At 52.0% G+C, this 60,508-nt stretch overlaps 2 protein-coding genes across 2 annotated transcripts; both read left to right on the forward strand.

Moving 5' to 3' along the window:
* The first annotated feature begins 8,831 nt into the window (after positions 1-8,831).
* LOC125366833 (protein tyrosine phosphatase type IVA 1-like) lies at positions 8,832-9,353 on the forward strand. The gene has a single exon (XM_048367556.1). It carries the CDS (start codon positions 8,832-8,834, stop codon positions 9,351-9,353), a length of 522 nt encoding a protein of 173 aa, XP_048223513.1.
* Positions 9,354-12,893: 3,540 nt separating this feature from the next.
* Positions 12,894-59,569, forward strand: LOC125366770 (phosphofructokinase, platelet). Its single transcript, XM_048367464.1, is given in 23 exon segments — positions 12,894-13,064; positions 26,904-26,977; positions 34,796-34,873; positions 36,053-36,242; positions 37,773-37,938; positions 39,308-39,352; positions 39,538-39,646; positions 40,612-40,707; positions 41,997-42,089; positions 42,487-42,543; positions 42,545-42,613; positions 43,420-43,484; positions 43,743-43,812; positions 43,952-44,098; positions 45,140-45,210; positions 45,422-45,509; positions 46,233-46,385; positions 53,850-54,014; positions 55,083-55,144; positions 55,907-56,018; positions 56,514-56,613; positions 58,167-58,269; positions 59,088-59,569. Coding segments are annotated over 23 exon segments (2,376 nt in total). The 5' UTR covers positions 12,894-12,952; the 3' UTR covers positions 59,239-59,569.
* Positions 59,570-60,508: the final 939 nt, after the last annotated feature.

A 60,508-nucleotide genomic window follows, 5' to 3' on the forward strand; every position in this document is an offset into this window, starting at 1 on the left:
GTCTCACATTTTTGCCCTCGATCACAGTCTGTCTCCTTCTCCTTCCCAGTATCTGAGATTGCAGGCGGAATCCACCATGCCCAGGTGCTTTGTGTGAGGGAGGCTCACCAACGTTCACCGAGCTGATCAGAATTCACCGAGCTGATCAGAATTCACCGAGCTGATCAGAATTCCAGCTCCCCTCACCGGTACCGCATGAGCGGCTCATCGCCGACCCAAATAGCACTACCGTAGGAGTTCTTAAGCGAGGACCAGCCATTTCCTCACAAAGAAAATACCGTGGCGCAGAAGACCTAGTTACGTCGCTTTTAACCTTCCTCGTTTCCGTTGGAATAGAAAGCTCTACATGCTTTCACATCACAGAGCATGCTATATAGTAAATATAACATGGGACACACGTGATGTGTACATACAATGCATATATAATTACTGTAGTATATACACTTATTATAGGATATATATTTACTATAGTATATATAATATAAATACTTACAATAAAACAGATATAAATTTATATATACTTACTATAGTCATGTATACATAATAATATATACATAATACTTTATGTGTTTATATATAACATAAATTTGCTACATCTATACATACTATATATATGCATATATAGTAATTTTAGTTTGTACAATTATCCCTTCAAAAGAAAGGAATCTCTGTCGGAGAAGCATCTGACAAAGCATGTTTTCTTACCACTGAGGTAAGAGGAGGCCACTAGATCAGGAGGTGCCTGCCATTGCAGAGGGCCACATGTGGAAGTCCCAGGATCCATGGGGGGGGAGGACAAACCGGGCCCCTTCCCCCCGGAAGTCGCTGGCTGCCTGGTACCTGGCTGGGAAGCGCCAGGCTGGTGGCCGGCGGTGGCAGAGGCCCGGGAGCCCGGCAGCCAGGGCCGGGGCCGAGAGCGCTTCCCCTTGCAGTCGGGTGGGGTGACCGGTGGTGTCTTGCTTCGGGGCTGAGTTGCATTCCCTCACCCATCCCTAAGGGGGGGAGGGCTCTCCTCCGAGGACAGTGCTGCGGTGCCTCTTCATCAGCAACCTGACTGCATGGAGAACCACCAAAGAGACAACTCTAGCTTTCCCAGAAACGCCTACAAAACGCACCCAGCCTGTAGGTAAGCAGGGGCCAATCTCTCGTGTCCGCTGGGGGGTTCCCCTTCCCAGGTTTTCTCCTACGTGAATTCACACTGGTGTCAAGCCCACTCTGTGTCTATTCTCCATGCCTTTGGAGCCTAACAGTTACTCGTGCACCTTAATAACCACCGTGCCTTTACTTGCAACCACCAGCAGCGGCAAACACCCAACTGTCCTTCCACAAATGGGTGAACAAACCAGGATGTAGCCACACGGTGCCAGAAGGCCCGGCCTCAGGCACCCAAAGGAGTGGACGGGTGACACCCGGGATTTCATTCCCTAAGTCCAGAAAAGGGCAAGCAAATCGACAGTGACGGACGCAGAACCCCTTGGTGAGAAGGGAAAGGAGAACGGGCCCAGGGAATCTTTTAGAGGTGATGGACTGATGTGGTTTAAGTTTCACTGGTGTTTATATGTCTCAGAGCTTATCGATTTGCAAGCGTTGAATATGCACAGTTTATTATCATCAGATAGGTCGAGATCAAGCGGTGAGGTCAGAGGGGAAAGCGTACCAATTAGAGTAAATATTACTTTTTGCCTCGTTCATGCCTCAGGGATATGCAATAATCTGGAAGTTTTCACTCTTAAAAAAAAAACTGACCTCTAATACAGTTCCATTATGAAACTGTACCTTGGTATTCTAATGAAAAGAAGAGCTCCTCCTCCTCCTCCTCCTCCTCCTCCTCCTCCTCCTCCTCCTCCTCCTCCTCCTCCTCCTCCTCCTCCATCTCCCTTTCTTCCTTGGTTTCAGTGCTGGGGACTGAGTCCAGGCATCCATGCTGGGCAAACTACTGCGCTACATCCCCAGCTCAGAGAAGGAACTATTCACTGTATTCTTTACTGATAAGTTCGCGTTTACTAGTAAGTTTAAATCTACACAACATCTGAGAAGGCACATTATTTTGATACATAAAAGGCCACATTACCTAGTGGCCCATAAACTCCAACAAAGGCAGACAATTTCTGGGGGAACATCCCCATTCCATTCCTTTTTTGTCATTCGATCTTTATTTCAGAGAATCAGCCTCTCACTGAAAGAGCTACTCAAACCGCTGGGCTTGTTACACATGCAAAGGGCTCTGGTGCCATCGTGCGGTCGGGAGGAGAAACACGGTGTCGGATGCTCAGCTGCAGGTGCCCGAGAATGAACAACACAGTGGACCTTGTAACAATAGGGTGGTCACTGGTTACTGCGGGCTGAGGACTGGATCTTCTTGAGGAAGATTTGTGCAGGTCGCCATCAAGCGTACAGAGGTGGCTCAAATACTTCTCAAATCTCACCACGCATAAAAGCCACTCAGCGAACTGGGAATCAGCCAGGAGAAGCCGGATGCAGGCCACGTAACTGCAGCAGTTGCTTCGAAGACAGGAAGGGGAGAAAGACAAAGTAAACCCCGCTGGGTGGATCTTTCATAGCTAAAGCAAAATCTGAGGGATGATTTCAGTGTGTTATACACGCCCACTGGCGTGGAGGAAAGCCTCCCTCCTTGCCAGGCGTGAGGAGACATGACGTAAGGACAGAAGCAGAGACACTGAGGCAGCCCAGCTGATTGCAGCCAGATCACTTGACAGAGAGCGGCCCAGGGGATTCTCCAGTCAGCCTGGGTGGGACTTTGTGTGGTGGACTTTGTGTGGCGACACTCCTGCAACATGTAGTTATTAACAATTGGCTGGTTACTATGTGCATATTTTCTAAATGCCACGTTTAACCAGCTCACTATGGACTCTAGCAAAGGCGAGACGAATAGAGTCCAAATTCGTTCCCAGGCGATGAAAAGGGACCTATCAAGTTGACAGATGTAATAGGTTACCATGTTTAAGTAAGACACGAGGTTTGGGGTACTTCTGGAATAGCTAATATCCTAAAAAAAGAAAAAAGGAAAAGAAAGTCTGCCATGGTCGCAGAGTCCATTTCAAACCTCCACTTTATAGATAAAACTGGTGCTTTCTCTTAGAAACACCGTACATTGTCCCCCCTGCTATTTCTTATTACTCTCAGGAAACTGTCTTTGCTGGAAAAGAATGGAGGGAAAGCCAGGAAGAGGGCAGATGGCACACGCAGCAAGGTCAAAAGAGGCAGGCGACAGACAGACAGGCAGACAGACAGACAGAAAACAGATATGCTAGGCCAGGTGGGGTACGGATTACATGTCTATAATCCTTAGTAGGATGGGACTCTGAGTTGGGGCGGAGCACAGTTTGAGACCAAGCGCAGGCAAAAATAGATTCCCGGAGACCTTGTGTCAACCCCAAAAGCTAGGTGGGGTGTGTGTGTGTGTGTGTGTGTGTGTGTGTGTGTGTGTGTGTGTGTGTGTGTGTGTGTGATCTCTGCTACAGTGGGAAGCATAAACAGAAGAAGCATGGTCCAGGCAGATCTAAGAAAAGAGTGAGAACTGAGCACAAAAAGAGTGGCTCAAGGGGTAGAGCACCTGTCTACAAGTATAAGTTCCCTGACAGAAGGAAGGAAGGGAGGAAGGGAAGGGAAAAGAAGAAAAGAAAAGGGAAGGAAGGAAGGAAAAGAGATGTGCCTTTCCTAAATAAGTCAGGAAGTTTTTATATATATTTTACATTTTTCAAATAATTGCCCAAACTCTTTGTATTTCAAGTGGGAAGAGAAAAACAACGTCACAGAGCAATGGCTTTGGCTCACACGCAGCTAGAGTAAGTGCCACTGAGCAAACGGCTCTTAGGAAAGCTGTTTGATTCCATCCACCACTCACAGGGGTGCAGGGGTGGTGGAGCACCGGGAACTCCCTCCAGCCCGGCCCAGCCCCGAGCAGGGAAGCCAGCCGGGCGAGGCTATTTTCAGCGCTCTCCTAGCTTCCTCCCCAGCCCGCTGCCCTTTGGAATCCACCCAGAGCAGCCCAGACAGCTGGGCAGGGTCAGTAGTGGAGCACCACCCCCTGGATCCACTTCTCTGGCCATACATGGAAGTGCGGGGGCCCCACCGGCGTGAGCCGGCCTCTTTCTGCCGGCCATCCTATCGAGATTGCTCTGATAGAGTCCTCCTGTTCGAAGTCACCCCTTTCCACTGAACACCCTTGGGTGGAGGATCCCGAGTGCAGGTGTAATGATAGCACTATCTAATCTCTTGGTCCTGCGGGAGGGGGACATAGGTCTCCCACCCCCCCCCCACCCCTCCAACCCAGGGGGCCTGCTAGCCAGAGACCACAATGCGACCTGCACACAACATGGGGACACCCTCTCCATCTCCCCCTCTCCGTGGCCCCCATGGGTCCCAAAAGGACATTCGCAGATCCGTTTACAAGGCAGCACCTACCCACGGACTGACCCAGGCTTCTCTTCCTCCATTTCCCTCCTCCCTCCCCTCCCAACCCCTTGAACGCACAGGCCTGTCCACGTGTCCGTCTCTGTCTTGCTTCTGTCCCTCTAGGCCTGTCCTTGTCTGTCTGTCTGTCTCTGTACCTCTGTCCCTGAACAGCCTCCAGCCCTTCCTAGCACCCATGCATGATAACTTTTGCCCTCTCTCCACACAGATCTTGCTTTCTGAAGTCTCGAAAGTCCCCTCACCTTTCCATTTCCAGGAAGCTAGTGTTAACCCCTGAAGGCTCAGCAGGGCTACTGCAAAGAGGCTTTCCTACCAGCTAGTCCCAGCTGCCGGAGAGTAGTTCCCACCCATCTGCCATTGCTTCCTCAGCCCAGACATGTTTAGACTGCTGCCACCCTAGACAGTTCCTTGAGGGGAATGGTGCTGGGTGGAGATGATTGAGCACAGAGGAAAGAGTCCTGGTATGGAAGTTCATGCCTGTAATCCCAGCACTGAGAAGGCAGAGGCGGGAAGATCACCAGCCCAAGGCAAAGCTAGGCTCTCTGGGAAGACCCTCTCTTCAGAAATGGGGAGGGGAGGCCCTGGTGGCTCCCGCCAATATTCCTAACTGTTCAGGAGATCTGCGGGTCCTGGTTCAAAACCAGTCCAGGCAAGGAAAGTCCATGAGACTCTTATCTCCAAGTGCAGCTGTGGCTCAAGTAGTAGAGTGATAGCCTTGACCAAAAATAGCCCAGAGACAGTGCCCCAGGTCCTGCGTTCATGCCTCAGAATTTAAAAAAAAAAGAGTCCAGGAAAGGACAAATAATTAATATACTGATTTTGGATGCAAATCCCAGGAATCAAGAACACAATCTAGAATGAGCCATCTCCGGGGAAGAGTTGGGAAGGAAGCAATTTGAAGGCCTTTTGCTAAGAAAATTCAAGGCACTCCTGGAACAACAGCAGGATGCTCAAGTAAACAGCTCTGTTCTCAAGACCAGAACAACCAGGAGACAGCCATCCTCTCGAACACAGAACTTCCGGGGCCGCATCCACAAAGGCCGCCTGAAACTCTGGGGAGCAGGCCCTGGTGCTTTGGGCCAGAAGGATGAATTCATTTCCCCTCCCCCCAGCCCTTCCCTCAACTTCCCCTTGAAGCCCCAATCCCTGAGGTACCTCCCCAGTTCACAGCTGGAAAAGTGAAAAGGTAATTAAGGTTAATTGAGGTCATCAGAGGGGATCTAACCTAACAGCATTGGTGTCTTTATAAGGAGATCGCTCTCTCGTGTGTGTGTGTGTGTGTGTGTGTGTGTGTGTGTGTGCCTGCCACACACACACACAGTGAGAAGCCACCTGCCAGCCAGAAAAAGAGCCTTCCCCAGCCCTCAAATCCATCTCAGCTCTTGGACTTCAGCCTCCAGCACTGTGAGAAATGCATGTCTGTGGTTCCTTTCTCTCAGCCTGTGGTATTTTGTTATGGCAACCTAAGCTGATTAGTATAATGCTCTCGGGAGTGTGTATTAATCTCTTTTCCATATAAACGAGGAAAGGAATGGCTCTATCTCTAGTCAGGGGGCCCACATACAGTAGGACTGATTTTACACTCAGGCCTTAATACCAAAATTCTAGGCCTTTTCACCTTACCCGTAATTCATAAGGGGTGTGTGTGTGTGTGTGTGTGTGTGTGTGTGTGTGTGTGTGTGTGTGTTTGATTTGTGCCACTAAAAAAGAAGTCTTTAAGTTGGGCATGGCTGTGCATGCCTGTATTTCCTTCTAGGGAGGCTAAGGCAGGAAGATTGTGAGTTCAAAGCCAGCCTACGCTAGACAGTGAGACCTTGTCTACAAGTGGAAACAAGAGCAGCCGTGTGTGGAGAAAGACAATCAGGAGGGGCTTCGGGGAGCCAGGTCAGCAGGCACCTGGCAGGCTCTCCGTTCTCTGCCAAACTGGCCTCCGCTTAGCAAATGCATGTGCCAAGAAGAGGCTGGGATTCTGGGTCATCGCGGTGCATCTGGGAGCTGCCGGCCCAGATGTATGGAACTGAGACACAGCACGGGGGGCGGGGGGGAGGGGGCGGGGGAGAGGAGGGCCGGCTGGCATTGCCTGGGGAGGCACCCACAAATCTCCTTGACATTCTGGTAGAGAGCTCCAATAAAGAGGCCAAACATGATGGTGGTGGAACAGGGTTTGTCTAGGTCGCTGGACTTCCTGGTGTGGTCTGATCTGAGAAGAGAGCCAGCTGTGGTTTCCAACCACAGGGCCATGCCCACATCAGTTTCTGAAACCTCACTCACTCTGCGGGACAAATATATAATGAACATCAGTAGTAGTATTCATAAGAGCCTGGCTCCAAAGACTCAGGCCAAAGACTAGGGAGGTAGAGATCTGAGAATCACAGTTTGAAGCTACCATATGAGAAAATCCAACAGGGCTCCATCTCAAATTAGCTCTGGCCATGAGCAAGAAGGCTGAGAGTTGGATGGCCTGAGTTCAAGCCCTAGTACCGGCACAAATAATAGTAGTAGTAGTAATAATCAGAGTACTAGTAATGAATTTAATTAACAAAGGATAAAACAAAAAAAATTAAAGTTTGTAAAAGCAAAGGTTCTGAAAGGTTACGCGCATGAAAGTAATTGAGCCCAATTTGATGGCGAAAGTCAAGGCAAGAATGAAAGCATTTCTACCTAATAACCCATCTAGTAAGGTTCTCCTTCCTAGGGGATTGTATAAATTCTTCCAGGCTTCTGGGATCTTCCCAAGCTGTGTCTATGAAGCGAGCCTCTCCCTTCTCCGAGAACTCCTTGGTGTCACACTGTTTATATTCGTACCACCACCTCACAGCAACTACTGATTTATTCCCCTGGAAGTTGCCTGGTGAGAGCCAGTATGTTTCTGGGCACTGAACTGCTTGAGTCCAAGGACAATGAAAGATGTAACTGAAGAAGGCCCTTTAGCAAGTGAACAGCAGAGCATGAAGATTAACTTTCTTGCTGATATCTCCTGGGCCCTGATAATTGAGGCCACCGTGTAATTAACCCTACCAAGTTTCCTGAATGAATTTTCTTCCAGAAATCTCCGGGTTGTAGGCAGCAACTCAGCATCCCAGGGTAGAAAAAATATATATATATATATATTTAGAAGGAAAGAGAAACCTTAGAATTCATACCTATTACTTAGCATGCTTCCATAAAGTCAAGCTAAGAGTAAAGCAGGAAGGGAATCCCAAAATGTGTTTAATGGGTAATCAATGGTCAGGAGAGAAAGCCCCACAATGCTTATAACTAGTAGTAGAGCACACACAAATCACTTTGGTATTGTACTGTATTTATAGGGAAAATTAAATTTTATACCTAAACTCATGTAAATTTTTGGGAAAAAAACAACGCACCAAGACAAAATACAGCTGAGGGAAGGGTTTTAGAGAGTGGTATTAGGAAACAGGGCCATGTATTTCAGAGAAACTGAGAAACAAGTACAAATGAAGGAATTATTTTTAAAACTTCTGTGTGCCAATCATGTGGCTCGAACTTGGGGCCTGAGTGCTGTCCCTGAGCGTCTTTGCTTAAAGCTAGCAACACCTCCGTTTCTGACTTTTTGGTGATTATTTGGAGATCAGAGTCTCACAGACTTTGCTTCGTGGGCTGGCATTGATCCTCAGATCTCAGCCTCCTCTCGAGTAGCTAGGATTATAGGCACGAACCACTCTCAATCAGCCTTTTGAAACCTGCTTTTTTTTTTTTTTAAAGAAAAACACCCATATTTTGGAAAGCTTGTTCTAAAAAAATTAGTTGCTTCAAGAGTTATCTGGCGTTCTCCGTGGAGCGGCTCACTGCATGGTAGTCTTGTGCCTCCCCCCCCCCCCCCCCCCCCCCCCCCCCGGCCTTATCGCCAACGCCCATCGCCGCCCCCTGCCCGGCAGTCGCCGCCTCGGGACCGGCTGTATGACTAGGCCACAATCTTCAATGAGTAGACCTATTCCTCAGTTCTGTGGTGTTCTTGGCCACACATTTATGGAGTTTCTGAAGGGCAGTGGAGATTACTGCCAGGCACAGCACGCCCTCTGTGCAGACAAGTGAACTGTAGAAATCCATTACTACTCCACCAAGAAGCCCCTGCAGGAGTGGTTAACCCGGACACAGACGTGTTGAATTGCAGTCTGCAGAGCATTTTCCAAGAGTTCTGACCTGGATGGGGTAAACCTCAGTGCACTTGCTTTCTATTGCCTCGGTATTACTGGATTGAAGAGTTGCTACTTCCCAATAGGAGGTTCATTTTCATTTATCATTACTCCCAGTTTCATAAAAAGCACTGAGAATTTTAAGTGGAGTATATTGAAGTAGACTTCAGTTTCTTTGCATCACTCCTGTATTCGATTTTTTAAGTTCTTTCATAACCCCATTGAGTGTTTAAGTCAGTTAACATGGCTCGAATGAACCGCCCTGCTCCTGTGGAAGTCACGTACAAGAACATGAGATTCTTTATTACACACAATCCAACCAATGCCACCTTAAACAAGTTTATTGAGGAACTTAAGAAGTATGGAGTTACCACAATTGTAAGAGTATGTGAAGCAACTTATGACACTACTCTGGTGGAGAAAGAAGGCATCCATGTTCTCGATTGGCCTTTTGATGATGGCGCACCACCTTCTAACCAGATTGCTGATGATTGGTTAAGTCTTGTAAAAATAAAATTTCGTGAAGAACCTGGTTGCTGTATTGCAGTGCATTGTGTTGCAGGCCTTGGGAGAGCTCCAGTGCTTGTTGCTCTGGCACTAATTGAAGGTGGAATGAAATATGAAGATGCAGTACAGTTCATAAGACAAAAGCGGCGTGGAGCATTTAAGAGCAAGCAGCTTCTGTATTTGGAAAAGTACCGACCTAAAATGCGGCTACCCTTTAAAGACGCCAACGGTCACAGAAACAACTGCTGCATTCAATAAAACTGGGTGCCTGGTGCCATTGTCTCAGAAATGGAACTTGAGATGGAACCTAATTTGTCATACATATTAGCCAACAGTATTGGTTTGGTGAATAAGTTTAGTGAATAGGAATATTGCAAAGCAGTTTATCAGGCTAGAAGCTTGACACAATTGCTGTTTGGGTTTTGATCGACCTATTTGGACACTTAGAAAAAAAATTCTTGCTGTTCAGCATCGTATCAATTGACCTTTCCTAAAAATCATTGAGTTACATTTTTAAACTTATTCCCATGCCAGAAAATTTATCAGTATATAAGAAATTTAGAAGGATTAGGTGCCAAAATATCCAGCACAATACTTGTATATTTTTAATACCATTCAGAACCAAAATTTCAGACTCTAGACCTGTATGGTTTATTCATTGCTTCAGTCATTTCAAACATTGTAGGGCCTCTGTGGCTTTTTGCCTACTCATTTTGTGTTTACATCTCCCACATTCATACATCAGGTTTGTGTAGCCATTGATACTTTTTTTTTTTAACCAAGTCTTAAGGTGATTATTTAATGTCTTTCTATATGTCTTTATGCTGTTATGGGAAACATCCATTTTGAAAGTCTTCATTGTTACAGAAGCACATGTCTTTAATAATGTCTCCAGACAAAAAAGCCTTACAGTTAATTTAATGTTTGCACTCTGAGGTGCAGTTTAATAGGGAGGGCCTGAAAAAAAGATGAGAGGGAGCTATGGAATACTTTTAGTAAAATGTTGCCTTTGTCTTGTGCAGAACATGTAGAATATGCTCTTTAATTTAGTAAATATTTTTTAAAGTATAATGCTTTGTTTTTAGCTAAGATTCTTAATCGTAAGATTTCTGATACTGTATTATTTTCCATACTTAGAAGTTGTTTACCAGCTTATTTTTGGTTTGAATTGTGATTTTTTTCCCCCTTTCACTTCCAAGCCTCTCTTGCAAAAAAAAGAAAAGTGGATTTCTGCTAATGAAATTGAGCAGATATCTAATATTTTATAAGCCTTTTGAGCTGTGTAACTTAATATTTGGATACTTGATAACTTGTCTTATATAATTGATAAAATGGTGCTGTGTATTTTTAGTTCAACTATATTTTACTGTCTGGGAATGTGTGGTTATAGTTCTGTGGGAGAAACAATTTGTCAGTGTTCACCAGCTTGTAAAAATTTAGTGCAAGACCTTAAACACCTAAATAAATAATTAAATTTATCAAAAAAAAGAGTTACTTGGTAGGAATCAGAGAAGTTACACCAGAGGAGGTAGATTTGAGGGGAAGATTAACTATAACTCCATGAGGAAGACAACGTGGAAGAAAGAAGAGCTGACCACCTCAGTATGTTTCCAGTGTTGGAGACACAGAAATAGTATGGGAACTTGAGTGAAGAGCCAGCTTAGGAATGTGGTGTGTTTCTTTGTTCTGGCTCCCACTATCTTCCTTCCCTTCCTCTTTAATCTCCTCTTCCTGTCCCTTCCCCTCCCCCATCTCCAGTTCTCTGGCTTCACGCTGGGCTCCCTCCTCTGAACCAGTAAGTGGCTGATGCGGCAGGCTCTTCCCTTGTACTGCCACTGAGGCAAACCTCAGGAAATACCCCATCCTTCATCCAGTGCCCGGATGGGGAAGCCACTTCCTCAATAAGTCAGGAAGCCCTGAGCAGAAAGGAGATGGCCCCCTTAGAAATGCACCTGTCAAGGGGATAAAAGTGATCGGCACTTCTGCACTGTAGCCGAAGCTCAGAGAGGAAGATGGACAAGCCCTCAAGGAATAGCCTGATGGGGTAGAAAGCCGTCTCTAAGCTATGAGTCTGGAGACCTAGGAGCTGGTGCGTGTTTGTTATCCCCAACACCAAGGGGAGGGTATGGGTGGGTACCCAGCCAGAAGACAAAAAGCATTTGGCTAATATAAACTTCAGGGTGCACCCCCTTTTCGTTGGGGGTGGGGGGGGAAGTATTATCTGCTTTAGGGAAAGCATGAACGCCCAGCACTCCTGTTCTAGAGCAGAAATCCTCCCTCTCCATCCACTTGGAGCCTCTGGGGGCTGAGCGCTCAGAGCCTCAAAGTCAATGGCACCCTTCACATCTTCAGGGCGTCCAGGCTTTGAGCATTTTTTTTTGTTTTTAAATTTAAGGTATCATTCCGATGAGAGAAGCTTCTCTCAAACTTTGCACCTCAACAGGAAAGCCTAGACATCTTGTCCGAGACGCATTCCCTGGCTGCATTCCCAGAAAATTCAACTGGAAAGGGGTCAGGAGTCTCTGGGGCCTAAGGTCAGGCGCTTCTGACGTCCACCCGGGGTTTAGCAATGGCTCCATCAATTCTGGCCCAAGGCAGAGATGGGCCCTCCTCCAGCCCCTTCCACCCTAGTCTTGTATTCCCCAGCCACCCCCCGCCCCCCCCCCCGTTCTGTCATAATAAATTGTTGATGCTTAGATAAGCCGGAGGGTGAGGCCCACATCCCAACCTAAATCTGCCGTGCGTTTTTGTTTTAAAGGCTTGCCCCATTGTTTTTAAGCACATGTTGATTTTATTATAGCCTTTGCCTGCTACTTCTCGTCTCAATCCTCAATCCGCTATTTGAGGCTCTCTGTCTGCGAGAGGACCACCGAAGGGCCCCCCCCCGCCCCCCTCCACCGGCACCAGGAGGGCTGCTCTTGGGCGGGGAGGCCACTCCCTAACAGCAGAGTACCTGGGACCAGGTGAAGCTTCCTAACCTCAGGGGACATTCGAGGATGGTATTTCAGCACTGATATTCGTGGGTTTCCTCAGGTGGGGAACCCCCTGGGTCCCTACTGGGATTCTCCAGCATCCAGTCTGGACACTTGGGTGTCTCTGATTGCGCCCCTACATCCTCCTTTGCTCCTGGGGACCACAGCTTTGGAGCTGGGGAGGCCCGCGTTTCCCCCCCCACCCTCCAAATCGCATCTCTCTGCTCCCCAGTTTGAAGGCTGGAGATGAAATTCGGGGGCGGGGGGGGGGAGGAGGAGGGGAGGACCCTCCCCCCCCCCCATGAGAAACGTTGGGTCACGCCTCCGCCCCCAGGGAGAATCCTGCGGAGATCCGGGCGCGCTGGCTGGGACCCTTTGGAAACCGCCACCCCAACAGCCGGAGCAGCCCGGGCCCCCCCCCCCGCACCCCCGCGAGCTCGCCCTCCGCAGGCCTAACGTGGGGGCGACGGGGGAGGGGGGAGGGCTGCACCGGCGGCGCGACCCCCCCGCCCCCTCCCGCCGCCCACGGGCTCCGCATCGGGGCTGCCCCGTGGAAAGGCCGCCCCGCACCCCGCCGCGCGTCCCCGCGCCACCCGCCACCTGCGGCTCCACCTGCGCGCCGCGCCCCTCCCCGGCCCCGCGCGCCCGCCGTGCGCGCCCGCCCGCCTCGCCACGCCCCGCCCCGCGCTTCCTCCCCCCCCCCGCCCCGCCCGCCCGCCAGGCCCCGCCCCGCCCGCCCGCCCATTGGCCCTGGGGCCGGGGCGAGGGCGGTCCCAGCCCGGGGCGGGCGGGGCGGCGGTTCCGAGGCGGGCGCGCGTGGGCCCGGTCCTCACTGCCTGCTGCGCGCCGGAGCCATCCGGCGTCCACCGCGATCTCCTCCTCGCCATGGGCGACGTGACCTCCGAGGCCTCCAACACCTCCCTCGGGAAGTACCTGGAGCACCTCTCCGGGGCTGGCCGGGCCATCGGCGTGCTGACCAGCGGCGGGGATGCCCAAGGTGCGCGCTCGCCCGCCGCCGCCCGGGGCTGGGGCCGGAGGGGGGGGAGGCCGGCCGGGGCGCGGGGTGGGGACCCGAGCGAAGCGGCCGGGGAGCGGGGGGGACCCGGGGAGGAGCGGTGGGATCGGCCGGGGGCGGGGAGAGGACCGGGCACCTGGGCGCGTCGGCGGTGACGCGAGCCTGGGGGAGCGCCGGGCTGCGGGGCCGGGCGCGGAGGATGCGGGCGTGAAGCTGGGGGATCCTCCCTCTGACAGTTTCCGCCTCCTGCCTTATGTCCTCCATGGAGATGGGCACCGGGGGTGGGGGGTGGCGGGGGGGATCCCGGAATCACCCTGTTTCAGTTTTGGCTGCCGCTGAGTGCGTGGGGGTGGCCCGAAGGGGGGACGGGGACGGGGTCCCTTCCCAAACCCGACCCCCTGCCAAGCTCCATCTGTCCTGCTCCGCTCCGAACCCCGAAGTGTAGCGGGTGGGGAGTCCCCCGCGGGGTCCCCACCGCGCCTCCCCGCCCCGCGCGCCTCCCCGCGCGCCGCAGGCGGAGCCTCGGCTGCTGCAATGCGGGGGTCGCGCCCGGGGTGGGGTGGGGGGTCCCCGCTCGGCCTCCCGTTTCCGCTAGGAGTCTATTTATTTAAAATAAGTCAAAAATGGTTTCCCTCCGCTCTGATCGTCCGTGGTCTTCCGCCATGCGTCCCCATGAAAACCCACACGGGCCCCGGCGCCCTTCCCCGCCAGCCTCGCCCGGACGGGGGAGACCAGGAAGCGGGGACTCCCGGACGCCACCCTCCTTGGGGCGCCGACTTCCCGGGCTGCCTTCACCCCCCCCCCGCCCCCCCCAACCCTGGAGGCTGATTCCGGGGCCCTGGGATGGGACGCGGTCGCCGTGCACACCGGGGCCCGGGCGGGGACCCGGCTCAGCCCCGGCGGCGGCGCGCGTTGCGTTGCGTTCCGGCCGCACGTGGGGACTGCGCGGCGGCTTCCGGCTCCAGGTGAAACCCGGGGCCCCGAGCCGAGCCCGGCCGCCCCACCCGAGCGTGGATCCGCGCCCGGGACGCGCGGAGACCGCTGGCACTGGACACGCGGTCCCCACGGCCGGGCGTGGGTTTTCCTTTCTCCTCCCTCTGACGCCCCCACGGGGTGGATGCCTGGTTCCCGCTCCTGTCGGGGCCGCACACACGGTGCAGGGATGCTCGGGGGTTGGAGCCGGGCTGTCCCCACGCCCCCGGCTCACCCTTAGGGGGGTGACCTTCAGCTTGTCCTTGAGCGGGGGCCCGGGCCCGGCACCGGTGCTTCAGGTGGAGCCGCTGTGGGCACCGCCCCTCCCACCGCGGGCGCCTACGTGATGCCCGGCCCGTCGCCGCCCGTGCGCCCTGGGTCCCCGGCACCCACGCACGCACGGGGCTGGGCGGGCAGCAAGGGAACCGAGCCGACGGCGCACGGAGCGGGGCGCCGGCCCGCCCTCCTCGGTGCGGGGGGGGGGGGGAGGGAACCCCACAGTGAGACGCTTTCTATGAAAGCCGGCCGTGGGGGCACCACGCGCGCTCCCTCCCGCATTGCTCACCTGCACGCCGGGCTCGGGTAACGAAAGGAAATGTGACCGGACGAAGGCTGGGGTTGGAGAAACAGAAAGACACAGGGGATAACATCGCCGGGGGCTTCCCCAACTCCGCGCCCTGGGGTGTGCTTGGGGCGGCGGGATGGGGGCTTCTGCAGTCGGAGGGGGTTCCTGAAGGAATTCCAAATCACTTGCCTGGGTCCAGAGAGAGACCTCGCACTGGGGCAAATCAGGAAGCACCTACCCTGCCCCCAAAGGAACAGGAACTGGGTGCTTCAAGCCACTCATAGATGCAAGGTCACAATTTCAAGGTTATTTGACCTTTAAGATTCCATCTCTGTGGAGGGGAAAAAAAACCCTTATTGGTCATCTTTTTTGAAACCCCTGTCCAGATGTTTGTTAAAATACCTGGTAGGTCTGTCCAAGTATGTGAGGTGCTGGTGTAGCTGGTAGAAACACTATTTTTCTCTGTTTTATACCCAGGATCTACCACCCCTTAGGAGTTATAAGCATTACCTGCCTCTTCTCTTCATTGGGTAAAAGATACCTGCGAAAGCCAAAAGTACATTTTATTCCTGGAGAACGTAGTGTTGGGTTATTGGGACAAGGCCATGTCCAGCCTTGCAGATGCAATCCAAGATGGTCTCCTGTTCTTACCTGCCACTCTGCCCATCACTGGGACAGCCAACCATAGCCAGTTGTTTGGACATTGTCCCCTGTCAGGGTTGTAGACTCTGTGTTAACACTCACAGCCTTTTCTTGGAATTGTTTGGGAGTTGGTATGCATTTCCTTCTGAGATACACACACACACATGCACACACACACACGCCATGACTTAGCAGTAGGGGATGCTCAGATACTCATCTGCTTGGAAGCAGTTTTTCTTTCAGCATTTAATCTTGACTCAGTACTTCAGTTGTTTCCCTCCTCCCCCCCTCCCCCCCAGCAAAGTTTGTTTATAGGTAGAGATTTAAGACACATATGTTCAAATCTTATTTTTAGGGCAATGTTCTAATCAGATATGAAAATTATATTATAATTCTATACGGTGGCCACTATGGCTACCATTTGTTCTGTACATTTTGTGTACTAATAAGTTCATTAGTTTATTCATTGGTGCTACTGGGGTTTGAACTCAGGACTGTCTGTTTGCTAGGCTGCCAAGATACTGGTGAGCCACAGTTCCAGCCTAATTCCATCCTAGAGTTTCGTTTCCTGTCCCAGCACAGTACTTTGATGTTTCTTTTCTTAGACTTATTATTATGAAGCTGATGTATGGAGGGTTAACAGTTACCTAAGTCAGGTAGAGGCTACATTTCTTTTGGGACAGTGTCACCCCTTCCCTTGCTCTCTCTCTCACATTTCCCCCCCCAACCACAAGTTGTATAGTTCATTTCGAACACAGTGGTATTGTGTACTACTGCTGCATTTGTTCACCCTTTGTCCTGTCCTTTGATCTGCCGATTTTAAGCTTCTCCTAGTGGTGGGGATCGCGGGCCTGTGTCCCAGTGTTCAGCTTCCCTCTGTGGAGAGGGGACTTTGCCTGGAGCCCCGATCCTACAACCTCAGCCTTCCAAGGAGCTAGGGTCAATTCGCTTGAGCCACTGACACACGTGAGGAAGAGTGTCTGTACTCTCCCCATTTGTTCTGTGGTTACAAGGAACGTCTTAAGAATCAAATTGAACCTTGAGTCAAAAGTAAGGTACCTGTGGCTGCTCATGACTAAGTCCCCATCCTCGACATTTGTGTCATACACGAAAATGATTCATGGCTTTAAACACAGGTTGCAGCTTCTGCAGCTTGCTGCGTGGCGAAAGCTCACGTGCACCCTTGGGATTGCCACGTGCATTCTTCGGATGGCGCCTAGGGCTCTATCAGTGTGGATGCAATATTTAGTGCAAGTCTACACAGACAGAGGGGCCCCAGTCCTTCCACTTGCAGTGAGAATAACTGCCGGGTGTGTGGCAGGCTTGAAGTGTCTCCTGGTACTCATATCCTCCTTAGCAAATGCAGCTTCCCTGAGTTCCCAGAGCTGGGGCCAGGCCCTGTGGCTGCCGAGAGGTGGAAGGCTGGAGACAGGTACAGAATACCACCCCCAGGAGAGTTCCCCAGGGGGACTGAAGTCCCATCGTCCAGCGCAGTGTGGGGCAGGGGCCAACCACGCAATTGCTCACTGCCTGTCCCCTCATAGATCACGCACTTTGAGATAGGAAAGTGCAGGAGACTTATCTCCACTAAGAGCTACTACTACTAAGCTAGCCAGAAGTAGAACTGTGGGCTCCAGTTGTAGAGTGTTCCTTTTCAGCACAAAAGCCCCCGGGGGCAGCACCTGGGTCCCGAGTTCAAGCCCCAAGACTGGCATTAAAAAATTAAAATGGCATCGGCTCTAAATAAGGACTCCCCCTCCCCCCATCACCATTTCCTAGTTAATACAACGTATCAACGTGATCTCCTTTTCTAGGGAGCGTGGGGTTTTGTGTGTGATGAGCTCCTCTAGCCAGTTCCTCTCGGATGCAAGCGGTCACTATGTCAGCGCAGCCGGGTTTCGTCGGGGCTGTGCTTGCCTGAGCCGGGAAGGTGGAAGGGGACATGAGCAGTGAGCCTGGCCCTGCGCCAGGCCCGGCCGCTGTTCTGGACGTCCGTTGCGCCTGTGCTCCAGCGGGGGCTCTTTCTTCCCCGTAAAATCATTCAGCAGAGATGTATGGAGTCGGGGAGGTGGCAGCAGGGGAGAATTGCAGACTCGCCGCTCTGCCTACCGAGGGCCTGTGTGTCACCTGCACTCCTTGCCGTGAGCGCAACTCTTTTTACCTAGCATGCAGAAGATCCTCACCTGTAAGAACACATTCTGTCACCTTAAAAGGAGAACACGTTTTTCTCTTTGGTGACAGAAGAGTCAAGGCTTTTGAGGGGTTGTCCTCCCGGTGTGTTTACACGCAGGGCCTGGCCGACCACTGGTCGCGCTGTAATCCCCCCATTCTGCCCTGCGGAGTAGCTGGGATTACAGGCGTGAGCCACCGCGAGCAGCCCTAAAAGCTTTGGATAGAGAAATCAAACCGTGGGAGGTGTTACAGAAGCGGGCTGCGCTGTATTCATTTCCGGGGCTGTCAGGTGCCGTTCGAGTGAGAACTCTTGAAGGGAAGGAAGCAAGGAAGGACAGGCAGGTAGAAAAGTGTGGAGCCCCTGCCAATTATGACTGTGCTTTGGAAGCGCCTCTCAGCATAGAGCGCAGATGGCTCTGTCAAGGAAAGAGTTGACTCATTTTTTTTTTTTTTTAAAGTCACTCTTTCCAGCAAGCTTTTGTCTGGTGTATTTTTACTTGTTACAGAATATGTGCCAGCGGGCTTGCGTTCTTGCCACCTGGTACTTTCTCCCCAGTCCTGTCACTGGGCTTGTCTAGGTCGGGGAGGAAATGGAGTGTGGCAGAGCAGAATCCTGACAGGCCAGAGGTTTATCTGTTTATCGGTCCTGGGGCCTGGCTCTGCTCTCTGTGGTCCGTGATGGGGCTCTCTCCTTGCCTTGGCAAAATGCAGCAGCTGGAACCTGTATCCTCTTGCACAGCCCTTATCTGTGAACGCCTTCCCTTTGAGGCCCAAAACAAACAGAGATGAAACCTTGCGGGGGGAAGGGGGGGTTGGCGGAGCAAGACTTCTGGGAGTCCCGTCATCTCTTACCTTATCCCTGAGGCCTCGTTAGTCACCTTCTCCAGCCTTTTATAGTCACCTGGGAAGGAAGGAAGCAGGGCCGAGGGCAAAGGGCTGCTGTTTCTAGGACAAGTCCCAGGAAACTTCACGTGGGAGGGGTGTGCTCGGGGAAGAGCCGAAGGCCTGGCTGTGGGGTCCTTCAGGGACGGGAGGAGGAGGCCAGGAGAGGACTTTGGATTTGCCTCGTATCAACTGAGAAGCCGCGTGCGGATGACGGGCCACCGCTGATAAAGGCTCCGTGGAGTAGAATGGAGGCCAGAGGCAGACAGCTGGAGCTTAGAGACTCCCGAGGAAGAGACGTGTGGACTTGAATGCCGTTACCCTCAGATCTCTGCTTCCTAAGTAGCTAGGATTAGAACCACGGCCCTGCCCTTTGGTTTTGGAGATAGAGCATCTTCTCACATTTCCAAACTCTGAATCTGACTCTTGCCTCTAAGAGTAGCTTGGATTGCGAGTGTGCTACACCACACCCAGCTAATCGTTTCTCTATCCCTTCGTGCTGGTCCTGGGGTTTGAACTCCGGGTCTGGGTGCCGTTCCCGAGCGTGTTTTGCTCAGGGCCGACATTCCACCCCGTGAGTCACACAGCTCCGCTTTCAGCTTCGTGGGAGTTAATTAGAAATAAGAGTGTCATGTCCTTTTTTTCCTCCGGTCCAGGCTGGCTTCATTCACACCGTGATCCTCCGCCTCCTGAGTAGCTACAGCTACAGGGGGGAGCCACCGGCGGTGGCGATTCAGTTGCGCTCATAGCCGCTTCTTGGACCCGTGACTCCAAAGCCTAACCCACTGTTGCGTTCGTTGTTCCTGGGCTGTTTCAAGTCCTTTTTTCCATGTCGACTCCCGTGAGTAAGGACACGTCCGGCCCTGCTCGGTTTGGACCAGGCTCACATGGTCAGGAGCTACCCCGGACGGGTGCCTTTCCACCCAGACTTAAGAGATGCCCCCGTGAGCGCTCATGACGTTTGCCCCGGACAGCGGAACAGGGCAACACGGTGCGCTCCAGGCACGCTCTTGCCTCGAGCTCTGGAGATCTCTCCACATGTCCCTTTGGCTGACTTTCCTCACCTTCATTTCCTTCCTCACACCCTGCTGCTCCGGGTTCTGTCTCGATGATCCTCACACCCTCAGGCCCCCCCCCCCAGCCCCACTTGGCTTGTCGTTTTTCTCCTTAGCACAGATGCCCCTTTTAACCCGCGAGTATCATGTACTCATACCCTGGGCTCCGCCGTTGATGGCTAAGCTAGCGCCTGAGCCACGGAGCTAAATCTGCCCTTCCAGTGGGGTAGCATTGGTTTGCTTTTCCTGTTTATTTATTTATTTATTTTTGTTCTGGTACAAGGGCTTGAACTCAGGGCTTGGGTCCTTTAGCTTTCCCGGTTCAAGACTTTAAACCCTCTGCCGTACTACCTGACGGTGAATGGGGTCGGGGGGTGGGGATAAAGAGTCTTACTAATTTTCCTGCCCGAGCTTACTCAGAACCAAACCTTTACAGGTTTGTTTTATCTCAGGTCCTCCCTGACTTGAACCCACCCACGGCTTGGGGGTTTGGACACCCAGTGAGGCTGGAAGGGGCTCCCAGCTTTAGAGGATGGGCATGGGGAAAGGCTGAGCCCACATCATTTTGTTGGCCAATATTTTCTTGTATTTCTTTTTTTTTTTTTTTGGCCAGTCCTGGGCCTTGGACTCAGGGCCTGAGCACTGTCCCTGGCTTCTTCCCGCTCAAGGCTAGCACTCTGCCACTTGAGCCACAGCGCCACTTCTGGCCGTTTTCTGTATATGTGGTGCTGGGGAATCAAACCTAGGGCCTCGTGTATCCGAGGCAGGCACTCTTGCCACTAGGCTATATCCCCAGCCCTATTTTCTTGTATTTTAATTTCGTTTTTAAAAAGGCATATGATGTTGATGATGAACTTGCGGGTGATTTTCTATAGGCGGATCAAATCAATATATAAGGACCAAATCCGGGTAATCAGCCCTTTTGTCTCCTCAAGTGTTAACATTTTAAAATACAATTGAAACGTTATCAGAACACAATCCCATTTGGAGACCTGGAAGGCCACCTTGGAATAGGTGGTAAATATAGTATTTATTTACTAGTAGCAGACCTATACTGTATTTACAGTATTTATGGCATTACACAGCAAACACAGGATTTACTTAACGCTTTCTTAACCAGGCACATGTGTCTGTGAGTTCATGCAAGACCCCATACCCTGCAGGAGAAGATGATCTTATAGAATCTACTAAACAGCTATGAGTTGATATGGGATATGGGATAACCAGAAAAAAATAATTGAATAACTGGACCTTTCTACTGCTCTTGACTCTCATGTATTTTCCACTTCCCTGCTCCTTCCTTGTTTCTAACGTTTTGTTCTTGTTTCCCATAACAAGACTGTACTTTCCCTGAGGACGGGATTAGATTTTTGGCAAACAATGTGAAAGTTAATTTCCAACTATTAAAGATTCTCCCCGGCTAGGAAGATTCCATTTCCCCACTGAAACCTCATGCACGTCGTTTCTGTGCTCAGGTCAGACTGCCAAACCCAAAACAGAAGTGAAGGAATTACTCCCAACCATGCCAGAATTGTTCCTCTGAAAAACAGTGGCTTGAATGTGCTGTGGGAAAACCAGAAACTGCTCTCGGTCCCAAATGACCTGGTGGCTGAGCCTCATGGACAGCCCTAGACAAAATGAAGACAGACCGACAACTCTCACCCCAGAAACCTTAAAACCTGTTTTGTTTTGTTTTTTTAAAACCCTACTAGTAAGAATCTGTGTGCAGAATGGTGGTTTATTTCTTCTTCTTTGTGTCTTTCTAGGGCCCAGCACTCTTCCAGAGTTTTCTCAGCAAGGGCTCTGTCTGCTTTCTGGGCTGCGACCTAAGAGGCCAGGTTGTACCCAAATTCAAAGGTGTAACCTAAAAGCTACACAGCCCCCACCCTGAGCTGTGAAACAGCAATCTGGCCCTAGGGAGCATTCTTTCCACAAAGGGGGAAGTCGTCCTCCCCTCCCCCTCACCCCCCCTCCCCCGCTTTTCTTTTCTTTTTTTTTTTTGGCCAGTCCTGGGCCTTGGACTCAGGGCCTGAGCACTGTCCCTGGCTTCTTTGTGCTCAAGGCTAGCACTCTGCCACTTGAGCCACAGCGCCGCTTCTGGCCGTTTTCTGTATATGTGGTGCTGGGGAATCGAACCTAGGGCCTCGTGTATCCGAGGCAGGCACTCTTGCCACTAGGCTATATCCCCTCCCCCGCTTTTCTTGAGATTTCAGCTACCTTCTGGGCCATAGAGCTCTGGCTAGGAGTGAGGTGTTGTAGGGCAGTTCTACCAAAAGGAGGGAAAAGGCACGGGTTTAGGTGGCTTAACTCTTATTATGCTAGCTTGTGGGTGGATGGGAGCCGGCTGGGGCTTGGAGCTGGGCTTCTACAGTGTGGTGGGCATGATAATCAAGAGCCCCTTAGAACTGTGTCCTCTCAGAGCCCTCTCGGGAAGCTCTGGGATGCCCTGGCTGGAGCCAGCCAGATCTGCTGCAGGTTCTAGATGAATGACTGGAGATGATCCTGTGATCTCCCCAGAGCCGGGCTGGGTGACCTGGAACTGGCTTAGGGCTCAGGGGTTCAGGATTAATGGGACACAGATTGGAGTGGGAGCAACAGAGTCTCCCAGGAGCTGCCTTCTGCATCATATCCAGCTGTTCACTCCTTCTGTCTTCCCCCCGCCCATGCACCTGTTCTAAATATTTAAAGTTTACTTTGCATTTCTATGAGAGACCCAGTGCAGATGAGGCCTTCAGGGAAAAGAGGAGCAAAAGAGCTATAGACATGGAGTAGGCTCCTTTACCAGCCCCGTGCCCTGTGTTGGCACATTATATATACATATCTCCTGGCTAATTTGGCCCTTTAGCGTAACCGTGAAGAGATGCTTTCATGTGTTCAATTAAGAGGCTAAGGGAGGGGCTGGGGATATGGCCTAGTGGCAAGAGTGCTTGTCTCATATACATGAGGCCCTGGGTTCAATTCCCCAGCACCACATATATAGAAAATGGCCAGAAGTGGCTCTGTGGCTCAAGTGGCAGAATGCTACCCTTGAACAAAAAGAAGCCAGGGACAGTGCTCAGGAGTCCAAGCCCCAGGACTGGCCAAAAAAAAAAGAGAGAGAGTTTAAAATCATGGGCTGGGAATATGGCCTAGTGGCAAGAGTGCTTGTGTTGTATACATGAGGCCCTGGGTTCGATTCCTCAACACCACATATACAGAAAATGGCCAGAAGTGGCGCTGTGGCTCAAGTGGCAGAGTGCTAGCCTTGAGCAAAAAAAAAAAAAAAAGAAGCCAGGGACAGTGCTCAGGCCCTGAGTTCACAGCCCGGGACTGGCCAAAAAAAAAAAGAGGCTAAGGGAGCAAGATGCCCTTGGCTCTTTCCTGTAATCCTAGCTACTCTGAAGGCTGAGATCCGAGGATCATGGTTCAAAGACAGACTAGGCAGGAAAGCCCATGAGACTCCCCTCCAACTAACCAGAAACGACCAGAAGTAGAGCTGTGACTCAAGTGGTTGAGCAAAACAGCTAAGCAGAAAAGCTAAGGGACAACATCCAGGCCCTGAGTTCAAGTCCCAGTACACACACACACACACACACACATGATAAAGGGGTAGAGGCACATATACCCTGAGAGAGTTCTGTCTGCCAGGGCGCAGAGAGTCTGGTGAGGGAGAAAGCTGGCAGTGGGGTGTAGGAGCTTAGGGGAGACCTCTCCAGGGAGGACTGCAGGCAGGGTAAATGCTGAGGTTCAAGGAGAGAAACGCCCTCTTCCCCACTGGCACCAAACTCCCCCTTGAGCTTTGTCCACAGACCCTGGAATCCAGGTGAGGAGTGGGTTTGAATGAGGAAGACTGCTCAAGATGGCGGAGATGGCTGAAGTGCTGTCCTTTCCTGGCCTGGCTACACCTCGTTATCTTTCTCTGCTATTCTTCTTTTCTCGTGAACTTTCCTAGCACCTTCGTGTTCGCCTCGTGCCTGAATTCTCTTGTCACACTCAAGGACTGAGGTGGTTTTGCGGCCCTAACTGCTCTGATAACACCCTTGGTGCATCGGCTTGGACCTTAGGGATTAAGTACTTTGACTCTAAGGTCACAATATGGAGCACAAGAACAAGTGGGAAAAGACATACAGGAAGTTCTTCAAGTCACGGACAGAGTATTCCACGGCTTTTACCTTATCCCTAATTATCTTTAGAAATACAGAAGATAATTATGTTAGCTGTGAACACATAGGCAAGAGAAAAAAAAATGGCTTCAGTTATTCTGCCTAGTATCTGGTGTAGATGTCAGAGGGATTTGTTGGGATTCAAGGGGAAATGTTGTTAGTGGAAATGTAGGGCAGCTAATCAACCACGATTCTCGTGTGAGATGAAGGACTCATACATGGCACAAACGTGGTGAATGTAATAGGAAAGTTTGTTGGGAAAGGAATAGGATAGGGGAAAAGATTGCGTGGCCGAGCCATGCCAAGGGAAGAGGGCACTTCAGATGCATCTAGTGGTCGGTATGCCATCTCTGGGAATAGACTCAACCATTAGGTTTAAATACAAGAGGCATTAGGGGCTCGGGGCAAAAGAGTTTAAGCGTTCCAGTGAGAGCTTGCCTAGCCATGATCTCAGTTCTCCTTTTCCCAGTTCCAGAGAAGTTAGGGCTGTTTAAATATCACTTGAGGGGAGCAATCTGGCTCCCAGGAAATGACTTCTGCCTCCAGGGTTGCAGGTCTGGTCATTAGTGGTAATTATCCTTATTTAGAGGGTGGTGTGTCCTGCCAGGTAGTTTTAGGCCGTATCCTAAAAGATGTTATCCTGTCTTGTCTTTTCCTGGAATCCAAGATGATCACGGAGTGACTGTGGAGAGAAGAGCGTAGGACAGTAACACATGGGAAATGGAGGCAGAGCTTCCCAAGCTTTTCTTCCACTGTTAGTGGATTCATGGACTTTGAGTAGACAGAAAGCGGGGAACATCTCAGGGCTAACCTTTGGTCCCTGCTGAGATTACCTGCGAGAGATCTCAAGTCCAGTCCCCAGGGCTGAGGTCGCCTGTGAGTGGGGAAGTGAGATGAGATTTTAGGTTGCAGTTTTCCTTTGCTTGTGGCAAGCTGCCACCTGTCTTTAGGAAGAGGGTTCATTTTAATGAACAGGAGCTGCTGCTGAGGGGTTTAGTAGTATCCGGCCTGAGGGACAGAAGACCGTGCCGCACAGTAAGAGAGTACAGAAGCAAGCTAGAATGATTTGTATTGAGATGATTTCTTACGTTGTAAAAATACTGAGTGTGATCTTGTGGAGAGACAGCCCTCCCCCTACACTCCCCCACCCCTGCCCCAACTAGATGGCCATCGAGACTTCTGCTCTTAATCAAGCACGGTTTGGATATGAAGTACTAAAATCATTGCATGTCCGTGTGCACCTGTCATTGAGCTTAGCTGTACGTAGGAACGTGGGTTCATCCGCTCAGTTTCTCAGCTAAACAAATGCTGTCAATGAGCAGCATAGCCTTTCTGGAGCAACTGCCTTGTTCTGGCCTGGAGCACGTGGGCTCCAATTATTCAGGAATTTTTAAACCATCTTCTCAGCCCGTTCACCCAAATGTACCCCACTTTGGGTATTCTTGGAGAACCAGATTCCTTCTGTTTGTGTACTCTATTTAGCCAAAACTGTGACTTTAGTGCCACATCCTGAAAATCGCTCTAGTTCCGACTCTTGTTTCCTTCTGGAGTTTAAAGCTACAGGCAGATGGGGAAAGGTCAGGTGCATTCCGGAGGCCCCAATTCCACACTTTTCTGGACGCCATACTAGTCTTTGTCACTTCTGGGATTCAGGATTTTACTTCAGGTTCTGTGCCCCCAAGGAGGGAGGGAGGTGTTCGGGGAGGGTGTTCACCCTCCACAAATGTGACTTCTGTGGAAAGCAACATTGAGTCTAAGGGTTATATGGTAAGGCATTGCGTAATGCTGCTCTTACTTCCTTTAGTGTAGAAAATATCTCGGATTTATATTGATTAGACATGATTATTTTTCTTAATATATTTTAGTGTTGTATCACTCATTTTCCACAGTGTCTAGTGAGTACCACTGCTATATTTCTATACCCTTTGTCCCACTTTTTCTGTGTCCCCTTTACCCTCCTAAAGACAAACAAACTAACAAGACAGAAGGAAAAGACAACAAAAATAGCACCACCAACAACAAAAATCTCATTTCTGTTTCTTGGAGATCATTTTGGTAAGCATCATTTTGTATGATCATATACACATAGCTATTAAGCCTATGAATATCCCCCTTTGGTCTCACTGTATGCATAGCTGCAGACCTAAACAATTTATCAGGGCTTCCCTGTGACACAGAAATTCCACTCTTTGCCATTTATCCAATAGAACACAAACAATACCACACTAAAGCTGCTAACACAAACATGTCTGATACAGTATTGTTTACCCTAGCCAAAATATGAAGTCAACCCAGTTGCCCTGCAGTGGATAAATGGCTTGAGAAACTGTGGGGCATATACACAATGGTATTGTACTCCTCTATCAGAAAGAATGACATTGTACCATTCATAAAGAAGTGGAAAGATGTGGGAAAAAATTACCTTAAGTAAGCCAGACTCAAAGAAACATAGGTTGCATGGTTTCTCTCATTTGTGCTAGCTAGAATGTGCCTATAAATCTACAATTAAACACACTGAATGGGTAAAAAAAAATAGACACAATTGTTCATAGGCGGGTTTAGTCTGTCTTCTAAGAAAATACCATGACTTGTTACATATTTCAGACGATTACCTTTTTGTCTGGTGAAATGATCAGTTTGTCATGTCTTCAGTCACAGACCAATTGTCTTTTTTTGGTATTCTTTTTTTTAATTTGGCTGTTCCCTCCCTCCCCCCCCCCCCGTCTGTTTGTCTGTCTTATCTGTCTGTCTGTCTATCCATTCATCCATCCTTGCAGCTTCTTGGAGATAAGAATGTGGGTTTTGTTTGCCCTGTCGGCCTCCCGGTCCACCAATCTCAGCCTCCTTCAGACCCCCTAGGATTATAGGTGTGAGACACCACCATCGGGCTTATTACTATGTTGCTTGTTGTCGTTGACCCCCCCGGAGTTATCTAAAAATCCTTATCAGTCAGAAGCAGTAATCTGAACTCTGGGGCCTCCTCATGCCCTGTGCCCTAGAATGGCCTTGCTTTCTATGTGTGCCCTAATTTTTTTTTTTTTATTTTGTATTCTTATTTTTTTGGTGCTGGTCTTGGTGCCTGAGCTCAGGACTTGGGCATTGTCACTGGACTTTTGTGCTCAAGGCCAGTGCGAAGATAATAGTCTCACTTTGCTGCCCCTCGAGGCTGGCTTCAAACCTCGGCCCTCAGATCTCAGCCCCTGGAGTAGCTCGGGTGACAGGCGTGTAATTCTCAGCACTTGCATTCCTACTGTGTATCCTCCTTACGCTTCATGCTGGGAGATGGGCGAAGGTTCCTCAGCTGACCTCTCTCAGTCTTGGTTCACTAATGGCCGAGCCTGTACAGTGCGGGTGCTCCTCGGTAACCCCTGTTCTCTTTTCCCTTGTGCAGGTATGAACGCCGCTGTCCGCGCCGTGGTGCGCATGGGCATCTACGTGGGAGCCAAGGTGTACTTCATCTATGAGGTCAGTGTCGGCGTCCCGCGTGGTGGTGTGTCTGTGACTCAGCCTTGCCTGCCTCCCACTTGCGCCGAGACCGGGGCTTGCAGGGCCACTGTCTCCAGGAGGAGCCTGCTCCGCCCGTGCGGAGCACTGGAAGGGAGGGGAAGCACAAAAGTCACCCTGCTCTCCAGCGTCCTGCCTCTGAGTCATAGGGACCTGTCGTTGTTGCAGAGAAGTCTCCTTCCTACGAAGGGGTGTGACCGTGGGGGCTGATGTTGAGTACGTGCTGAGAGAAATGGGGGAGACACAGCCCCGGGAGTGGAAAAGTCCACTTCCCTACCACCTTATCCGCTCGCCTCTTAGCCTCCTGACAGTGAGGACCGTGGCTCTGTGTCCGGCTGCCGAGGTCCTGGCAGCTTAGAAATGAGTAGTCTTGGAAGAGGGAGAAGGTCCTAATGTAGTTTCCCAACTCTTACTCTATTTCAAGAACAGGAAGGGGAAAAAAAAATCCATATTTAATTTTTAATCAATATTTAATTTTTTTCCCATCTCTAAAATGTCATAGAGCTAGCTTTAAAAATAGGAGGTATTAATTTGTAAGAAATCTCTTTCTGAGTGAGCAGTTATTCAGGTCTCATTCCTCTCGGCTTTGTCTATGAAAAGACTAGAAGGAGACGTATACATTATAACCATTGTAACAATCTGGGTGGGGGGGTACATGCCTGTAATCTCAGCAGGAGGCTGAGACTGTTTCAACCTTCCCCCAAAAATAGAAACAACACACGCGTGCACACACACGCACACTTATTTTGCTTGCTCTTCTTTTTCCCCATACTTAGATTCTGACTACTTCAGTTCTACACCCAGGAAATTTAGGTTAGCCCCCAGTTTTCAACTATAGCCTTGCAAGTTCAGTCTTCACATTTGAACACCCCTCACTGTTTTGGGTCACTGCTGTGATCCCCCGTATCTTGCCATTGGCTCATGAGCATTGTGAGTAGTCAAAGCGATTTCTAGAACTTCTTCTAGAAACTTCTCTCCTTCTCCCCCCCACCCCCAGGCCCGCACAGAAGAGGGGGCCACAGCAGGCCCTGGCCAGCTCTCTCTCTGACTCCTGAGAGCTGGCTGTGTGTCTGTCTGTTGGCTGAGTCACTGCCGTTCTTACTCTCTTGCTAATTCCTCGGTTACTATTTGCCTACCCCTTGTTGGAGAGAGGCCGTCTCCACGTTGGGCTTTGCTTAGTTTAATTGCCCTGTGGTGGTCCGGTGCCTGGTTGAATTCATCTGATTGGGGGTAATTGTGAAACCGTGGCTCTCAACCATTTCCAATCCGTAGTTTTGGCCCCTGTGAAGGTCGAATTGCCCTTGTGAATTTCCACTCCTGAGCTGCAGCCCGGATGGCTTCCATCCCATTGCTCACTGATTTGGAATGAACACATTAGCATGGATGTCCACAGTCCTTCCCCTCCTCCCCTCCTCCCTGCTTCCGCTCTTCCCTCCTCCCCTCCTCCCTGCTTCTGCTCTTCCCTCCTCCCCTCCTCCCTGCTTCTGCTCTCCCCTCCTCCCCTCCTCCCTGCTTCTGCCTGCCCCTCCTCCCCTCCTCCCTGCTTCTGCCCGCCCCTCCTCCCCTCCTCCCTGCTTCTGCTCCTCCCCTCCTCCCTGCACCTTAAGTCTGCACACAGATACCCCGGGATCTTCCGTCTGAGCATGCTCGTCACGTGTCGTCTGCTCTTGCGACAGAGCCTGCGCAGTGAGAGGTGGTGTGCGGCTTTGCGTCTGTCTGTCCCTCTGTCTGTCTCTCACTCTCACTGTCAGTTGGAGTAGTTAGAAAAAAGAAAAGGAAAAAGATGAGGTGGACTATGAGCAGTGCTTTCCGGTTCCCCCAGGCCTGGGTCTGTCATTTTTGGTGTTCTCCTAGTTGAACTGGGAAGTGGTTTCTGACATCTAGGAGGTAAAGCCAGCTGCCCCCCCCCCCCACTCCCCTCAGATGGACCAGGAAGGCCTTCCCAGAGTTGACTGGCCTCACACGCCAGCGGGGCCGAGCTTAGCTAACCTTGTACCTAACCCAAGGGCCAGTCTTTGTATATGCGTGTGCGTGTGTGGTGGTCCTGGGGCTTGAACTCAGGGTCTGGGGGCGCTGTCCCCGAGCTTCTCTGGCTCAAGGCTAGTTTTCTACCAGTTGAGCCACAGTGTCCTACTCAGCTTTTGTGGAGATAAAGACTCTCAAGGACTTTCCTGCCCGGGCTGTCTTTGAACCCGGATCCTTAGATCTCAGCCTTCTGAGTATCTAGGAGTATAGCTCCAGGCTCCAAGGGCCAACTTCTATTTAGTTTGAAGTAGTTGGAGAGGGCGAGTTAGATGATAAGCGAAGGTTTAATCTGGGACGTAACTCCAAGTGCTTTCTCGGATTTCATTGTTTTGCATTCGTGTTATTGTGTGTGTGTGTGTTTTGTTATTGCGGCCTGCGGGGCTTAGCTGTTGCCAGATCTATGTCTACCAGACTCCCTCTAATTGCTATCTCCCACACTGGAGAGAGTTCAGTCTTTCTTTTAAGGTAAACCAGATTTGTTCTCTTCATGGTTGCGTTAGTGTTCTCTGGAGAAGCAGGAGCAAGAGCGTAGGGAGTTCAGCTTTTTGGGTTTTCCTAGTGTGTTCCGTGTCACCGACAGACCAAAACCTGTCTTAAAAGTATGAATTAGCTACATGAAGGTTTTTGTTGTTGTGTCTCTAGTGGAAAGGATATTCATCTGGAGACGCTGGCATTTCTGGTAAAGAGCCTGCCACTTGAAGCTGAGCTGTTGGGAGTTGTCTGGCTGTAGAACTTGCAATCTGGGCCAGGGCTACGTGAGATGCGTGCTGAGCCCCAGGGCTCGGTTCTGGAGGGAGGGAGGGAGGGAGGGAGGGAGGGAGGGAGGGAGGGAGGGAGGGAGGAAAGGCTGGTGGATCAGGCTATTCCGCCCTACCTCAGAGGCCAGTTGTTTCTTTTTTCTTTTTGATTTATCATAAGGTAGATTTTTTTTCCCCCCCCTTAAAGACCTTGGAAGTGATGAGTAGAAGAGTCCAGGGTGTGAAGAAGAGTCCGTCTGTCGGCCTGGCACTGCTGTCTATCCTGGCAGCCGACACACAGATGTCTCGTTGTTTTTAGTTGGGTTTAATGTCCATACTATTGAAGGTTATGCTGCAGTCCTTGAAAGAAGCATGCTCCTCCCCATTCATATACTGAGGATTAACTGAAGCCATCTTTCATCTCTGAGAAGGGGCTTGGAACCGATCCACCGCAGCCATTTGTGAACACGAGCGTCAGAGCTCGTCTTTCATCTCGTATGCCCTGGAGAAAGGCTCGGGATAATTCGGGTCCTTTCCGCAGCTCCTCTTCGTGTTACAAGCATCAGGTTGTGGATGTACCGGGTGGGCTGTGCGTTCGTATTGCAGGAGGCTGTGGTCACGAGGACAGTGTCAGGGGTTGGACCCCGGCCAGCTCGCTGGCCTTGGGCCAGAATGTTGGGGCTTGCCTTAGAACACTAGCCATGAACACCGTGGGTTCACTGAGTTATTGGCATCTTTGTCCCCTTCTCTAATACATTTCCTTCCTTGAGCAGCCGAATCATTATCTTGTTTAGGGATAAGACACCCCACCCCCCTCCTTCCAGTGTTGAAGAGAGAGACAAGCACCACGCTGGTGACAACACAGAACGGCCTTTGCCAACCTCTTCCTGTGCGCCCAGAAGTGGGAGCATCGGTTCCGCTCGCCACCTTGGGTGCTCCGTGCTGGGGTCACGGCTGGAGGAGGGCGTGAAATCCAGAGGGAGACAGCGGGGACGCCTTGCCACTGGCCCCTCCCTCCCTCCCTCGATCCCATTGCATCCACCCCGCCTGTTCCGCTTTCCCTTGGCAGGTCTTTGGTGTGACCCCTGTGCGTGTGTCATCCAGGCACGCCTCCGAGGGTCTACGCATCGTGTTCTGTGTATTTGAACTTCCTTAAAGGCGAAGCCCATTTCTGACTAAGAATAGTCCCAGCAGCGCGTGAGTGGGTAACAGAACGCAGCCCCCCGGCATCTGCCCACCACCAACCCCCCCTTCACGTCTACTGTGTGGCTGAAGGTCGCTCAAGGGATTCCCGGTGGAGGTCAGGTCCCGTGGCCTAGGTCTCTTGCACACGCCCGAGCTTTTCCTTGTACACTGGCTAGTACACAGCTCGAGTAACGGAGCGTACAGATAGGAGCCTCAGGCCAGTTCCTAGGCTCATTTCTTCATGTGTCGTGGCTGACACGATCCTCTCCACTACCCAAGCCACACGTGGAGCTTCAGACAGTCCAGTGACTGTTGAGGTCAAGTTGTAAAAGAGGGCAGGTGCACTGGCTCACACCTGTAATCCCAGCTTCTCAAGAAGCTGGGATCTGAAGGGTCGAGGTTCAAAGCCAGCCCAGGCAGGAAAGTCTGTGAAACTAATCTCCAGTTAACCACCAAAAAACTGGAAGTGGAGTTCTTGCCCAAGTAGTAGAGTGCTAGCCTTGCACACAGAAACTCAGGGACAGGGCCTAGACCTTGAGTTCAAGCCCCAGAACTGGCCTACTGGCATATGCATGCACGCACACACACACACATTGCAGAAGGGCCTGGGCTCTCCCCGGCCTTTGTTAGATTGTCTCAGTGGGACCAATGACCTTCACTGATGACATTGAAGCAAGCAAGGCCGTCCCTCGTGTACAGTCAAGAGCTTCCCTGTGGCTGCGTTGGAGAGCTGAGCTGCCTTGTTCTTTCAGTGGCTGTTGGCTTTACAACAGCTTCCCTGATGTGGCGCCCGCCTATAGAGCCTGTTAGCTTTGGCTTAAATCTAATCGTGCCAGAGGGCTAAATAGGTGTATTATTGGCGTGCCAAAGCGCCAAGTTACAGGACCGTACGGTGAGTCGTGGTGTTGTAACCTGTGCTAGAGCGGGTTTGGTCTAGAGCGGAGGTTAGACAAGGGCAAGTCCGGAGGCGCCTCTCCCTTTGGGGATTTGTCCACGGAGTGAGGAACTCAGCAAGCACGTGGCTGCGGGCTGACGGACTCTTGGGTTCCGTGGCTGAGCTCAGTGACCGGCATGCTGGGAGGGGCTCTGCGCGCTCAGGTTCTGCTATGGATTTCCTGTGCTGGGGGATATGTCAGAGTCACAGCCCTGCACAGACATGGAGAACCTTCTCCTCCTCCTTCTTGAGCACCCGGCTTTGAGCAGTGGTGTTAAGTAAATGTGGGACGGGGTGTGTGTGTGTGTGTGTGTGTGTGTTCACAGTTTCTCTGCTTACTGGCCCTCAAGTTCCATAACTGAAAGATGCAGCAAATTAAATTGGAAGAAAGAAGGAACCCCCAGGCGAGAGGACATGTATGTATGTACATCCATCAAGCGATTTCTTTTTTTCTTTTCCTGTGCTGGGGCTTGAACTCAGGGCCTCCTGCACTTGTTTGACTTTTTTTTTTTGCTTAAGCCTAGTGCTGTGTCACACCTCCACTTCCAACTTTTTGCTGGTTCATTGGAGATAAGAGGCTCATGGACTTTGCCTGCCTGGGCTGGCCTTGAACTTTGATCCTCCCATCCCAGGCTCCCGATTAGCTAGAATAACAAGAGGGGGCCACTGGTGCCCAGCTCATCGAGCAAGATTGGTGAGGAAATGCCTAGCTTGGTCATAACAGTGCGATTGCGATTTCCCTTTGGGCTTTTAATTTTATTAATTTTTTTTAAGCTCACAGCTGTAATCCTAGCTACTTAGGAGGCTGAAAACTGAGGATCATGGTTTGAAGACAGCCTAGGCAGGTAAGTCCATGAGAGATTCTTTTCTTTTCATTTAACCACCAGGAAACCGGAAGTGGTGCCGTTACTCAAGGTGGTAGAGCGCTAGCTTTGAGTGAAAAAGTTCAGCACCCAAGCCCTGAGTTCAACGCTTATGACCAACTTAAAAAAAAAAAAAAGCATTAGATTTCTTAAAACAGAAAACTACCCACAAGTTGACTGTTGTTATCAGTCTATTTATGGTAAATTCAACAGTTGCCTAACACTACTGGTCAAAATTTCCCCTGTGAATAAAGCACTGTTGTGTACAGAAATCAACTAGCCAGAATCCCCTTGCTTGTTCTGACATTTTCCCAAGGGATTTCAAACAAGAAGTTAAAATGACATCAGTTTGTTACATGGTCTCCGAGATGTTCACAAGTGCTAGGTGATAAGTTTTATTTTTCAGTGGCCAAGGTTCTCTTAGATTCACTTTATGAATTAGGGCCAAGAAGACTTGATAGTGTTTCCTTAGTTGAAAAGTAAGCATAGTTTTACTGCTTTATGGTTTGTTTCTCTTAGAGGAGTCATAAAACTGGCTTTGAAGGCACATTCCAAAAGGGAATTTTTAGGAAAAGATTTTTGGCTGTGCCTTCCTTCTACTTCAGTGCGGGGGGGGGGAGGGGGGAACTCATCTGAAATTGTATATTATAATACATTTGGGTAAAATTTATCTTCCTAATTTGGTACCAGCCTCGTACTCGTGAGAGAGCTTAAAGCTGCAGTTGGCAGTGAATTTTAAAATGTTCCACGGGCAGAATGACTTTGCAAGTTAGAGAATGAGTCATTTCCTAGCAACCTGCCACAAGTGTAAGGAGAGCATTGGCTGCAGAGCTAATGAAATCATCCTTTCTTATTTTTTTTCCACTGCTTCCTGTCGCAGACACACCCACGGTATACAAAATGATCAAATGAGTATTATTGTATTACTTTCCTTACCAAAATTAGGTCGTGCTTTTGCAGAGCCCTTGTCTGTGTTCCTCCTCATCAGTGGAGGGATTTGTTTCTAAGCTTCAGTTTTGTGAACTCAGTATGTAAATTCAGAGAATAAGAGGGAAGAGGTATTTCTCTGTGTACCCTCACGGCCTAGTAAGTTTGAAAATGACTGACAGGTGAGCAGTTGGTGTAACAGGAAGGGCTCTGGAACCGTGTGGAAGGTAATGCTGTCAGACTTACAGCTCAGCACATCTCCAGTCCCCTCCCCTCCTCCTTGGTGGGGTAGCCGTCGTTAGGTTCTTACCCCCGTAGGCCTTTTTATTTCCTTAGTGATTAAATCCAGTGGTTCTTCCTGTGGGGGGGGGGGATGGGTAGATCTTCCTTGCCCGTTTGACCAAAGCCCCCTACTTTGTCTCAGGGTCACCCAATGTGACCTCAGCCCCGTGGGAAGGGTCTATTTTAGGGTCTGACGCGTGGGCCCGGGCTACAAGACTACTTCTTATATCCATGCCTCCCAAGCTTCTTAGGATAAAAACCCAGAGAATCGGGGATGTACAAAACACCAGTGTCTCCTGTAGTGTTCTCCTCTCCTAGGTGGGGGTTGTGCGATGAAGTTTAATGTCGCTCTCTGGAAGGTAGTGTGGACTGAATTCAGTTTATCTCGTGAAAACTGTTCAGTGGGTTTCAAAAGCCAAATGGACTGTCTCGGCCGGTGGAGACCCGGACGCGAAGCTTCTGTGTGTGTGCAGTGTGATTGCTGTGGGTGGGTTTGTGCTAAATCGCAAGCGTCTTTGGGTGACTGTGGCCCCCCCCCCGCCACTCCTCACCCCCAGCCCCCCTTCCCTCCCCGCAACCGTGGGGCAATAGGCAGACCACGTGACCTTCCATTGATCGCTTTGGGTGGGAAGAGGTTAACTCACCTCTGGGTAGAGGTTAGATTCAAAAGGCTTTCACCACGGGTTCTTACTTACCCAATACTTGTACTGCACTGGCTTCCAACTGTTGGGCTCTTGGGAGCTAACGTGCCTTCATTTCGTACAATCTGTACAGAAAATTCCTACCCATTTATTTTTTTTTACCTGGAGGTTTGTTTCTTCCCCAGGGTTATCAAGGCATGGTGGATGGAGGCTCTAATATCCAGGAAGCCGACTGGGAGAGCGTCTCAAGCATTCTGCAAGTGGTAAGTACCATGGCTGTTGGTTTCTCTTAAGTTCAAGTAATGGCTTTCGGAGGAACCTTTTACTGAATCTTCTGCTGCAGTTACCGTTTAAAACACGCAGTACCTTGACTGGTGTTAGTAAGTTAAACCTACTCCCATGGAAAGAAAACATCCTGCCTTTGTTCCTTGATTACATAATACATTCGAAAGCTCTCTACTTGGTACAACCCAGGAAACACCTTTGCAATACAAAGTTCGTGCGCACCAGCTAGCAGTGTTTCATCGTGGAACGTGTATTGCTCTGTTTCTTTTAGGCCACGCTGCAGTTGTTGAGGGCATTTGGTTTGTTGATGGCTGGGTTTTCGATGGCCAGTCTCCTTGTTTTAGACTGAAGTTGACAGGGTTCAATTCCCCTGGCGGGTACAGTGAAGAAATAATTGCCATTGTAAGACGTGCTTACATTGAATTCCAGAGTAATCCGCCCCGGGACTTTTGTGCCTCATTCATGGAACACTTGGTGAAGGCTCCTTTATTAGTTACGGAATAAAGAGATTATGTGGAAAGAAAGACTTGATGAAAAGCTCCTTCTGTGTAGGCTGAGCTTTTAAAATGTATGGAGTAATTAACTAGTTAATTTATAATTAATCTGTGATTCAGTCTGAGTGTTTTTAATAGTAGCCAAATTGGCGTATGTGCCAGTAGGGTGTGCGTTTTATTTTATTTTTATTTATTGTCAGTGCTGGGGTTTGAACTCAGGGTCTGGAGACTTGTCTGTTATATTTTTGTTCGTGGCTGGTGCTCTGTCTACCACTTGAGCCACGGCTTGCATTTCCAGACTTTCGGTGGTTAATTGGAGGTGATACTGTCTTAGTTTCTCCAGTAGCTAGGATTACAGGGGTGAGCCAGCTGCATTTTAATGATTTCAAAGCTTTCTATGCCTGGAAAGGGCAGGAAGGAAATTTTGACAACCAAGGCTTAAAGTAGAACCCTATTTGGAGGACTTGAGGACAGTATGGAGTTCCAGTGTAGGACTCAAAATGGGGGGGGGGGGAAGGGGGAGAGACACTTGGACAGCAAACAGTGAAACACCAAGGAAAGCACAAATCAAGTCCTGTAGGTATGTGTGTGTGTGTGTGTGTGTGTGTGCACCTCTTCTCATCCACCTAGCTCTCAGTAGTCATCGTTGCCTATCTTTCCCAGGGCGGGACGATCATTGGCAGCGCGCGCTGCCAAGTCTTCCGTACACGAGAGGGCCGTCTGAAAGCGGCCCGCAACTTGGTCCAGCTGGGCATCACCAACCTGTGCGTGATCGGAGGCGACGGGAGCCTCACGGGGGCTAACCTCTTCCGGAAGGAGTGGAGTGGACTCCTGGACGAGCTGGCCCAGAACGGTAGCTTCCTACTGCGGTTCCTGCCCTTCCCGCGGGCTTCCCGTCTCCTCGTCATCTGTCTTCCCGTGCTTTGGAAATCTCACATTCTCGCCTTTTTAAAAGTCTTATCTAGAATCCACATTGGATCAGCGTGTATGTGTGGGTGGGGCTCCTTTTCTTGTAGTTTTGAGGGTTTGAACCCAGGTCCTTGCCTTTGTGAGGCAGACATCCTCACGTCTGAACGAGGCCTCCCATCCTGATTTTTAGTTTTCAGATAAGGTCTAGTGTCCCGCCTAGGTGAACAACACCTGGGTGTGATCTATCTATGGCAGGCCTGCTGTTGTAGCTAGGGTGACTGGTGTGGACCGCCGTATCCAGATAGTCATTAAGATGTCTCAAAGTTTCCCTTGTCCAAGTTGGCCTTGAACTTTGGTTCTCTCGATCTCACCCTTCCAAGTAGCTAGGGCTACAGTTGGGAGCCGCCGGTGCCTGGCTTATTCTGCCTTTCACAGTAGTGAAAGCCCCCGGCTCTGTCAGTGACCACATCTGTAGCCAGCTACAGATACATTTGAATACCTCCAGCTCGGCTGAGGTTCTTCAAATCTCTGTTGCTGGGCTAGAGAGTAGCTCCGTGGTAAGCTGCTTGTCTAGCATGCACATAGTCTACTCTTCGATTCCCAGCAGGGCATATTCAAACCTATCCACAGCGTCCAAAGATGGTAATTTAGACACGAGTGATCTGCTATTACGTCATCCTTTGTGCTGCTGCGGAAGGATTTCTGAGAACTCTCACTCCTATATACTTTAGTCTTGATCTCTTTAAAGCTGTTAGTTTAATCCTGGAATAAGAAATCTCTAGGAAGATGACCAGTGTGTCTAAAGTACTTAATTGTGAAATTGTAATGGATCCTTACCCTGAACCATGAATTCTTTAAAGCCATTGCAAGGTAAAAATGGAAGCTTTTTTTTTGTTCGTTTGTTTCTCGTCAGTCATGGGGCTTCTACTAGGCCTAGGTTCTATCCCTGAGCTTTTTTTTTTTGCTTAAGGTCAGTGCTCTACTACCTTGAGCCATGGCTCCACTTCCAGTTTTCTGGTGGTTAATTGGTGATAAGAGTCTCATGGACTTTCCTGCCCAAGCTGGCTTTGAACTGGACTCCTCAGATCTCAGGCTCCTGAGTAGGTAGCTAGGATTACAGGTGTGAACCACCAGCACTTGGCAATGTGTGTGTGTGTGTGTGTGTGTGTGTGTGTGTGTGTGTTAATGTACTGAATGCAACATGTAGCTATTTTTTTCTATCTTACTTTCTTTTTAAAAATGATTTGCTGTTCTTGCAAAGTGCCAAATGCCAACTCACGTTTTATGTAATCACTTCTGCCTTTGTCTGTCTCTCCCTTTCCTGAAGCATACAGATGCGGGTTGCAAATAGCTCTCTGATCAGATAATGAATTTGGAGTCGTTGATCTCTTTCCTGTACCGTGACCGGGCGGGAGGACTCACGGGAATCCCCGTCTCTCATTGGTTATGGTGTGTGTGCTTGCCTCCCGTGCAGGAGACATTGATAACGAAGCTGTCCGGAAGTACGCCCACCTCAACGTGGTCGGCATGGTGGGTTCCATCGACAATGACTTCTGCGGCACTGACATGACCATTGGCACCGACTCCGCTCTGCACAGGATCATCGAAGTTGTGGACGCCATCATGACCACTGCCCAGAGGTAAAAGGACCTAGTTGGAACCACCAGGGCGGCTCTGCTGGCTCCAGAACGTTCTGCAGAAGGGTTTCCAACTGGAGTCTTAGAAGCTGGTACTGGTGTTACAAGGAAACTCAGTCGTGAGAAAAAGAGAAGCCACCACTTAAGAGGCCAAATTGTGAGTCTTTATTGGAGGGCTGCCGGTGGCCTCTTGTCTCAAAAGACCAGCAGTCCCGAATGCAGCTAGCACAAAGCTACTATAGGCCAAGACCAGATAAGCTGTGTAGAATCAAACCCAACCAAAGTGCTATACCGTGAGCAAAGCAAACCAGATGAGGACACAAACCTAATCGCAGGGTTAAATGAAAGCAAACCAGATCAAGGGCCAATTACCTCAGGAAGCATCAGCCCAGTCTTCTTACTTCACTGGGGCTTGAACTTGAGACCTTTTGGTGTTCTGCCATTGGAGCCATACCTCCACTTCCAGCTTTTTGCTTGTTGGAGATAAGAGTTTCATGGACTTCTCTGCCTGAGCTGGCTTTGAACTGTGATCCCCAGATCTCAGGTTTCTGATGAGCTAGGATTACAGGCTTGGGTTACCAATTCCGGTTTCCCTCTCCCCTCCCCTCCCCTCCCCTCCCCTCCCTTCCCTTCCCCTCCCCTCCCCTCCCCTCCCCTCCCCTCCCCTCCCCTCCCCTCCCCTCCCCTCCCCTCCCCTCCCCTCCCCTCCCCTTCCCTCCCCTCCCCTCCTTCTTTTCTTTCCTTTTTTCATTTTTAATAAGTAGCTTGAGACTTGGAGCACTGAATAAGAACTCTGGGAGCAGGGCCTTGTGATTATCTATGTTCAGTTGTCCCGTCTATAGCCGGCTGTCTCAGTCCGTGGCCGTGAGCTTCGTAGTCACTGGAAAACACATCTCTGATGTGGACAGGAAGGCTCAGAGCAGATGAATTTTTGCATTGCGTGGAAAGTCCCTGGTTCTTAGATATTATTATTAATGGAGCTGATTTGTGACATTCACGCTCATGTGCTTCTGTGGAGTTTACCCACAGACGTGCCCGCCTTTGCCCAGTAGTACAGCCATTACCTTCAGAAAGGGCGTGGCAAAGCAACCAGGAGGCCTTGGGGCGTACGTGGCAGAAGTTGCAAAAATACGCACTTCACAAAGGCAGTCGCCGCTGAAATCCCCTCGGTTCCGCAGACCCCCGGGCACCTTTGTGGTAACGCTCTCCTTCTGTAGGACAAGTCGTCACTTTCTGGCAACTTGGTGTCTGGAATTACGAGGCCGACTTTCTGTCTCACTGGGCTTCGAGAGCACTTTGCTGGCTGCCCGGAGCGTGTGCTCAGTGACCGTGAGGGAATGATGTACTCAGTTGTTTTTTTTTCCCCCTCCAGCCATCAGAGGACCTTTGTCCTGGAGGTGATGGGGAGACACTGTGGGTACGTACCTCTGCACGCGTGATCGGGGTGGGGGAATCCCCCCCCCGCCCCGGTGCCGCCTCCTCCTCGTGGCTCTGTGGACAGACCGGTCATAGCGCCAGTTGCCTGCAGTGTGTCATTCTGTTGGCATCGGTCCCTAAACCTGGGTGGCGGCGGCCCTGATGTGGCTTTCTCTCTTGGTGCAGGTACTTGGCCTTGGTGAGTGCCTTGGCCTGCGGGGCGGACTGGGTGTTCCTTCCGGAGTCGCCGCCAGAGGAGGGCTGGGAGGAGAGCATGTGCGTCAAGCTCTCCGAGGTAACCGCGCAGCCTCCGCGTCCGCTGCCAGGGACTGGGCCGAATGAATGAATGGCTTGGGTCAGGATTCACGGGGCGCTGGGAGCCGCCCATGGGCAAACGTGGACTCGTGAGCCAGCGAGGACTTGCTGGTGTGAAATGAGGTCACGGCTCTTGGGGAGGATCTTCCTCCTCCCCCTCGGCTGTTCCTGAAATTTCAAAGAAGGGTGCCATAGAGAAATTGCTGGAGCTTTATTGCCTGCTTAGAATATTGAGGATGCACACACTGCTTACGCCCTCTTCGGAAGAGTGTTGTAGAGATGAATCCACGCCCATAGTTATGGTTCCGACTTTTAATTTTTGCTCTTCTCAACGATGCCCAAATCATCAGTCCCCCCATGCTCTTAGGAGAGTGCCCGAGACGAACAAATCCTTTGAAGCGTGGCGTATTGTATAGCCCTCCAACCCCGTGTAACACCACGGATGGGGGCCACGCCTGTGACAAAGGGGACGGTCCAGATCCCGACAAGAGCTCTCCTGCTCTGTACCTGTTGGGCCCAGGGCCCCCTGATCGTATGAATGGCAGAGACATTTTGGACTCACAGGAGTGGTGTGAGGAGAGGTTCTTGGGGCAGCAAAAGGGCGTTCTTGGGGTGGAAGAAACACGGCAGGAAGCCTCTAGGTGTGTTCACTGGCAGGGGTGGGGGGGGGGGTGCTGAGGTGGAGGGAGGGCGGGAAATCCACCCTGATGGGGGAACTCGTCTGTAGTTGTAGTGTCCCCACAGACCTCCCAGTGCCCCCCCACCAAGATCCCTCTCACCTCCTAGGGAAGTTACTGTCAGGCTTTCCCTTCCCCATGAAGCAAGGATTTCTGATCGAAAGAGGCCAGTTCAACACCCTGGGACCAACCTCTTTGGTGTTGTGATTGCAGTCCTCAAAAATCGATGAAGAAATGTGAGGGTTTCGGGGTTTTTCTCTTCTCTTAGAACCGTGCCCGGAAAAAAAGGCTGAACATTATCATTGTGGCTGAAGGAGCAATCGACAGACAGAATAATCCCATCAGCTCAGAGAAAATCAAGGATGTAAGTGTCTCTGTATGTGGTCTCACTCTTTTTATTTTCCTGTGTTGTCACCTGGCAAAAGTTTGATGAAGAATCTGAGGATTGCAGTTCAGAGTCAGCCCAGGCAAGAAAGTCTGGGAGACTCTTACCTCCAATTAACTGCCAGAAAAATAGCTGGGAGTGGAGTTGTGGCTATAGTGGTAGAGCATTAGCCTTGAACAACAACAACCAAAAAGCCCAGGGACAATGCCCAGCCTCTTGAGTTCAAGCCCTAGGATTGGCACGCACGCGCGCGCGCGCGCACACACACACACACACACTCACTCACTCATTCCAGATGTGGAGATGTGGCTCAAGTGGCACAGTGCCAGCCTTGAGTGAAGAAATCCAATAGAAGAGTGTAAGGCCCTGACTGAGTGTAAGCCAAGATGACATACTCGTTTCTCGAGTGTGTTCTGACTAAGAAAATCACTGTCTCCTCATGGCTGTGAAGAGGCCCAGGGCCTACTGGGATGGAATCTCCTCGTCTGGGGCTCCCTGAGCTCAACGGGGTCCCAGGGTTTCAGACACACATCGGTAGCCAGATTCTTGAGTGACCTGTAGGTCAGGGCCACAGGCATTACCAGAATTTAGCGGTTAATTTCCTTTTCATAATTATAGTCATTTAAATGAGCAAATTTCATTTCTTACTGGTCTAAGCACTAGCCATACCTTTCAGTATTAAGTCAATGACAGGAACTTGTGAAAGACATCTGACAAAGTTGACCAGCAGCAAACAATAAAATCGGGTCAAAACTTTTCCTTCTCACTTATTAGGTAGTATTCTTTTTGTTTGTTTGGCCAGTCTTGGGGCTTGAACTCAGGGCCTGAGCACTGTCTCTGGCTTTTTTTTTTTTTTTTGCTCAAGGCTAGCACTCTACCACTTGAGTCATAGCTCCACTTCTGGCTTTTTCTGTATATGTGGTGCTGAGGACTCGAACCCAGGGTTTCATGTATACAAGGCAAGTACTCTACCACTAGGCCATATTCCCAGCCCTGCTTCTCACTTATTTATTAGTTGAGACTAAGTCATGGCACACTGAACCAGTGAATGGCCGTGAATCGGTTTCACCGTTCCCATTGTTGGTGTCGAGGCAGAAACCGAGTCACGTAGAGTGCCTTTTACCTGGCCGTGGCACTGAACAGTCCTCTTAAGGAAGGGAACTTCAGAGAGGATAATTGGGGTCCTTGCTCTGGGCGGCGAGCCCGGTAGGAGCCGAGAGCCGACGTGCCCACAGTCCCGGGTTTTCTGATGGAGATCTTTCTTGCAGCTTGTAGTGAAGCAGCTGGGATATGACACGCGCGTCACCATCCTTGGACACGTACAGCGGGGAGGGACGCCGTCCGCGTTCGACAGGATTTTGGTAATGGAGGAGGCGGGGGGAGGGGAGGTGCCAGGCCCTTTCGCCAGGTCTGGGGGAGGGGGGGGGAAGGAGTAATTCTGGGCGTTCTCAGCAGGCAATTTATCATGAAAGTTGATCAGCAAGCTTAGCCCCAGAGGCTGGGAGACCCTAGCCTCTATCTGTGAGGAGGAGAGAGGAGTCGGGGTCTCACAAGGTTTAGGGCCGTCCCCGTGTCCCTCCCCTTTCTGCTGGTTCTGAGGGACTTGGGGTGGCGGGGGCCGGGGGGGGGGGTGTCTCATCCTTACAGAGAGGCATGGGTTCCAGATCACGGGAAGTGGGCCGCGGGCACATCCCGTGAGGGTCAGAAGGGCGGGGTGGGTGGAGGCCCCTCCCCGATGCCCGGGCGCGTCCCTTGCAGGCCAGCCGCATGGGGGTGGAAGCGGTGATCGCCCTCCTGGAGGCCACGCCCGAGACCCCCGGCCTGTGTCGTGTCGCTGAGGGGGAACCAAGCCGTGCGCCTGCCCCTGGTGGAGTGCGTGCAGATGGTGAGCTGGGGCCTGGGGCGGGCGCGGCGGGGGCGGGGACCGCCGTCCGCGTCCTCGCTTTCCTGGCAACCGGGTCCAGCAAGACCTCAAGTGCCTTGGGTGTCCTTGGCGCCCTCCATCAGCAAAGAGGGGGCTGTGTCCCCTGCCTGGTTCCTCTCTCCGCCCCGAGACGGCTGGGGCAGCTCGCTGGGCATGCAGCCCCCTCGGGGGTTCACCGCGCAAAGCCCAGAGTGAGCTCGCCGTAGCCCACTTCCCTGAAGGTCGCCCACACCTTGAACCTGGACATTGGGGGTGCTTCCCTTAGCTTAGATTGGAGAGATGGGGTCACTTGCCCGAGACCCTAAGTTACCCGGGACTCGCAAGGGGCATGGCAGCCCTTAATCCGGGGGCAGCTCCAGTCCCTGCTGCTCCCTTACTTTCCCGGGAGCCCCCAGGGAGGGCGTGGTCTCTGCCTTCCGTTCTTTTCCTACCAGAGCTTTTCCAGTACCTTCCCTGACAGACCCACTTCCCCTCGCTTTGCCTCTGTGGAGAAATCCTTACGAGTTCCTGGCCCTGAGTGGCAAGTACTCCTTCTTTTGCTTGGGAGCAGCCTGAATTTGGGTGTCCACCCTGGGGGCCTCCGACAGGCCGGCTGCCCAGCAAAGCAGTGTTAGGAAGAGGTCTACACCCTATGCACCGCGGGGCTGTGTGCACCTGCCAGGAGCCAGGAGGTCCAGCCACTCCCCCTCCACGGGCGTGACACGGGCGTGACACGGGCGTGACACAGTCGTGACGTGTTTCCTCTTCTCCCTGGTTTTATTTTAAAGACCCAGGACGTGCAGAAGGCGATGGACGAGAGAAGGTTCAAGGACGCCGTGCAGCTCCGAGGGAGGTGAGCGCTCCCTCGGGCCCGCGCGTCTGGAGGATGGCGGTGGTCTTTCTACCTCGAGAGGAAAATGCACACACACAAAAAGGGGGGAAAGAAAAAGTCAAAACGCGAAGCTGTGTTTGTGCGGCGAAGCCCTAGGAGATAGTTAACGGAGAAATGGGGTTCTCTCCTTGTCGTTCGGTTTTCGTGCTGGGAGAGTGAGGGAAGGAGTACCCCCCCAGCTTGACCTTGGACCCCACCACGCCCCTCTTTTTCCTTTAGGAGCTTCGAGGGCAACCTGAAGACCTACAAGCGACTGGCCATCAAGTTACCCGATGACCAGATCACCAAGGTAAAGTAGCCGCCACCTGTTGCTTCCCCCCCCCCTCCTCCTCCCGTGGCCTGGGTGGACGCGAGGCCACGGAGGCTGCGCAGGCCCGGTGACCCCAGGCCTCCTCCCTCCCCCCCCCCCCCCGGCTTGCGCGTTTCAGAGCAACTGCAACGTGGCCATCATCAACGTGGGGGCGCCGGCGGCGGGGATGAACGCGGCCGTGCGCTCGGCGGTGCGCGTGGGCATCTCGGACGGCCACAGGGTGTTCGCCATCTACGACGGCTTCGACGGCTTCGCCAAAGGCCAGGTGAGGCTCCCCCCCCCCCCCCCCCAGGCCAGCCGGCCCCCGTGCCTCGCGACACTTGAGGTTCAGCACTCCGTGCCTGCCTGCCTTCTTCCCTTCCATCCCTCCCCTCCCTCCTCCTCCTTTCCCTCTCTCTCCCTCCCTCCCTATGTCCCTCCTTCCTTCCTTTCCGTCTTTGTGCTGGTGCTGGAACTTGAACGCAGAGCTCGTGTGCCGTCCCTTACCGGTGCTCTACTGCTTGAGCCACTTGCTAGGAAGCACGGAACCCGGAAGAGGAGATGCCGTCTAGACCCGTGGCTGGCCATGCCGTTCCTGCCGTCCCAAGCTCTGGGGACGCAGGGGTAGTGGCTGGGTACGGTGGCCCGGGCCTGTCCTGCAAGCCATGCGTGGAAGCGCAAGCCAGGAAGGTCACCGTCCAGCCTGGCCCCTGCACTAAGAGTGGACCCCATCAACGCACAAAAGGGCTGGCAGGGTGACTCTCCCAGCGGTAGATCACTCTCCTAAGCTAGTGTGAAGCCCAGAGTTCACAACCCGGCATGCCACCTAAGATGTACGGATGGATGAATAATTGAATAAACAAAGAAAATGGCCAGGACCACGGTTCGAGGGGTAGAGCTTTTCCTAGGCAACCATAGGCTCTGGTCTCAGTTCCCAGTACATAGTGAATGAATGAACAACACACATAGTAACAACAAAAATCCCCAACAATACAAATCTTGGCGTGTATCCTTTCCTTTCCTAGTGCCAGAACCTGATCAGCTACAGTATCTTTCTAGAACACCTGTGTGGAGGTTAGATGCAGCGCCCTCTGGGCAGGGAGAGTATAATTTTAGTGAGCGCCTTATCAGTCACTTACCTGAGGAGAGCGTCCCTTATCTCTACCCCTTTCAACATCGCTGGGACTGAACCGTCCAGGAATGCTTCCTGGATCTTAAGAGCCGACAGGGCCCGATGAGGTCCAAACATCCGGAACAATCCGTAGAGCCTTCTCATTCCCGTTCCTCCCTCATTTGAGCTGATCCATGGTGTGTGTTTCCACGTTAGATCAAAGAAATCGGCTGGTCAGATGTCGGAGGTTGGACTGGCCAAGGAGGATCCATTCTCGGGACAAAGCGGTAATTTCAGAATCTCTCCGTTCTTTGACCTAACGTAGGGAAGAGGGAGGTGGTATATTCTAGAAGAAGGCAACCGAGTGTCAATTCCTTCTGTAATCTCCCGGAAGGAATTCCTAAAGGAAGAGGTGGCGGGGCTTGCCGGGTTAGGTGACACTTCCTCCCACTAGGAAAGCGGGACTGACTTGGTTTCTTGGGTCTGTCTTGCTTCCAGCCTCCTGCCTGGAAAGTATTTGGACAAGATCGCTGAACAGATGAGGAACCATAATATCAACGCCCTCCTGGTCATTGGAGGGTTCGAGGTAGGCCGTCCATTCTCTGTTTAACCTGTTCATTTAGTCCCGGGGGGGGAGGGGACAACCCCGGGCCGGCTTCACACAAGCCGAGCCGCTGCTGGCTGAGTCTTCAGGAAGCTGGGATTTTCGGTTTTCCCGGTCCCACAGCCCTGGCTCCTGGTAACGCAGAAGCAGCCCAGGGTGTCCAGCGTGAAACGGACCCAGTTCTGATCAAGTAACTGACCAGGAAAGTGAGCGCTTGAGTCTTTAGGCGAGACTCAACTCTTCTGAGTCCTCATTTCATCTCTCAGGTTCTTTATTTTACTTAGATTTTCTTTGGACCGTCATTCTTCACTATGCCCTATTTAATATTTTCTATCTGATTGAGTATTTCATACGTAATAAAACATCAGTCCGATAAATACCTTTCATCGTTTTGGAAGCTGCCGGGACCTCCAGTAGCCAGCTTCTGACCCCGAAGCCAGCCTTGCTCCTCCTCAGTGATGAAGCCCGTTCCGTTCCCTCCTTTTGTCTTTTAAGAAACTGCTTCTCTTTTTGTCTGTGGCCCTAACGCGTCTCTGTGTTGGTTTTTTTAGTGGTTCCCCGGTTCCCACTGTTTGCCCCCGTGTGCCGTGGTCCACGTGGCTCCCGAGGCCCCTCCTGTGCACGCCGCTCACTCCCAGTGACGCCCCTCCGTGCCCGTGACACACGCACACACACGGCCCGCAATCACACACACTTATCTGACAGGCCTACCTGGGACTCCTCGAGCTGGCAGCTGCCCGGGAGAAACACGAGGAGTTCTGTGTCCCTATGGTCATGGTTCCTGCTACTGTCTCCAACAATGTGCCGGGTTCCGATTTCAGCATCGGGGCAGACACAGCCCTGAACACAATCACAGACGTAAGTGCGCGTGCACCAGCAAAGCAGGCGCGGCCACGCTTAACCCCCCGGCGCCCGGCCCCTTTTATCTACCAGTTGCACCAGAAAGAGGTCTCCGCCAGCCACTCGCAGATCCATTGCACGTGTCATCCCTCTGGTCTTTATTTCTCTTTTTGTTGTTGTTTGCTCCCCAAGAAAAGTATTATTATTAAAAAAAGGCCTCCGGTTTCGGGAGACCGTTGACTTTTTTTTCCCATCTCTTTCTTGTCATGAAGTCGCACTGAGAAGACCCAGGGAGTGGCTACGGATTCTGTAGCTTCGGCAGAATGACTTGATGCATTTGTTTGTTTTTGTTTAGTCAGCCTTCTGCTGAGTCTTTATTGCAGTCCAACCTGAGTCCAAGTTTCTCTACTGAATGTGTAAGGGTAGAAATTGAAAGCAAGCTGTCTTGTGATTTTATTTGTTGATGCCAACCCACAACTAAACGCACATTGGTTGTCGTTGCGGCAATGGCTGCTTAATATCATTTCTCCCTTTGTAATTGGTGATCCTCATTACATCCAAAACTATTGATGCCTGTGTGTGCGCGCGTACGTACGCTAGTATTTAGGCTTAAATTTATGGCCTTGCTCTCTTGTTTGGCTTTTTTTTTTTTTTTGCTCAAGGCGAGTGCTCTACCACTTTGTTAATTGGAGACAAGAGACTCACAGGTTTATCACTATACCAGGCTGGCTCCTGAGTAGCTAGGATTATAGATTTGATCCCCTGGCACACAGCGGTCTGTGTTTTGGTTTGGTTTTTGCCAGAAGGCAATAACAAAGCATAGGCATATGTTCACATTAGATTTGTGGATCACACTTGCTAGTTTATATGGGAGTTTGGACACTGGTATCTAAGACTGCATTCCACTGTTTTGTTTTGTTTTTAATTATTTCATTCAAGTCATTTTTCCTCCGGATACTTTAGTACTGGCGTTTTCTCTAAGATTTTTGTTTCTCGTGAACTGTTGGCACCACGACCTTCTTTCTGGCACTGGTAAATAAAAGCCCAAATGCTTTTTCACAGTAAAACGCAAATGGTAAGTAAAGCTTTGCACCGACGGGTTGGCTTTCCTGAGCTGCTCACGCTTCCTTCCGTTTCTCTAGTGAAGCCGCGGGCCATTTGCTGACACTCTCACTAACCTCTTCCTCCTTCCTGCATGGCGACGGCTCTGGCTGCCTGGGTTTGTAGGCTTGGTGAGGCTTTGAGGCGCTGCCTGGGTCCTCAGGTTGTGAATGTAAACATCGGAGCCTCCCTCAAGATGGCTTACGACTTGTTTCTTCCTCCTCTGCCCTGCCTTCGTGATCGGGGCCTGTTTGATTCGTTGTCCGTAATGAGAACGCATGTTAGGGGAAAGACCGGTGCGGGAGAGGCCCCGGACTGCCCTTGACAGTTCATGGGAGCTTTATGCAGGTGCTGGCCAAAGGTTAGTCCTTCCTCGTGGACACCTGGTGCGTATTTCCATCGTCCTAGCTCATCCACTATAAAGGATTGCTGCTGTCTTGCGAGTTTTAAGTTCATAATATGTGCCCTACATACATATATATGTGCGCATATCATATAAAGTACATATGATATATACTAAACATATATATAAGTATATAGACCTACATAGTTAAATGTGTGTGTGTATATATGTGTATATGTATGTGTATATATACACACACACACACACACACACACACACACACACACACACACACACATATATTTGAAGATTGAAGACCAAAATAGAGGGGAGGAGGGATCCCCTCTTCCTTGTAACTTCTCTTACAGGGATTTTGTGGATTTTCTTAAGTCCGCTCTGTTGCTCATTTGCGTTTCAAAGGGTGGTTGTGCAGTGGCATTGTGGAGCTGGCAGCCTGCCACGGGCGCAGGTTGTGGGCACGATCGCACGTGGTAAGTGGAGGTGTATGGCGCATCCCTCCCCTGGCCCACGGCGCTTCCGGGGCTCTGAGAAGCCGGTCCCCTTTGTTCTGCTGTGTCAAGGTGGGTTGAGAAAGGCCGGGTCCCGAGGCCTCGCCTCCGTGAAGGCTGCCATTTCCCTGCGGCCAGGGGTGCATCCCGAAGGTCACAGGACCAGAACGACGTCCAAGGTGGTACCCGTTTTGTCCACAGTTGTCTCTGTGTCAGGTGACGCATGCCAAGTGATGTCTCTCGAGTGGTTCGGGCATGTGTCTGGATGAGGCTGGCATGGACTCCAGGACAAACAAGGCCGCCAGGCCACTCTGCCGGGTCACTCTGGATCTGTCCTGCGCTGTTCTGGACATCACCGAAGCCTTCCGAGGGGGGCTGGCTGGGTGTTGGTATCGGTCACCTAGGACTGTCCTGAGCAGGTCACCTGGGCTCTGGCTGCTCTTGTGGCCAGATGCTCTGGGTAGAGAGATTGGCAGCTCCCTGCGTGGCTCCGGTAGCATGTATTACAGTTACTGCCCTTGAGGCGGGGGATGGGGAGCTCTTCAGGTATCCAGTGGCTTCTTTGGTGGTTCGTAACTGGGGGGTGATGGCGCGACTAGAGGACATTTACAAGGTTGAGGGGCACTTGGAGTTGTCCGAGCTGGGGCAGGGGATTCTGCTGGTAGGGTGTGGGTAGAAGACAAGGATGCTGACCCTCAGAGTACAAGGTATAGATGGCGCTGTTCCCACCACGAGGAACCCTTCTGGCTTAGAATATCAACGCCGTGGAGGTTGAGGAACCCTGGGCTAGTCTTTAGCAGTCATCATCATTGGCGTACTGAGTCGTATGCACGACCCAGTGTTTTTTTTTTTTCTTGCCAGTAGAAGAAGGGCTTACCTGGCAGGTGAGCCCCCAAAGTTGGCCCCAGTCGAGGTGCAGTAGAGAGGAAGGTGAGTCATCTAGGCAGCGGAAAAATCACCTTTCCTCCCAGAGTAGCAAGTGCTGTTCTAAAGTACGGAGGAGCCCAGAAAATGGCGTAGGTCTCATTCCCCCAGCCTTGGCCTGGTGTGGCCTTCGGCAGGAAGTTCTTCATTAAGAGCCACGTGTGAGTTGGTAAGGCAGAGCCAGGTGACACCAGCTGTGGGGGGGGGGGGCACCACGTACCGAGCTTGCGTGGAGGCGAGGGGCTGGCTACAGTGGGCACGGGGTGGGGGGGGAACCCCGCTGTACCCCGCCATCACCCGGTGCTAACTGCCCCATCCGACCTAGACTGCCCCTCCCCTCCATGGACTAACGACCACAAGTCCACCCCCCACTGTCCTGTCCATCAGGCTGTGCTAGTGTTCCCAGAATGCCTGGCTCCGCTTACCTGCTTGGATTTAGGGCTGGTGGGGGGAGGGGGGGCGTGCGTGGACCTCTAACCTCCCTACCACTAACCCGGTTAACACCCGAGGAGGCGGGTCCAAGCCCCTCGCCGTTTTTTGACATCAGAGCCCAGCCATTTTAATTGGAGCTCCCGCGCAGTCGGCCCGGTCCTTGGCCATCTTCCTCGCGTCACGCGGGCCCGGCCAAGGGCCCGGCGAGGGCGGCGGGTTCTCTTCCCCGGGGAACTGAGAGCCACGCGGAAGCCACGGGTCCCGCGGGGACGTGCAGCCTTGCGGGTAACGTACACGCATGCCTCCTTCCGCGTCTGCCCCGGGGCAGCAGCGTGGTCCTGCCACAGGCCGCCCCCCCCCCCTCCACGCGGGTGGCGCCCCCCCCCCCCATTTGATGCCATCTCTACAGCCGTGGGCTCTCCGCACGCCAGGCCTGGCGTGGCGCTTAAACCTCCCCAACCCAATCGGCCTTTGCCCGCCTACTCCGAGATGCCAAGAAACGAGCCCCTGTTCCATCTAACGACTAACACGTCGCCGCCGCCTGTGTCCCTGCCGCCTGCTTTGCTGCCTGCTTCGCACCCACCGCCTGTGGCTGCTTCCTCCCGAGGGACCAAGATAAAAGGGGACAAGGATACGGGGCTCCCCCTGCGGTCCCTGCATTAGGCTGGCACATGAGACTCAGTTCCCTCCCCGTCCCATGCCCCCCTATACACACACACACACACACACACACACACACAGCCACAGCCCACGCACGCCCAGTGACGGGCAGGGGGTCCGCCTGTGCCCCCCTAACTGCCGTGGCCCTGCCGCTTCAGGCTTTCGAGTCCGCGATCGCGATGGCTGAAATGCGGGCCAGCCACGAGGAGTTTTGCATCCCGGTCTGCGTCGTGCCTGCCACTATTAGCAACAATGTCCCAGGCACAGAGCTAAGTGTTGGTTGTGATACTGCCATCAATGTGGTTGCTGAGGTAAGAGACGGGTCGCCTGTATACGCTCGCTCGGTCTTACTCGGGGATCTGCTGGCTCTGCCCCAGCCCTCCCTGCTAGCGAGGCAGAGTTTCCCCCCGGGGGGGCTATTGATCCTGCACCTGCCCGATCCCAAATAGACATCCAAATGGGCAGCCCACTCAGTCTTTGAGATTGAGTTTTGTTAGCTTAACTTGGTCCCACACTTAGGAAAACAGGATAACGTGTCCCAGTTTTCTCCTGGGAGAGCCTGTCTTTACTGACTGAAAAATAAAACGTTGCACTGAGATGTCTGCCTAGTATTTCGGAGCTGCGGGCCCAGCCTCTGGTAAGACCTGCTTGCTGCCCGAGAGGGGAGTTAGAGGAGGGTCAGGGGTCGTGGAACAAGTCCCCGGCGTTAGTTACCGGGATTGAGATGCCCGGTAAGTATGGACACCTGCAAGACGGAGCGACTCCCAGCCGTCCGTGCCAGCAGCCCGAGGCCTGTGCGTGGGAGCTGTCCTTCCCGAGGGAGGAGGGACAAGGGGACACGGCCCAGGGCAAGGAGAACTCAGGAGCTTGAGCCCGGCTCCTCGGGCCTTGCACCCTGAGCCGGGGTCGGGCCGAGAGCCATAGCCTCTCAAGGCCCCCAGCGTTGGTGATGGAAACTCGTCACTCGGATGGCGCTTTCTGGGTTCCGGTTGGCACGAGAGCCTCAGGGAGCAAGCGGGTTCGTCCCAGGTTCTGTCTTCTGAGTTGCATTGAGAACGAAGGCCCCCAGTGAGGCCCAGCAATCCTGCGTCTCCATTAGCCTCTCGGCACGTGGACTCTTTCCCTGATGCCCACGTGCACCTGTGACCTTGACCTTGTGGTTGGTGTGTTAAATGAGACCACAGAGGATCCCGTGGCACGGCCCCCGGCCCCCCTGCAGGCTGTTCAGCTGTTGACCCTGTCCTCTCTCCTACCACTTGCTAAACGCACCTGCTTGCTTTAACCTCCCAGCTTGCACCTCCGACAGGATAGTCTCACGGTCCCTTGACAAGACAAACGGCTTCCCCCTGTGTCCCTTGGTATTCCTTGGAGGAACACCGGTCTGGAAAATCCCACCCTCCCACACAATGGCGGGACCATCCCGGTCCATTGGGATCGTCTTCTTCTCCGTCTCTTTTCTTTGGGGTTAGTCATGGGGCTCGAATGCAGGGCCTGGGCGCTGCCCCTGAGCTCTTCTGCTCGAGGCTAGAGCTCGACCACGTTGAAGCCGTAGCTCCGCTCCCAGTTTTCCGGTGGTTCCCTGGGGATGAGCGTCACTTGGACTTTCCTGCCTGAGCTGGCCTTGAACTGCGGTCCTCAGACCTCAGCCCATCCTGAGTAGCTAGGATTTCAGGCACGCACCACCAGCGCCCGGCTGTTGTGTTTCCTAATTGTGTAGTAAATGCCACCTTACTGATGTCACGTTTGAGTTCAGCTTTGACCGGGCGGTGGAGAAGAAAGCAGGAGCAGTGTCTGTCACTGGGGAGTTTTTCCTCCCGCGTGACTCAGTTGGGTCGCTGTGCTGCCAAGGCTGGCCACTGCCGGGAGCGCAGGGGGAAGTCGATGGCTTGGCGCACCAGGCCCAGCTCGGGGCTCGGCTCCTCTCCGTGAGGCCCACGGGTGATGCCCCCGCTGGATTCTCCCTCCCTCTCGCGTCAGGGAGACCCCACCCTGCCGTGCTTCCCTCCCCGTTACTACTTGAATGACGGCCCGAAACGCGGCTGGCGCAGCTCGCTAATTTTAGAAGACACTAATTGAAGCCTTTCAGATACAATCTAGCTAATGAGGCTGTGAGCCAGCTCCGGGCAAAGGCAGACTATCCCAGCCTCGCTGACATTGTTCCTACCACCCGCGGCACACGGAACATCTAGGCCGGGCCTTAGTTGTCAGCTTTAGTCAGTGTAGGTTTTGTTTCTCTCCTGTGCCTGGTCACCCGCTCTGTGCCCTGCCTTCTAAGGACACGTGTGCTAGCACTCAGGTCCTACCTGGACGATCTAGGATGCCCACTCTCCTACCTACGGGCATGGAATGGATTGCCCTATGACAGCATCCACAGGTTCCCGGGGTAGGAGACCTTTGGACTGTCCTTTGGCCCATGGAAAGGTTTATGTGTCCTACAAGTAGCTGGTGGAATGTTTTGAGCCAGGGTGAGAACTTTGTTTTTCCCAGTACTGGGGAGGGGTTTGAACTGATGACCGCGTACTTGACAGGCAGATGGGTTACACCTGACCTTGATTGTTATTGGTGGAGACCGGTCTCCCGCTGTGGCATATCTGCGTGGGTGCAGTCTGCCTGCTTGTGGCCTCCCGTGGTAGCCAGGGCCACACGATTGCCCGGGCACGCACGGCTCGCGACTGAGAAAGAGGATGAAGGATCCTTGGCTTTCCTGTCGGTGCCGGCTTTGACCGTGGATCCTCTAGTTCTCGGCCTGCCATCCAAGCCGCTGGGATTCCGAGCATGAGCCAGGGGTGCCCGGCCCACGTTGCCTCTGGTGGATGGATCCGTTTTGTGTGGTTGGAGTAGCTGCTGAGAGCTGAGCTCGAGGCCTCTGCAGAGACCCCGGGGAGATGAGCGGGGCTCGGGGTGGAGCCACAAGTGGGAGGTCCTGGGTGGATTTCTCTGCTGCTTACCATCCGGAGCCCACACCGTCCGGGAGGATGGACGGGACGTTTCTTGACGAGGCCATGGCGCCTTGCCCGTCGGCTAGGCTTTCTCCGGACAGACACGGTCGTGGAAGAAGCTGTGTGTCTGATGGAGGTAACCTAATCAGGATGAGAAGGCCCAGGGATAAATTGAAGACGAGTAAAACCCCGGGGTGGCACCAAAAATAAAATAAACGAATTAGAAAGCTCTTTCCAAGAAGGTGAACAGCACTTGGGGAGTCAGCATTCCCCTAAGATCTAAATTGTCCCCGGCCCAGTGTGTCTCCCCGGGGGACTTTGCCCGGGGACAGAGCACCGTGGGTTTGGCCTCTCCGATGGCCGTCCAGGCCCATGCTGATTCTCAGGCGGCGTCCTGCCAGGCCTGCCCGCCCGCGCTGCTCCTCGCTATTGCTCTGTGCGCCCAGGCTTGGTGGCGGGGCTCGCTCCAGCCCGGGGAGGGGGCGGGAGGCTCCAGGGTCCGTGCCCGCGCGCGGCCCGCACCGGCCGGCTTCCCGGGCCCGGTTGGAACGCTTGTCTCCTTATCTGTGGGCAGACGTGCGACCGGATCAAACAGTCGGCCAGCGGGACCAAGCGTCGCGTGTTCATCATCGAGACCATGGGGGGCTTCTGCGGCTACCTGGCCAATATGGGGGGCCTGGCGGCCGGAGCGGACGCGGCCTACATCTACGAAGAGCCCTTCGACATCCGAGACCTGCAGGTGTGTCCCGGGGTTGGAGGCCGTGCCCCACGGCGGGGCGAGTCCCGCGGCATTTGCGTCTGCCTGGTATTATTACATACTGCAGGTTGAAGCCGGGCGCGGGTGGCTCTCGTGCGTAGTCCTGGCACATCAGGAGGCGGAGGTCTGAGGCGGAACATAGTTCACACAGCCAAGCCCAGGCCAGAAAGTCCGCGAGGCTCAGATCTCCAGCTAACCACCGAAAAACCCCAGAAGTGGCGCTGTGGCTCAAAGTGGTGTAGAGCACTACTAGCCTTGAGCAAAACTGCTCAGGGACAGCAGCCAGGGGCTGACTGCCAGCCCCAGGACCCCACAATACAAGGGGAGCCCTCCTGAGGAAGCACCGTGTTGAACTCGGATGCCTGAGGTTCAGGAGCTCTTTGGTGGGTGACTCGGTGGACAGGTTGTGTGAAAACAGCCCGCACACAAATAACGGCCTCTGTTCAATGCATCCTAAGCTTGTCTGGAGGCGATGCTTATTTCGTGGGATCTGATCGTTAAAGCATCCATCTCCCGTTAGGCCTTTTCACATCTGGCCAACCACCGTCTCTGACCTCTTGTGGACCTCGAGGGTGGACAGTTTGATCCCGGTTGAGGAAATGTCCTTCCTGGGGCTGTGGCATGTCCCCGTAAGAAACCCACTGTTTGTTATCCACTGCAGGAGGCTCAATTGTATTAGGCAAGTCAGGCAGCAGATACACCTGAGAGTTTTTAAGAAAATGTCATAAAAACACACGTGGAGAAACAGAAACATCTTCAGAGGGAAATGAGTTTATGCTAGGAAGTGTTTTGATGGGGAGGCGGAGGTTGAGATCCTCGACTAAAGGAATGTCTCCCTGTCCCATGTGTTAGGACGGTTTCCTGTTGTTATGTTTGCACCTACTGTCACCCGATCGTGTGTGTTGCCCTCTCGGCACAGAGGAAGGCGTAGAGGTGGCGGGCTGGCTCTCCCTCTCACTCTGTTAGGGTTCGTCGCCTGCAGTGCTCGGCGGCACACAGTAGGTCCCCGAGTTTACGTTCCATCAGTTAACGAGACATTTCCTTTTCTAGTCCAATGTGGAGCACCTGACGGAGAAAATGAAGACCACCATCCAGAGGGGTCTGGTGCTCAGGTAATGGGAAATAACTTCCAGTCTTCCATGGTGAACCTAGGCTCCTGACCTCATTTCTCTTCCCGTGCAGAAGTAACCAGCGTAGGACAGTCCCTTTCAGTCTGAGTGCTGAGGACTCAGGAGACAGAAACTGTACTGCCGGAAACACATTTGCCTTTTTTAAAAGCTGATATATGTGTGTGTGTGTTTACATGCATATACATATATATACACATATGTATACACATATATATATATATATATTCTTGCTTTGTAGTCTGTTTCTACCCCCAGGATATCTGCTTTTCCATTTTTTGTTGTTGTTTTTGGTGCTGGTACTCGAGGCTTGAACTCAGGGCCTTGCAACCTCAAATGGCTTTCTTGCTCAAGATGGGCACCCTGCCATTTGACGCGCACCTCCATTTGTGGCTTTCTGGTGCCTAGATGGAGGTAAGAGTCTCATGGACCTCCTTGCCCTGGCTGACTTCAAGCCTCGCCCCTCAGTTCGCAGACTCCTGAGTAGCTAGGATTGTGAACCGCCGGCACCGGGCATGCCGCTTGTTTAATTCCACCCCTCGCTTCACGGACAGAGGAGAAAATGAATAGAGCCGGGGAGAAACTAAGGGCCCCGGAGGCCAGCCAGCCAGCGCCGTGGCTGTGCACACCAGGCCTTCCGCAGGACGAGGGAGGCACTGCACACACACACACACACACACACACACACACACACACACACCCGTCCTCCTCGACTAACGCTGGCTGGCCCGGCCGCCTTTGTTTCAGGAACGAAAGCTGCAATGTAAATTACACCACGGACTTCATCTACCAGCTGTACTCGGAAGAAGGCAAGGGCGTGTTCGACTGCAGGAAGAACGTGCTGGGCCACATGCAGCAGGTGGGGTCGCCGTCTCCGGGCTTGCTAAGTTTGCTCCCGGTGACTGACGCAGCTGGAAGGCAGGTGTATCTTAGGACCCACCAGTTCCGTACCGCCAGCCCCTGCCTCGTGCTTCAGTGAGCTTTTAACAGGGGCCTGCAGATTTATTGCCAATTCACAAATGCCTTGAAGTTACACGACCGTATTCGTAGTAGGCGTACCATATTTTCATGGAAGTTCAGCTTATCACGCGCTTACAGGAAATGGGGAAACGTTCTACCATCCCATCTCGGGAGAAGTTGAACCAACTTGACTTGTAAATCCCTCCACAAAGAAGCCGCTCATAGAAATCTCCATCTTTGCAGGGATCAGTCCCATTGTTTCTTTCCTGGGTCCCAACATGATACAAGATAGCAAGGTGCAAAACCAAATCCTGTTCCGTAGTGGCGTTTGTCACGTGCTCACTAAAACGCGGACACGAGTGTAACTAATCGTGCCTGTCACTTCCGCCAACAGGGTGGAGCGCCTTCTCCGTTTGATAGGAACTTTGGGACGAAAATCTCTGCCCGGGCAATGGAGTGGATCACCACGAAACTGAAGGAGTCAGCGGGCAAAGGTGAGAGAACTCGAGCCGCTACCGTGGCGGGATTCCTGGCGATGGGAAGCAGGGCCTTTCCCTTTCCATCTGCCCCTCAGGCTGCCTGTGGTCACGTTGATTCCTGCTCGTCTCCCCATGTAGCTGTTTATCAATCTAATTAGGTGTAAGTAATGAGATAGGATGTTTCATTCCTGCTTGTTGTGGTGGCGGTCATCCAGTTTAGTACCATTGTGATTCGGCAGATGGTCGTACTCCATGAGCCATACCAGAAAGGCAGGTTCATGAAACACTCAAAACTGACTTGTACTGAAGCTGTTTTCAGGCTCACTGGTTGATTCATATTTTTTTTGAGAGAGAGAGAAGAGAAAGGGGGGAGAGAGAAAAAGAAGTGGGGGCACCTCACAATACATTTCTAGGAAACAAGGGTTTTCCTCTTGGGAAGCCCAAGTATGTCCTCCCGTTATTTTACTCTCTTCCCACCAGAAGTAGCCTCAGAACTCGGAGACGATCTTTACTTGGATTTCTTTCAGAATTGTATTACATAAGCGCATGTCTTCAAATCCAGCGAGGGGACCTAGCTTGACTTTATATACAATATTGAACTTTCTAATAATGCATGAACATTTGTTCGTGAATTAGGCAAGAGTTTTGTTCCCTATACTAAAGCATTGTTTTTCTCCATAAAGACATCAAATATTGTGGGGGGTTTTTTGAGTTTATTCCTAGGTTCTGGTTTTTAAGTTTTAGTATTGTAAGTAATACTTAAGTTATTTTTATAGCTGGTGGATAGAAATACAAAAAGAAAATCTCTTAGCCACCAATAACTTTTCTACATTCTGAAGGCTAACGATGATTTATAGGTCTTCTTTGCATTTGCGTCTTGTGTGTTATCATCGGCTGTTCCCTCCAATAAACCCTGTCTCCATCGCAAACCACACTGTTAACCGGCCAAGAATTCCTCATAGCGAGCTGAAGCCTTTCTGTCATTTAGTGTCTGTTGTCGGTGGTTCATTACTCGCTAAAGAGATTTTTCCATTCTTAAAGGTTAGCCTGTCTTATTAACTTCTTGCCCCAAATCACATGACCAGCTAGATCCCTTTTCCGTCTTTACGAATCTGTTTCCTGCTAGAGGACTCGGCAAGCGCGTAGTCCCCACCGCGTGTAGGGATCGATCGCGCATCCCTTGCGGTGGCTGTTGTGCCAGGTGCCTAGCTCCTCTCCGGGAGTGTGGGAGAGGCCCGTCTCTTTATGGGTCGGTCTCCTTTCAGTCCCGGGGGGGCGGGGGTCCTCTGTGAGGATGCTCATTGGAGCCAGCGGGGAAAGGGAAGGACGCCGGCCACACAGTGCAGTGTGGTTCTACGGGGGTTCTACCGCCGTCGCTCAGTCGTAACCCACGCCCACCCCATCTGAAACTCCAACCCAAGGTGGCTTCGCACCCTCCGGTCCGCACAACGTCCCTTCTCTTGTGGTTCCTCACTTCGGGGACCATGTCATCTGCCCGCCCCCCGCCCCCCCCCCCCCCCCGTGGAGTCTGCGCCGTTCTTAAGGCTTTTTGTGTTCCCTTTGTACAGGGAAAAAATTCACGAGCGACGATTCCATTTGCGTGCTGGGAATATGTAAAAGAAACCTGGTTTTCCAGCCTGTGGCCGAGCTGCGGAAGAAGACGGACTTCGAGTAAGTCGGCGAGACGCTGAGCGGGAAAGAATTCCGGGTGGCCTGGATTCCGAGTTCCTGCAAGCAGCAACTTATTTTTAGGAATACATTGGCTTTTTTCAAGGGAAGATAAACAGTACACTTTTGAGATGCGGGGTGGATTTTTTTTTTCCCTCTTTTTTTCTTGGTGGTATTGAGGTTTGAACTTGGGACCACATTCTTATAGGTAAGTGCTGTACCCCACGAGTCACGCCCCTGGCCCCTTTCTCCCCTCATTTACTTCTCAGGAATGGACCCACATTTCATGCACTTTGACGGCCAACACTTTTTTTTTTTTTTTTTTTTGCCAGTCCTGGGCCTTGGACTCAGGGCCTGAGCACTGTCCCTGGCTTCTTTTTGCTCAAGGCTAGCACTCTGCCACTTGAGCCACAGCGCCACTTCTGGCCGTTTTCTGTATATGTGGTGCTAGGGATGAGGTGCTGGGGAATCGAACCCAGGGCTTCATGTATACGAGGCGAGCGCTCTTGCCACTAGGCCATATCCCCAGCCCAACGGCCAGCACTTTCGACATCAGGTCTTGCTACATTTTTTTGCTGGCCTCGACACCCTGAGCCTCTCATCTCAGCCTCCCGTGTGGTTAGATTATCCAGTCAAGCACCCTCCTGCCCAGCCCCTTTGGATTTTTTTTTTCCAAAGTATAAAATAATAACAGTGTGACTTGACTATGAAAAAAAACAAACTGCTTTACTACCCACTTTATGCTTCACAAATAAGGCTCCCGGGACGGCTGGAAGCAGCCTCTGTGATCGCCGCCGTCTCCTCTCTCTCTCCCCCGCCAGGCACAGAATCCCCAAAGAGCAGTGGTGGCTCAAGCTGCGGCCGGTCATGAAGATCTTGGCCAAGTACGAGGCGAGCTACGACGTGTCCGACTCGGGCAAGCTGGAGCCCCTGCGTCCGCGGGGCGCCCACGGGGAGCCTGCGGCCATCTGAGTGCCGCGCGCCCACCGGCAGACACCCCCCCCCCGCCCCCCACAACGTATCTCGATCTCTGGGGGGGGACCACTCCTGTATTTGTAATTTATTTATCAGCACTTTATGCAAGTATTGTTGACCAAAGTATTGTTGGCAGTGATACCTAAACCAGACAGCACCGGTCACACCCTGACCCCAGCCGGAACACCCCCCCCCCACCCACGCCCCCCCACCTCACGAGGACGACCCCGCCCTTGGTGTACACTCGATTCAGAGCCGGCGTGGACTGTCTCGTGCTTTATAATGTTGTGTATCTATCTAGTGGAATTAAAAACCGTTTGCCTAAAACTCGCACGGTTCCCGGGGTTTTGTGCGAAAGGAATCGCCGGGCCAGGACGCACGGTGACCACGCGGGTGGCCCAGCTTAACGGACTCCATGCTCTCCATTTATGATGTTTGTTATTATAGGGGTGGTGGGTGAGGGGAGAGGGGTTATAGTTACAGAAGTCAGGTGGAGAGGACATCGCTTTCTAAATAGTGTCAGCCCTTTTCCCCCGCTTTCCCTCAGTTTCTCCCTCCTGCCCCCTCCTCCCCCCCCCAGTTGTGTTTAGAGTATCACTGTTGCATTTGTCCATCCCTCCTCCCTCCTCCCGCATTCTCCCTCCTCTCTCCCAAACAGGCTTACAAGCAAGACAGAAGGTACAGAGAACAAAAACTACAACAAAAGAAAACAAACCTCATTTCCACTTTTTTGGAGTCCATTTCAGTGTACACCATTTTATAGGACCGTATGCGTATAGCTATTGGTCACAAAGGCCCAGTTCTCTCCTTTTCAAGTGAGACGGGGTGTACAAGAAATGTGAGCCACGTGCCGGCGGTTCACACCTGCAATCCGTGCTACCTGAGAGCCCGAGACCTGGGGCATTGAGGCCCCAGGCTGGCTAGAGCCGAAGGCTCGCAGCGTAGCTGGGTCGAGTAGCGCAAGCCCACCATCTTCTCTAAAGGGAGGGGCCTTCAATACCAGGCCAGCCTGGGCAGAAAGCCAGACCTTTCCATGGAGGAGGGACGCTGGACACGGGGCAGGTGTGTCATGTGATCACACCTCTTACACACTTAAGTCAGGAGGTGCAAGCGCACGCTGGTTTTCCTCATTGTACTCATCTTTCAAGAATTCATTTATTTAGCAAATCATGACTGAGGCATAGGTATGGCAGGTGTCTTTTATTTCTAAAATCAATGTGCAATGATTGGTAAAGTCTTAACAGTGATAATTTGTTCATATTTGGCG

This window comes from Perognathus longimembris, chromosome 18 (genome assembly GCF_023159225.1).
Source record: "Perognathus longimembris pacificus isolate PPM17 chromosome 18, ASM2315922v1, whole genome shotgun sequence".
NCBI lineage: Eukaryota > Metazoa > Chordata > Mammalia > Rodentia > Heteromyidae > Perognathus > Perognathus longimembris.

What these genes read in the sequence shown, in the direction of transcription:
- LOC125366833 (XM_048367556.1), top strand. Translation starts at nt 8,832, where the DNA reads ATGGCTCGAATGAACCGCCCTGCTCCTGTGGAAGTCACGTACAAGAAC.